At 37.9% G+C, this 60,948-nt stretch overlaps 1 protein-coding gene across 4 annotated transcripts; it reads left to right on the forward strand.

Moving 5' to 3' along the window:
- The first annotated feature begins 24,671 nt into the window (after positions 1-24,671).
- Positions 24,672-60,202, forward strand: LOC131432814 (period circadian protein). 4 transcript variants are annotated; one of them, XM_058599342.1, is made up of 7 exons: positions 24,672-24,819; positions 24,973-25,309; positions 42,311-42,660; positions 42,870-45,199; positions 45,445-45,588; positions 58,815-59,219; positions 59,283-60,202. In XM_058599342.1, the coding sequence occupies exons 2-7, from the start codon at positions 25,200-25,202 to the stop codon at positions 59,502-59,504; spliced, it is 3,561 nt and encodes a 1,186-aa protein (XP_058455325.1). In that variant the 5' UTR covers positions 24,672-24,819; positions 24,973-25,199; the 3' UTR covers positions 59,505-60,202. The 4 variants fall into 4 exon arrangements, with proteins under 4 accessions (XP_058455325.1, XP_058455326.1, XP_058455324.1 ...); XM_058599343.1 differs by having other exon boundaries at positions 24,675-25,309; positions 42,870-44,884; positions 44,948-45,199; XM_058599341.1 differs by having other exon boundaries at positions 24,675-25,309.
- Positions 60,203-60,948: the final 746 nt, after the last annotated feature.

Here is a 60,948-nt window from a genome sequence, read left to right on the forward strand (position 1 = left end):
TCATTGATGTTTCTCTCGATAATCCGTCTACGAATCGACGCCAATAACCGCTTTTCTTCGCTTTAATCAAGCTTTTCATTTTAGCGTCTAATGCCGCGTAGTTTCTGAAATTATCAGGTGTTCCGTTTTTCCTAAACTCGACAAATGATGAAGTTCTCTCCGCGTTTAATTCTGAGCACTCTTTGTCCCACCACGGGTTGGGGGGACGGATGTTAGTTTTCGCGCCGGGTACACGTTTCGTCTGAGCTTGAGTCGCGGTGTCGAGAATCAAGCCAGCCAGAAACGTGTACTCTTCCTCCGGAAGAAGTTCTTGTGTTGTTTCTAGATTCTCAGATATCAAATTTGCGTAGCATTTCCAATCAATGTTTCGTGTGAGGTCATACGAAACATTGATTGTTTCCGATGGTCTTAATCCGGTGGCGATTGAAATTACGATAGGCAGATGATCGCTACCGTGGGGATCAGGGATTACCTTCCACGTGCAATCCAACCGTAGCGATGTCGAGCAAAGGGATAAGTCTAGCGCACTTGGTCTTGCTGGTGGTGCAGGAATTCGTGTCATTTCTCCCGTATTCAAGATTGTCATATTGAAGTTGTCGCAGATATCATGGATCATAGTTGATCTGTTATCGTCGTGAAAACAGCCCCATCCCGTACCGTGTGAGTTAAAGTCTCCTAAAACCAACGTCGGTGCGGGGAGAAGCTCTATGATATCATTGAGCCGCCGATGCCCAACCGAGGCTCTTGGAGGAATGTAGATGGAAGCAATGCAAAGGTCCTTGCCTTTGATTGTAACATGACATGCGACAACTTCAATACCTGATATCAAGGGGAGGTTAATGCGATAGAAAGAATAGCACTTTTTGATCCCCAAAAGTACTCCTCCATAGGAATCATCTCGATCCAGACGAATAATGTTAAAATCGTGGAAGTTTAAGGGTATTTCAGAAGTTAGCCAAGTTTCGCACAATGCAAATGTGTCACATTTCAGATTATTTACTAGAAATTTGAAAGGACAAGTAAGCGTAAGGATTTTCGGTAGGTGGCGTAGCACATTTCAACATTTCTGCAAAAGAGCGTTTGGAATGTTGCTTGAGTGAACGCTTCATTTTATCCTTACGCAATTTGTACACGGGACAATCAGAGAGGTCATGCGGCCCCTCCTTACAGTAGAGACACTTTTCATTGTCTCCACTGCAGGAGTTATCCGCATGACTCCCTCCACACTTTATACACCGGGATTTATTGCAACAATGGGATGCTGTATGTCCCAATTGTTTGCAATTGGTGCAGTTCATGACCCGCGGCACAAAAAGACGAACAGGTAAACGGACTCGGTCCAGGAGGACGTAATTAGGCAAAGCCGAGCCAGCGAAAGTCACCCGATACGAGTCTGATGGGATATAGGACTTAGTCCCATCCTCAGCGGTCGATACTGACGCAATTGCTTGCAGTCCAGTATCCTAACGTTCTTGAGTAGGGGGTTTTTAAAACCGCCTGCCCCATGCTTAAGAACGTCCTCGCAAGTCAGACTCGGATCGGTGATCACGCCGTCTATCTCGACTTCGCGAGCTGGTACGTATACGCGATACTCCCGCGTGAAATGCTCACTTCGAACGATCTCATTAGCCTGTTTTGCACTGGCTAACAAGACCCTAAGCTTGTCCGGGCGTACTTTCTCAATTTTTTGTACAGTATTGTATCGCGAGAACAGGTCATTAGAAAGTCTTAGAAGGTTCAATTTTTTACCGTTGGCTTTGGTCCGGATGTAAACCGCATACGGTCCGGCCGGGAGTGCAAGCCCATCGGGATAGCTTCTAATGCGAGATTTATTGCCATCAGAAGCATCCATTTGATCATCTAGGGGAAGGTCAGGCAATTCTGTGCCTTTTGTCATGGCACGGAAATGTGTCCGTGCGGGTAAATATTAGGGGGCAATAAAAATCTAATGGTACTGAACAACAGGGAAAAAGAAAAAAAAATACTTAGCTTTAGCTCTCGAAGGGTGATCGGCCGACAAGGCCCGGTCCTAGGCAACCGGTGAATATTCCAGTTCAATAAAGTGCAAAAAACCTCTTTGAGGAAAAAGCACTTTGTTTTTAGTCTCTCACTACACTGTCCAATGAAACCAATCTTTTTATCACTATATATATTTATCACTGTTTCTAATGTACAACGATATATACGCAGCGCCCAGCGCTGGCGCTGGCTAACGGTACCACACGCAGTGCTGCTTTACCCAAGCTCACAGTCGGCCTTGAGAACGGATTAATTAGAACTATCACTCGACCGCACTGATGCACACAATAGAATACGGAATGACCTTGATAACGGAATAAAACAATTCACCACGCGATTGGAGAAAGCAGAATTTACGTCCGATCGATCCGATAGTCACGGCACGAATGACCAATAATGTTGTTTATATCCAGTTCTATAAAGGGTTGGATACAATTCAATTCGCTAAAGACAATAATAATGTGCACTATGTGAAGCATGAAAATATCAAGTACAACATTCCGGTATATATGGAAGATAGTGCTATAGAAGTGCGTGTGCATGATCTTCCCTCATGCGTCCCCGATCCTTATATTCGCGCAACTATGTCCCAATACGGAGAGATTCTCTCTATCGAAAAAGAAAAGTGGAAGAATTTTTTTCCTGGTGTTCTAAATGGCGTACGTTTGTTACGCATGCGCTTGAGGAGGCCTATACCTTCTTATGTGACATTCGGTCAGGATACAAGAATCCCTCGTAAATAACTTGTTACTTATGACAATCAGATGGCCACATGTCAATACTGCCAAAAAGCTGTTCACTACGGTAAGCCATGTGATAAACCGGACAAGGAGACAACTATACCAAAGGACAACGGTGCTTCCTTCACATCAACCCCAAGCAACCCCAGTACACCTGTGACAGTCACCAACAACAGGGAAGTATTCCCTTCAACGAAACAATCCAACGTATCCCCTATAGAACAAAGTACACCAGCTTCAGTTACCAACTTTTCCATCCAACCAACCAGCAACTGCAACCAATGTACAACAAGGTGCATCTACAGCAACTATCAACGAAAAGAAGACGGAAATCGACAACAATACCATCGATGCGGCAATGGATGACAAGACGAACCACGAACAAACTGCCCCTCAATCCTCGCAGGAGGAAAATGGAAGCTCCTCTCCCCCTAGAAAAAGGGTGACAACGAGATCCAATACAAAAAAAAAATTATCTAAAAACTCAGCTAAATCGGCCACGTAAAGCTTGTACGTAAATAGGCCTGAATAAAATATCTTTTAAATAAAAAATAAAAAACAGGATCAATTTTTAGTTTGATTTGTGGATAGCTTATTTTCGATACACTCCTTAGCGTAGGTGGATCCATAGCTTGTTTATCATCCTCAATCCTCATTCCATTCGTGCTCTCTTCTATCGATTGTTCATTTAATAGTCGCTCGAAGTGTTCGTTCCAGCTGGCAGCCACTGTCAGCCTGTGACGCTGGACAATCGTGCTCGTATCTTGCATACCACCAGATAGTGGCCGGAATCTATGTTTGGTCCTCGAGCAGTCCTAACCAGTGCTGGAAACGGTCCCTTCACGTGACAGTTTTAAGTGAAATTCCTACGTTGGTACCTAAAACTGTAGATGTTTGCTTTGAATGTCGTGTGCAGGAAACTTTCATGTTGCCTACTATCCGGGCAGTCACACATGAATGTCGCGCGAACCATACAGATGAAAGTCGCATGTGACAGTCATGAGCGAGCGCTTCATGAATGTAGTGGCGACAGTCTTACTCGTGTTGGGCGATGAATGTAACGAAAGAATGGTAGTCCTCAATAGAATCGGCAGCATTTTGTTCGGTGCGAGTTTCATTTCTGGCAAAAAACTTTCATGAAGAAACTCAAAACGACGCCATTAGTTACGGTTTTCATATCCATACCGTTTCATGAAATGATAGAATTTCAAATTGCTGCTGTGGAGGGGATCAAATATCGTAGCTTTTAACTTTGTCAAGATGCGTAGGGTTGTCAACGAATGCAAAAAGGGAATTTTTGAAAAAATATTAATTGAATAATAAAATGAAAGGTTTGATGAATGGATGTCAGAAAACATTGTTTGAAGCCGTTTCTAAATCCAAGATGGCGACTTCCGTTTCGTTGACAACCCTACGCATCTTGACAAAGTTGAAAGCTACGATATTTGATCCCCTCCACAGCAACAATTTGAAATTCTACCATTTCATGGAACGGTATGGATATGAAAACCGTCACTAATGACGTCGTTTTGAATTTCTTCATGAAAGTTTTTTGCCAGAAATGAAATTCGCACCGAAAACAAAATGCTGCCGATTCTATTGAGGACTACCATTCTTTCGTTACATTCATCGCCCAACACGAGTAAGACTGTCGCCACTACATTCATGAAGCGCTCGCTCATGACTGTCACATGCGACTTTCATCTGTATGGTTCGCGCGACATTCATGTGTGACTGCCCGGATAGTAGGCAACGTGAAAGTTTCCAGCACACGACTGTCGTGATTTGCCATGTTGTGTCTGTGCATCGTTTGGCTCTCGGCTAAAAACACGTCAATTGCAAAATCAGAGAGCTCGCTAGAACCGAACTCACTGGGTGTCCTTGGTTGATGCTAATCGTCACGGCGTCCTCAGGAGTTAGTGCTGGTTTTGCTGCTACCTGTCGTCACGGTGACCGAAATACGAATGAGCTGGTTGAGATTGCGCTGCTTTAATAAGAGGGCTCTCTCTTCCAGAACTCGCTTCGTTTTCCTTGTGGCTGCTACCTGCATCTGATCGTCACGGCGTCCGAATATCGGATGAGCTGGTTGAGGCTGCCCTTCTAGTTTTATAGGAAGGCTATCGGAACGCTCGCTCTGCCATTGGTTGTCTTTGCTGCTAGAAATGCCACAAGTGATGAGCCGTAATATGGGGAACGCGATGTTTGCTACTTCAAGCGGCAATCATAAATGTCGTAATGAAATAATTAATCAAATAGCGTATTGTGATTTAAATTAGGATTTATTAATATTTTATTTACAATTATCATTTATTTTATAATTTGAGCAAAATTTAGTTATTATTTCGTATCTCTTATATACTCGCATATGTCATGATGGCGCCACGTTATCCTATCAAAAACATGTCCTGTCTGTCATATAGACTGTGTTTATTTTTTTCATTTACCAAAAGAGTTGCCATTTATACAGAATTACCTGTAATGTATTGATTTGTATACGTCCATGCGAATTTCATGCAGGATACAGATTTAATACATATTGCCTATATACATAACTATATACAGAATTGTGCCTACTTCTCATCCTCCAACGCAACACAAAATCGAACCCGTTTTGTTACAATATTTACTCGCTTCTGGTCTGACGCCATTTAATTACCAACACAATAAAAAATAATCTAGATGAACAACGTTGAGAAAAATAAATCGTTACCTTCCAACATCGCGAAAAAGTTTAATATATTATCAACGTTATGTAATAATTTATTGTGACGATTCATTTTCAAATATTTTGATGAAATCAGGCATCCCTACAAGCAGCTGGTCGGTTTTGACAAACGAGGAGAAACCAACTAGTAAAAAAACTTTTACATAACACAAGGGGTGTATCAATAGTAAATAGTTCGCGCAGTACAATAAAGGTGGAACTAGTGCATCACGAAAAATTATTTTTATAAGAATTTACTCATACTGTCATGTCTGTTAGTCTGTGGGAGCATGTTTTTCCATATGGGTGTCTCCAGGTGTGTGTTTCTACCGGCGTTGGCAGGTTGCCAGATTTATCTGGCAAATGCCAGATTTTTCTCGCTTTGCCAGACACTCAAGCTAACCAGATCGTTTGCCAGATTTTCCAAATTTTCCAAATTTTCCTAGATTTTGTCAGATCTCGCCAGATCTTTGCGGTTTTGGCCTCTATCAATGAAAATGAAATCCGGTAAAAATTTCCTTGTATATAGTAGACCCAGACAAATCCAGATAAATTTTTGAGCTTTGACAGATTTTTGAAAAAATAACCTGGTTGCTACAGATCACCATTCCTCTGGCTGCGGCAATCAACCTAAGGCCATTGTCGTTGGTTAATGAACGGAGGCTTTCCCTACCAATAATTGGACAAAAGTATTCATGACTCAAAAGGCCCCAAATATTCAAAAATTTCACACATTAAATTATATAATTGTCTTACCTTAATCATTGTACCGGTAAAGGGATTCTAATGCAATTATCCAGTACACAATCGGTTACAAAGTCAGTCTCCGTATCTATAAATGCCAAGTATCCTGACTTGGCTGTTTTAAGAAGCATTAAGTCATTGTTTATCAAACTAATAATAGTACGGAATATTAAAAATATCCAGGTATATTTACCGTGCCATCTGTTTGACATTTTCTTATCAATGCCACGAGAAATATGAGTTGCCATGCTTCCTTGAGGGCATAGGGCGAAGAAAACAATGCTTATGTAATAGAACATTTTTATGAAGGCTCGCAAATGGTAACTATAAATAACACTGATGCCGCAATAATACTTTATTTTCTATTCCGAGCTGAATGGCAGGGAAAAAAATCATTGCATCTATTCAGAAAACTCGGACATTTTCCTGGCATTCTGACATCTTATCACAAGTTCACTTCACTGCGGGATAAACTTTACCATAGCGTTACCTAACCGGGACCAACCTCCCTGCTCAGTGGGAATGATTATGAATATCAGCATCTATTTGTCGGTTAGCAAACACAGGGTAGTTTGTTTATTGTCAGCGAATTACATAAGACGCCATGCTATTTTACCGAAAACAGTCGAATTTGCCACTGATCAGTCACCACCCCTTTAAGTTGAGCTGAAATAACAGGCACCCACAACGCAAACCTGACAGGAAAAGGTAGGTAAGATACGGTAAAAATAAGCTAAACACCCCTCACTGTTTTAAGCTCTTAGCTGGTGAATAATTCGGAATCACGTTGCTCGGACTCGGACTTATTGCTTGCTTCACGGCAAACAGAAAACCGGCTGGCACGGAATTTCATTTTGTGATAGTCCGAAGAAATTAGCAATCGGATTAGTTATGCTGCATGAATTTCAATATTCCAGATTTGATATAACGTCGATTAAGGCGATCTCTAGTCCGGCTCTATACGAACAATACCGAGTAGAATGGAGTCTATATAGCTCCTGATGTTTTCTCGAAACAGCGTAATGATTCTGTCCCCGAATTCTTTCATATTTGGGTAGTCTTCCAACACTCTCCCAAATTCAAGGTCTGCACAAAAGTTTTCTACATCAATTGCAACGTTTAGCATTCGAAAAGCTATAGCCGGGTGAGCATGTGAAATCTGCCCCCAAGAAAATCACACATTTGCAAGAGACGTGGGACAATTTTCGTGAATATTCAACCCTTCAACTCTTTGACTTTCGAAGCAACCGGTCCACCGAAGAATATAGGAGACCGATCATGATGACATTGAAAATGTAACTTTCAAGCTTTCTCGTCAATAGATTTAAAACATTATCTAGGATTCTAAACTGTTAGTATTTTTTTGGAAGTTAGAACCTTCAGTTACTAACACATCATCATCAAGTACGTTCAAGAAGTATTTATAATAATATTCATAACAACAGTTTTTTTCGAACTTTCGTTCCCGTTAGTAAGTAGAGATTGCTGTGCACGACAAGCGCCACCGGTGATTTGTTCGCTATGTTTGATGCATGTTATTGGGTAACGTTGAATAATGTTCGTACGTGAAGTTCACTACAGATTGGTGTTTCCGACAAGACCGATGTGAAAATTTTCAACGCTGACACATATCTACGGATTTCTGCTTTCTCTAGGGATCTACTTCTTAGAACTTACGTATTTTGCTTTATTTCTTTAAAAAACTACAAAAAATTCATTTTCAAAGGCTAAATTGAATGAAAAAAAATTCTCCCCAGTTCTCCGTACCATAAATCTGCCATCTAGTTGACATCAACATCTACTTTTTGATAAACTGCGCGACAAAACGGAACCAAACGTAGTGCCATTTTAGGTTTTGCAACGTCCTAATAAATCAATTTTCGGAACCTACTCCAAAAATCTATGTTTATGGTAATGTTTCTAGTTACCATACGGTAAACTTTATAATGAATTTCGACAAACCGCTTGGATGGATTCGATGTGAAGAAGACTTCAAACAACACTCGGGCTGACGTGCTTTGATTGACACGTTCAAACATCAGTCAATTCAATTCAATTTATTAAAAGTACTTAATAAAATACTTTGCTTGAGTTAAATGTTTCCAATCGAACTGGTAGCTAAATCTCGATGAATATTAGATTAGGTCCCAAGTACAAATGACAGTTTCTCTCAATTATTACAACTATTACGAAATTTAATGACTTTTGCTATTACTGTAGGGTTTTTGTTTGGTTTTTCTCGTCATAATTTTAAATTTTGAGCTCGCATAGGAGCATTTTTAGTACGCGGACGCACAAAATTTTACCTGGCATCTCTGCCAGAATATTGGACAGTTGTTTTAACCTCTTCGCTGTCTGTTGTATTGAAATTAATAAAAAAAACGCTTATAAAATCCATGCCAGTTCTAGCCGATGGCAGATCACATACGCATTATCGAAATGAATTCATTATGATTGAAGTTTACTTAATAATTATTCTGATAATAGAAATTTGTCATTGTAACGGTCGATTTAAGAAAAAAAAATTCTGACTTGTGGTCTCGAAGATGTTGAATCGATGCGAATGACAGTTTCGCTATTTTTACGGCATTTTGTCGCTATCTTATCGCATCGCAATCTTTTCTAGCCGACAGTGAAAATTACAATACATGTGGACAATACATGAGGATGATGATTGCGAGTTTATCTGTCAAAATACAAGGGAAATCCAATTTCCACTTGTAAAATCATTTATAACATAGCACGTTATAGTACGTCATTTGCTCAAGCGAAAAATTAATTTTAGTGTGAGAAAAATCATTTTCCAACACGATGAAAATTTTCAGTTCCTATTTTATCATGGGAGAAAATGTTATGTTGATCATTTTCAAATGAATTTATTCGTCGCGTACACCTTGAAATGTTACTTCAAGGACCGTACAGATGCGCAAATCGAACCAAATATGCGATCAGTGTTGGTGATTGTCGATAGTTTTACAGAAGCTGCTCGATATTTTTCTACATTGTATACAACATTTTCAATCCGGTATGAAGATGCTACAAGAAATCATGTTTCTCAATGCATGAACCGTGAGAAAAGTTTTCTACATTTCTTCGCTCCACTTCATGCTCCGAGTATTCCACGGACCTTTAAAAATTACAGTCTGATCATGATCGGTGCTGTATGGAATTTACCAAGAGAGAATCGCAAGATGACAATTGAACGGCTGAAAGCAAAAATCTGATAAGTGCAACTTAATTTGGCCGCCTCAAAGTTTTTACAAACTGCCGCTGTGGGAACGCAGCATAGATCAAGTTGCCCTTAACAAACAAGCAAACCATGCTTCGTCAACAGCGACAGTCGGTAAAAACTTTGAATGCAAGAACCGGATAAATACATTTGCTTTGGAAGAACCGATTAAGTTTTTGTCCGGTTTTTGCATTCAAAGTTATTTTGTCCGGTTCTAGCAGAAAAGATGTTTTTAAACGATTCTTGCATTGCAAAATCCATGTCCGGTTTTGGCTCTCAATGTTTTTACCCGATTTTTGCATTCAAAAATACTTAAACGGGTTTTCCAAACTTAGTTTCACTTAGCCGATTCAATTATCGCAGAAAATCGAATCGATAATTCAACTAGATGATTCTTATACTAGTTTACAATATCTCAAAACCCTGGTGTGGAGCATTCACATACATTTTCATAGACACAACTTATACAAAGGTTATATTCACAAAGTTAGAATAAGCGGAAATAGTAAAATGATTCTATCGCGATTATTAACTGCCCGTATAGAATCGGATCGCGAAACGAGAATAAGCGACCATTTGTTGCTCGTGATGCTCAGACGGGTCATCGAGAGAAATTCGCTCTCGCACTGATGTCTATTCTATGTTAAATGAACCATGCCGGTTTTCTGTTGTTGCGATGATATCCGTCTCTCCTTGATGGCACTGATTGAATCGTGTGAAGAGTTGCTAGTGACCGTTCTTTGATACGATAAAAGTCATCCTTGTATGCGATGTTATGATGAGAAATAGTGTTTTACCGCTTTTGGATTTATTCCTCTAGCGTTAAAAATAACCTCAACCGAACCACAACAAATTCCGTAAATGTCTTGTAAAATTAAAAATTGATTATACGAAATAAAAGAAAATTAATTTTCTTACATTTGCAAATGAACGGTTTTTATAACAGATCCTAAAATTCAAATTCTGCTCTATAATTGAAATTATATGAGTTCCCCATAAGAGCCCCTGTAAAATTCAATCGTTTTCCTAAAAAAGGTTCAAATAATGAAACTTAGATGGCGCTACAGGTAAAATTAGTTTTGTGTTACATTGCCAATAGCGAACTGCAATGCAGTGAACACCCACACAAACAAACACCATGACGATGCTTAACATATTTGGCATACCCGCATGCAGCATCGGACTGTACAGCGAGCAGTTATAGTCAACACTTAGCTCTCTTTTTACGCGGGGGATACGCACCGCATAAAAACCGCGCAAAAAAACGTGTAATTTCGTGTAAGCGCAAAACTAAACCAATTTTTCTATGCCAAATGTCTGGATCTAAGGTATTCTCAGAAAAAAAAATTGAAAAAAATCGGCTTATGGACTTAGAAATGCATGAAACGTCGAGATCTGTTGTAATCTGAAAATATTTTTATTTCAATAAAAGTGTCAGAGAGTTGACGTAAATAAAAATCGTTATAACACCAGATCTCGAAGTTTCATGCATTTCTTATACAAAACAAGAATAATGGATAATTTAGAAAATTCGCGTAAATTCGGAAATCCGCTTAAAAAACGCCTAACATCGGAAATCTGCGTCACTTTGGAAATCGGTGTGAAAAATCGCATTAAAAACCGCGTAAAAGACCTCAGTGTACATTGAACGGATGACAAAGCGAATATTTCAGCCATCCGCTCTACTTGAACGCAAAGACTCATTTAACCAGTCGAAGCAGAACTGCTACTGAATGAAATGCGATGGGTGAAGCAACGATCAAAACCATCGGCCGTGTCGGAGAGAAATCAAAAGGATGACATCATTCTGGCATGCCGTGATTGGCTTGACAATCGATTTTCTCGGAGATGGCTGAATCGGCTGAACGAGCCTAGATCACACAGAACAGATATCCAAGTAGAGATTCCAACATGTGTAAAAAATTCGATCGATTTAAAAAGTAATCACAAAGTAGCAATTATCATATAAAGGCGCTTCGAGCAGCCCAGTGATCACTTATGGGCTTTTGCGTTCCAGCTTCCATACAATGCACAGTGGCCCAGGAAGCAAAATTAGCAGAAAACAATTGTTTACGTTTTTATTATTGGCCTCAGAGATTTGAAGTCTTCGGCACATTAGTTCCACTTGATAAACTGCGTGTTTCGGCCATAGTGGTTTTAGGGTGGTCCTAAAACAAACTTATTTCAAAATCTGGATGAGATAGAACAATGCATCCTTCCACAATAATTTAGAATAATCAATTTAAGGAAACTTTGTCGAAGATATTGGTTGTGTATCTTTAACCGTTTTTTAATTAGAACGGTCAACATATCCTTAGTTAGGGTGCTTCTAAAAAAAAAACAGTTTTTATTCAATAACTTTTTCATTTGAATTTTCTCAATAAAGTAATGTTCTAAGAAACTCAGGAGCCTAAGAAATTCAGGAGCCTAACGCAACTTTTAGTGGAAGAAGATTTTTTTATACTACCTGGTTCAATAGTTATGTAAGATTATAACAATAAAATACGCCGTTTTTAAATAACGGTTTCTAAAAATGACGCAATTCGAAAAAAAAATGTTTGAGCTTGTTTTTTTTATATAATATGAGAAAAAATTGGAAAACAGTTATTTTTCTATTTCATTTAAATCAAAATTTCATGCAAGTATTTTTTTTTAAGATATTTTTTATTCAGGCCTATTTGCGTACAAGCTTTACGTGGCCGATTGAGCCGATTTTTTAAATATTTTTTTTTTGAGTTGGATCTCGTTGTCACCCTTTTTCTAGGGGGAGAGGAGCTTCCATTTCCCTCCTGCGAGGATTGAGGGGCACTTCGTTCGTGGTTCGTCTCGTCATCCATTGCCACATCGATGGTATTGTTGTTGGTTTCATTGCTAGTTGCTGGAGATGAGCCTTGTTGTACATTGTTTGCTGTTGCTGGTTGGTTGGATGGTAAGTTGTTCACTGCAGTTAATGCACTTTGCTCTATAGGGGATACGTTGGATGGTTTCGTTGAAGTGGATGCTTCACTGTTGTTGGTGACTGTCACTGGTGTACTGGGATTGCTTTGGGTTGGTGTGACGGAAGCACTGTTGTCCTTTGGTGTAGTTGTCTCCTTGTCCAGTTTATCACATGGCTTACCGTAGTGAACAGCTTTTTGACAATACTGACATGTGACCATCTGATTGTCATAGGTAATAAGTGATTTGCACGGAATTCTCGTATCTTGACCGAAAATCACATAAGAAGGTATAGGCTTCTTCAAGTGTATGCGTAATACACGTACGCCATTTAGAATACCGGGGAAAAAATTCTTCCACTTTTCTTTTTCGATAGAGAGAATCTCTCCGTATTGGGACATAGTTTTGCGAATATAATAATCGGTGACGCTCGAGTGAAGATCATGCACACGCACTTCTATAGCACTATCATCCATATATACTGGAATGTTGTACCTAATGTTCTCGTGTTTCACATAGTGCACATTGTTATTGTCTTTTGCGAATTGAATTGCATCCAACTCTTTATAAAACTGGATGTGAACAACATTATTCGTCTTATTGCATTGAAGTAAATACACACGTTTAATGTCCAGCTGCATTTGCTCCTTAAGCAAACCTTCAAGTTCTCGTATCGAAGGTCGAATTTTGCACTGCCTAAAGTCAACAACAATTGTATTCTTTCGTGTCGGCGGTAGCTTTTGTTCGTTTGGTTCACTCATTTTCGAGGTCTATTGTTCACTACACAATACTGAACTTGGTTTCTTCTGTTTCCAACGTAAGCGGTTTTGTTTTATCGACTGACTTGGAGGAGATGTAAAACCGAACTGCTGCAAGTATTTTTGTACGTTATCATATAACATCTAGCATAGTAATATTTTAAGGAGTGTTAGAAAAAGGAATTGATAGTGTAATTTCATAACAAATATTTAAAATCTATTCTTTGGACATTTGTGGTACGTATAGTAAGATGTACTTATTCAACTTTTTATCTTTCTCATAAAGAAAGGTTTTACAATCACTGTGAACAGAGGTCCGTAAAGCCATCTCTGAGATCTCGACCTCTTAGTTGACAACACACTGTGTACAGCATGATATTTTGCTTCGGACCGATTTTAGCACGGTTCGTTTTTGGCAACATAATCGTTCGAATATGGCATTTATAAACCAGATGATATCAGCATTTTCGAGTTGAAAGTTATTCCATAATTATATTGATTTAAACTACTTACAGCAATAAAAGCTGGAAGAACATAACTTCCATATACCATACGACTCAGTTCGTCGAGATCAGCAAATGCGTGTGTGACAAATAATTTCACTAAATTTTTTTCAGAGTTGACTCAACCGTTTTCTACAAGCTCAGATTCATATGAAAAGTCGTATACTCCCAAACAAGTCAGTAGTCGTATACTCCCAAACAAGGTTCCGGAACTACAGGATGATATGTGAAACGAAATTAAAACTGTGTAACTCATTTTTCTCGTAGATGGCTGAACCGATCTAAGATTCAAATGAAATCTAAGAATCATCTAAGATTCAAATGGAAAGTTTTAAGATTCTATAAAACATCTTGTTTTTCAGTCAGATCCAACTTCCGGTTTCGGAGATACAGGGGGATTAGTATAAAAATGTCTATTTCACATAAATTAATCAGGTCCATCGGGTTAGCAGATTTGAATAGTCGATAACCAAATAAACTTATTTCATTTTTGGTTGTATTCAGTTTTCGTTTCGGAAGGCACCCAAAACTTTATTTCGCACTACGATTCCTCAAAGATGTCTACATTGATTTTCAAACATTTTGAAACAATTGTAAACTATACAGCTATCCAGGTGAATTTGTCTGACTTCGGCTACACCGATTCTCGAATTCCGGTTCCAGTATCGAATCATTTCTCAAAACTCAATCGTTTTCTAAAAAAAAAGCCAGATTTACAAAGACAAAATAATTAATATTATCCAATTCTGACTTCCAATTCTGGAATTACAGGGTGAAGAATTTTTAAAATTTAAACCGGTATAGAAGATGACAATCCCGAAAAGCTTTAAAGTTGGACTCAAAAATATTGCAATTTGTTTGTCATATGGCCATACGAATCGGTTTGGGTTATGCTGGTTCCTGAATACCAGCTCTGGAAGTACCTTAAATTACCCTAAACTCTAAAGTGGAAATTACTTCGACATATCATGGAATGTTTAATCGATTGTTACACTTTTAGATTCAAATTCGATCCGATTTGCAGTTTCGACATTACAGAGTAATGAGTGATTAAAATCTCAAATTGCCACGCAAAACGACGGATATTAGAATAATGTCATGAAAACTGAAACACCAAAGAATATTCATGCCAAAAAACACATGCGGATTGATAAAGGAAGGTATCATCTCACTGCTAGTTGGATTAAGCACATATTTAATCAGATCCGACTTCCAGTTCAGGAGATACAGGGTAATTAGTGTAAAAAATTCACATAAAGGCTATAGCAGGATAAGCATGTAAAATCTGCCCCCAAAGGGAATTCATATCGTTATACCACATTCGAAAGGTCATAGACTGGAAACAATTTTCTCAAAGTTTCAACCCTTTAACTGCCATATTGACGGAGCTAGGGTGGTTCTATTGATTTTTATTTTATTTGATTTTTGAAGAAACTACTCCTCCGAAAAATTTGAAAAAAATCAGGCATATTTAAGGCATTATGGGGATGCTTCACAATTTTTTTCAAAATTTTTGAAGATGTATTTCTTTCATTAAAAAATACTAGAAAATTTTGAAACATATTTTTTCTCTCTTCCAATTTTTGCACCACCCTGGATTTTTTAGTGATAAATAAAGAATTTTTGGACATGTTAAAATGGTATGTTTTCATATTTTTTAAAAATGTGGATGACCAAAATATTTAATTTTTTCTAAAAAATCAATAACAGTTGACCATGCGTTCCCATCAAATTCTGAGAGAAGGAAACGCATGGTGCTTTATCTTAGCAGTTTCTAGTAGTAGTCGACCATGCGTTCCCATAAAGTTCTCTTAAAAGGGAAACGCATGGTGCTTTGTTCTAGTAGTTTATGATGCAACTCAAGTGCAGGGCTTAGAAATCAAAGTAACGAAAAGGAGGAAATGAGTATCAACCTTTGCATAATACATACACGATCATACTTCGGGTACAACCTAGAAAGCTACAAAGCAAGAACTTACTGGTATGTGGTTTATATATGAATGGTAGTAATATATGAACGTTGCGAGTATCACACATATGCAGTTCGGTTACGGCAGTCAAGAACTAGAGCGGGTGTCAGTTTTACGTGTTGCTGATGGATGTAAAGAAAGAATAATGAAAGAAAGAATGAAAATTTCATTACAGTGTCAAAAGTTATCATAAAGGTATGTTATCGAGGGATGTCTATAGTTTTCTGGAAAAATGTGTGATAAAGATAAAGTTGGAATTTTGTGTTTGAAAACGTCAATCGAATATCTTCATGATGGTTTTCATGGTTTGTAGACTGATAGCGCTGTATATTTATTGCTTTCAACGAATTCTATAGCTCGTCTCGCCAAAGAACACTTGCCAGCTGGCAAGCATCTTGGGATAGAGATGATCTGGGTCGGTGGATGCACTCAATTATTCCGAAAATATCGACAAAGGCATGGTTCAGGGGACTGGATGTGAGTAGGGATTTCATTCGTGTGATGTCCAGACTCATGTCCAATCACTACACGTTAGATGCACATCTCCTTCGAATTGGGCTCTCCGAGACTAATCATTGTGCTTGCGGAGAAGGTTATCGGGATATTTATCATGTCGTTTGGACATGCGTGGAGTATCGTGATGTCAGATCTCAACTAATAAATTCTTTGCGTACCCAAGGTAGACTATCCAATATCCCAGTTCGAGACATTCTTGCTTGTCGTGACCTTTCATACATGAAACTTATTTATCATTTCATAAAGAAAATTGGAGTTTCAATTTAATAAAGACCCCTTTTAAGACTTAGTTCTGATCCCAGCTGCGTCCATGAGTTCAACCAATAGCTAAATTAGAATAAAAATTATGTAATGATACAAACAAACTCGAAACAGTTTATGAAATTATCAACAAAATGTCTGAAAATAACAGCTTATTTTATAATTTATAGAAGTTAATCGTTTGGTTCAAATAATATTTCCGAGTAGATTTCATAATTAATGACGAGTTACCTAAGATGATATTTAAGCTATAAGAGAATATGTTTTAATAAATTCAAAACGTTGTGACTATGTTAGAATTAAATTAGGATAAGAATATTATGTAAAAGTGATGCTACGGCGAAGAAAAACTTATGTAAACTGCCTTAAGAAATAAACGTATTTATGGAAAAAAAAGCGCTGTATATTTTTATATTTATTCTAAAATTTGAAACAACAACAGATATAAAAAAAATAGTGATGCATTATTTTTCGTTTTTGAGTTATAACCTTTGCATAATTTCAAATCAAGCATTTATCGACCATGTCTATTAAAAAACTTGATTCGCTGAATCGATCTCTTTAATTTTTGGGTATATTGTGTAGAAAGCTCCATATTTTCCAGAAAATATCTGAAAATACATAATTAACTCAGTAAGTGATTTTCACTCTCAGAGGAACGCTTCCAGGTTTTTACAGATTTAATAATTTTGTTCAAATTGCGAACGGGAAGTTCTAATAAGATAATATTATCAATCCTTGGATTGAAACGAGAGCAACAAGTATCGGAATATCGTAGCTCTGGAATAGAAGCTTTTGAAAAGGATGTTCTGCCAAGAAAATTTGGATTTAAAGCTTTATCACGAGATGACCCAATTGAGACACACAGATCACAAAAAAGCTATTCGGGCCGGTAATAAGTCTCATTTTTAAAAGCTTACAAGTACTATATCGAGTACACTACAAATTCGACTGGATATTTGGGAATCCAGCGCCGTTGCTGTGAATGCGTTATTGGCAATAGAACTGTTGGTTGCTGTTCACACGAGGCCGCCATTATTCACTACCTTTCCTTATGCTCGGTTTTTATCCAGAATTGTAAGACCGGCGAAAATATTGTCAGAAATGCTTAAATCAGAACAGCTACCAAGTGACGATAATAATTCTATAGAATAAACGAAAAGAATCAGAGAGAAAATGTGTGCATTGAAACAGCAATGTATTTTTATAACATTTTTATCCCATTTCCTATTTAAATGAATAATACAGTCAATAATTTTCAGAAATTTTTTCGTGACCTTTCTTACATGGAACGTCTTAATCATTTCATAAAGACAATTGAAGTTTCAATTTAATAATTGACCCTTTCGAGTCTTAGTTCTGACTCCTACTGCGTCCATTAGTTCTTCCAATAGCAAAATTTTATTAAAAATGATGTGCTGATAAAAAACTCCAACAACAATCAACCACAAAATGTATAAAAATTTCAGCTTATTTTATAATTTATAGCAGTTCATCGTTTGGTTCAAATAATATGATATTTAAAAAATGAGAGGAATATGCTTTATTAAACTCAAATTGTTGTGACTATATTAGTATTATATTAGGATAAGAATTCTATGTAAAAGTGATGCTACGGCGAAGAACAACTTATGTAAATTGCCTTAAGAAATAAACGTATTTATGGAAAAACAATTATAAGAAATCGATTCCAACCTTCATCAGTGGCCACTTTTGTTTGACACCAATATAAAAAAGAAAAAATTAAATTCAACTCGCTATGTATTTAGTGAAATGTACAGAGCTGGCAAAAAGAAAACCGCGTTGTACGAGACCCAACAGTGCAAAACGATTTGACCATTTCATGAAACACTATCGAATCATCGAATTATATACAGTCAGTCGCTCTAGTTCTTGACTGCCGTAACCGAACTGCATATGTGTGATACTCGCAACGTTCATATATTACTACCATTCATATATAAACCACATACCAGTAAGTTCTTGCTTTGTAGCTTTCTAGGTTGTACCCGAAGTATGATCGTGTATGTATTATGCAAAGGTTGATACTCATTTCCTTCTTTTCGTTACTTTGATTTCTAAGCCCTGCGCTTGAGTTGCATCATAAACTACTAGAACAAAGCACCATGCGTTTCCGTTTTAAGAGAACTTTATGGGAACGCATGGTCGACTACTACTAGAAACTGCTAAGATAAAGCACCATGCGTTTCCTTCTCTCAGAATTTGATGGGAACGCATGGTCGACTGTTATTGATTTTTTAGAAAAAATTAAATATTTTGGTCGTCCACATTTTTGAAAAATATGAAAACATACCATTTTAACATGTCCAAAAATTCTTTATTTATCACTAAAAAATCCAGGGTGGTGCAAAAATTGGAAGAGAGAAAAAATATGTTTCAAAATTTTCTAGTATTCTTTAATGAAAGAAATACATCTTCAAAAATTTTGAAAAAAATTGTAAAGCATCCCCATAATGCCTTAAATATGTCTGATTTTTTTCAAATTTTTCGGAGGAGTAGTTTCTTCAAAAATCAAATAAAATAAAAATCAATAGAACCACCCTAGCTCCGTCAATATGGCAGTTAAAGGGTTGAAACTTTGAGAAAATTGTTTCCAGTCTATGACCTTTCGAATGTGGTATAACGATATGAATTCCCTTTGGGGGCAGATTTTACATGCTTATCCTGCTATGGCCTTTATCGGGTTTACAGATTTTGAAAGCCGACGACCAAATAAACTAATTTCAGTTTTACCGGTATTCGGTTTTCGATCCCGGAAAATTTTATTCGGAACGCACTACGATTTCTCTAGATGGCTACACTGATTTTCTAAAATTTCGAATCTAATAAAATGGTTAATAATCCATTAAGCGAATTTACTTGACTTCGGCTACACCGATTCTCGAATTCTGTTTTCGAAAATATCGGAAATAGAGGCTAAAAGAAGGCCGAAGCGAATTTATTAAACAAAAATTTATATTACAATAAACATATGGTCCCATGCAAAATCGGTGAATTTTATCTGATCCCGACTACCATTTTTGAAATTACAGTGTGAAGAGATTTAAAAATTCAAACCGTCTTAAAAGATGGTGATACTGATGTGTAATGTCACAGACGTAACTGGATGTCGTGAATAGGAATATATCTGAAACGCTTTCTTCTTACTTTCGAATATCAGTTAGTTGATCTCTTGTATTAATTATGGTACCTTTCCTTTTTTCACTACTAGAACTTGAAACAATGCACCTAAACTGAGTCGGTGCTATGCATTTTATATAGCAAATTAATAGAAAGTTCCTTCAACAACTACGAACTCCAACTGGTTGAAAAAAAGACCGACTCGAAAAATTTAGGAATTAGGGGCTGGTCCTGAGTTCAAGAACTAAATTCAGAACTTAGAACAGACTCAGAATTCAATTTAGTTTTTGAACTATTTCCGGAATCCAGTTCCAACATGCAGGTTTTGAATTCTCAACCTGTATTCTGGAACTAAGTTCCTGAACCATAATTTTGAAACTTAATTCTCCTCCCGATGATCGAAGTCCAAATGAAAGCACGACCTAAGCATTATACTTGGTTTGTTCATCTGATGTTGGTGGGAGAACCTCACCTCGACGTCCAGTTCCATCTGAAGCACTAGAAGAAATCAAAATTTAGTAAAGAAAATCGTATTCATGACGAAAATCTTTAAAGTTGGACTCAAAACTATTTCAATTTATACGTCATACTAATTCATGAACATACGAACTATTTTAGGGTATCATGGAATGATTAATCGATTGTCACACGTTTAGATCGAAAGGAATCATGTTAACGTTCTATACAATTTCCAACGTGTATTTGTTTTGCAGTTCCAAATTTTAATTACAATTTATTCAAAACGACGATCATTCAAATAATTTCATGGGCACAACGAAGAATATGTACGCAAAAAACACATGCGGATTGATGAAAAAAAGGTATCATCTCACTGCTAGGTGGATTAAGCACGTTTTTCTTTATTTGATTTCCTAAAAATATGTCTACAGAATGGGTTTCGTTTTTTTCTACTTAAAGTTAATGAGTTACATTTGTTTAACATTGAGTTGCAGTAGACTTTTTCAGCACCAAATCTATATATATAAAAATGCAGAGATCATTCTTTGTAATCGCGTCACGTAAGAACGGATGGACGGATTGAGACGATTTTTTTTGTTTGATCAGTTTTTACCCCCACCGGGTTCGTACATCAAAAAAATTAGGAAAACTTATCGGAAAAGTGGGAAAAACCAATAAAGTTATTTTGTATGGACAATGGAATTTTCCACTGAAAAAGTCGCCAATGATTGCTAGATTTACGATTGATGGCGCGCAACGAGTTGCAGAAGTGCTTGACCGTCGAAGGAAAGAATACTAGATCGTCGAATAAATGTTTTGGCGCGCAACGAATAGTTTTGTGTGGAGATTTCACATGCATGATTGATTCGTCATTTGGAAACACGTGCCTAATAGGGTATCAAAATCATTACTTGCCAAATGACCTTATGGTAGAATGCACATGACTGTTTTAGCTATACCGTAAACAGAAGCAAAAGTTCTAATGTCTTTTACAAGTAGATGTAGTTAGATGAATAATGTTGGCCATCGTGGGCGTGAGTTGAACAAATCAAATAATGTATCGTTTTTTTTTTCGTATCAATGATAGAATTCTGCTGTTGAAATAATGAGTTCAGATGAAAATATTTTCCTGGCATTTAGCATGCTGAAGTTTGTTCAGCCGATTCGGGTAAGTTTTCAAGAGTGGTTTACTTCAAAACGGTCTGCTTAGGATGCACATATTCATTACATTTCTGTATTAAATGTTCAAAACGACGAATGTAACAATGAGAGATTCTCTTTGTTTATTTTCTCTTTCGATTATTGCGAAACATTCCTGCTTTTTGTCGGTAATTTATTCAGTGCAGATTCAAAGATGATAGCTTTAGTTATTATTATCGGTAAATAATTTGAGTGAAGGATTGCTAAGAGTACCGTAATAATCCAAAGAGAAAGTAAACAAAGAGAATCTTACATTCGTCGTTTTGAACATTTCATACAGATTTGTAAGCTGCTTAAGCCAAATCATTTCATTTTTCGAACTTTTAATTACTTGACGAATTACCTTATGCGAATCATGAATATCATATCTGAAGGAGAAATCGTGGCATGTAAGAACCATTAGTTGTGAGATCTGCTGTTTTGTACATTGGCTTTAACGATAAGAAAAATACTGGTATAATCACTCCTCAAGTTCACTCCGCTAGAACAGAATATTGATTCTCAGGACTGAATACTAAGCAAAACGATGTGGTGGCTCGAAGAATGAGAGGCCTTTTGATACAATTCTTGAACGAATCCAGCGTTCATGTCAAAGTTAATGGAAACAAAATTTAATAAAATGGTAATTTGAACTTTCGAATGTCCAAGAATTTTTCATTTTATCGCTAATTCGTTAATCGAAAATTGATCATGTCATTATCATGCTACGAACATTCATCAAACACGACTAAGTCATATCACTAGAGGTGAAGCAGGTTATGGACAACCGTTCAAAACCAATTTATTACTTTCGAAAATCTCTAAGGATTTGCTATTAAATTTTTAAAAATTTAAAGTACTTATCGTGGTCATCTCTTTTCCATCCATCTGTTTATTTGTTTATTTATTTATTTAGGAGCAAGCGAAAATCCCGCTGGAGCTGAGATTTTTATTCTCCTTCTCCAGCAGGCATAAAACCTTTTCATCTTTTGTATCAACAGATAACATTTGTCCACATGATACATAACGAAATCTTAGATTACCCTTATTTAACAGTTAGCAAATCGAGGTGTACGAGCATACATCGATTTTCGTAGCTTGGAAGAATCACAATGGATCTCTGCAGGGCAGGCGACGCAAAGCAAAACGAATAAACTTGCGCTGGACAACTTCAGATGAAACCTAACATATTTAAGGGTTACGGTATATTCTATGAGATCTTTGAAACTAAGTTTTGAATCCAATTACACTCCTAGATCCTTAATTGATGTCTCCCGTTTTAGTACAGCTTGCGAAATAGTGTAATCATACATGGCCGTGGTTCGTTTGCGAGAGAAGGAGATAACGAAGCATTTAGAGACATTCATAACCATTCTGTTGACGTTATACCAGTTAGAAAATACATCCAACTGTGATTGCAAGAATTTTGAGTCTTTCAGATCTTTTATGAGATGAAACAGCTTGAAATCGTCGACGAATGATAGCTTCATACATTGCAATACGAAATTCAGATCATTTAGATATAGCAGAAATATGAATGGTCCTAGATGGCTTCCCTGAGGAACGCCAGAGCTTACGATGAATGATGGAGTAACGCAGTCGCCAATTTTCACGGTCGTACTATGATTCAACCAATCCATCATCCCATATGTCAAACCTTTAGTTTGAGAGAGATCTACAATCTCTGTTCAATACACTGACTCGAAGGATGAGATGGCAATCGGTGCATTTGTTTAATTCTTGATGATATTTCTTCTTCGGGACGAAGTTGATGTGTTGGATATGAATTTGTCGTAATTCGTTTATTGTAAGCCAAGTAACCAGTAAAATAATAAAAAGAAACATTAACGTTTGACAACTCTGCTGTCCGAAAACATAAATTAAAAAAAAATGATTTCAGGCGAGACGAAGTTCGACGGGTCAGCTAGTGTAGAATAGATTGATTTCGTTCTGGAATATTACATCGTTGTTTTTATTAATTTCAATGAAGAGTTTCATGTCGTCTGCATATATAAGCACATTTAGATTTTTGAGTATGAAGGAAATGTCGTTTATGTGTGAAATAAAAAGAAAAGGCCCCAGGTGAGAGCCCTGAGGTACGCCAAAGTTTGTGTTTTGGAAGCGAACTGATATGAAATTTAAATAAAATACACGCCAAATTATGAAATGACCATAATATTTTTTATTTGGTAGATAATTTCTTGGCACTTAACATTTAAATATGGTCATTCAGCGGTTAGCCAAATTTTGTGGCTGGGCACATAACCGTTTTTAATTATGTTTACGTTTCGTCTTTGACTTATCAGTGCATAGCAGTTCAAATTGAACTGCCTAATGCAAAAATCGGCAGTTCAATTTGAACCGTTAAGCCGATTAAGAATCTGCTATTTGCAGACAACTTTTGTTTTGCATCGAAGTGCAATGTCTATACTGACGTGCCGAACGAATCTACTACTGTGAAAAATGAGAAGTTAAGTTAGGAAATGCAATGCAAGAACAATGTTTACTACATGGGTAGAATTTTTTTAAAGAAAAATGTGCTATACTTTAAACACAGAGAACAGATATTCAAGCTAGTACACACTTGTTCCAAACAACTGTGTAAATCATACAAGGGAAAATGTTTTTTTTTTTCTGACAAAGTCTCCATGTCCGTAAAATTAATTGCAAAACGGAGATTGTACTTCGAGCGTTTGTTTGAGTAAGAGCGAAATTCGTCTATTTTTGTCAGAAGACAATATCAATAATTATCATGCTCTTTCTGTAATTTACCTACTTTCCAAGAATCGGTCATCAATCACATAGCTATAGAGGTCCGTATTGATTTTTCTTTCATTTACCTTTTCTAGTGTCAATGATTATCATTCGCTTTTATTGTTTTGGTTGTTGTTGTTGTTGTCGTCTTGAATGTCAAACAACAACTTTTGTTCGTTGGTGAGGGCGAATGAGTCTGAAAGGATTCAACAACAAAAAAAACATATTACCGATGCCACGACCTCGTGGATCTTAGCCTTCCAGACGACAAGATCTCATGTTAGCTGGAACAAGTCTTGAGTGAAAAAAAAAACGCGCCCCTTCACGATTAGACGTGGGAGTCCGCCTGTTACCGAAGTAGAGACCAGCTAAAGTTTCCGACGGATGCCACATACCCCAGGCGTGGCGGCATGCTCGAAAAAGGAGCAAACAAACAAACAAAAAAATCCATCCAAAACACCCTCACTGTGATTGTGACAACGTTTTGTAACTCTAGGCTGCAAAGTACATAAGGTTCACCACACACCCAGCCGATATCGGCTCGAAGCGCAGGCCGCGTGTTGTGCCGGCATAACAGAAATCGATTCGGTTACGGAGCCGTAGCTCACGCGGCTAAAAATGTGACTCCGCTGGCGGATGGCCTGTGTACGATGGATCCAGAGCGCACTAAACTATGCGTAACCTTTCCCAGTTCGACTGTTATTCCGCTCCGAGTCCGAGTTGGTAAGTGCGCTTCGGGCTGGATTTCAGGTTCGGCGATTGCTCACTCTGTCACCGTCGGTCGTTGAGATTGGACAGGAAATCTTTTCGCTGCGTTAGAAATAATAATCCTCGGAACAGATTTGCTTAGCTTGACAGGATTAAACATATTCCAGCGTTAGTTGGAAGTAGTGCGAGATCAAATTGTGAGCTCAGCTGATATTCGATACGGCTCTTCGGGTGCTGTACATATAAATGAACCACACAAAAACCGTTCGATAGCATTCGTGATACCGATCTTCGCGGGATAGCAACTGTATCTCATTGAACATTGAATTTCAATTACATTTTTTTTCCAGTAATGGTGAAACCATAGGAAATTGGGTGAATATTCTAGTATACATCTGGTGAACGGAACAAACGAAAATATAAAAGATGGCCACTTGTGTGTGAAGTGCCGAAGTGCTCGAAAAGAACTATTACATAAGTGAATGTGAAGATCCTAGTGTATCAATCGATGGCAAATTGTGGAATAACAAAGTGAGAACGAAATTAATTAGACGGGATTAGCTCAGAACCGATCGCAATGAGTGCCACCGGAACCGAGAACATGGAGGGCTCCGAGTCCATCCATAATACGAAGATATCCGACTCCGGTTATGCCAACAGCTGCACCAACAGCAAATCTCAACGAAGGTAAGAATAGTTTGATAGGTGCTAGAAACTGATTCATGTCCTATATTGGAAGAATAGAATCAAATGAATGATTATTTTTTGATTTGAAGAACAGCTCCAAATGCGCGAATCTGGTGAGCACTAATTGGAGTAATTCTAGAACTCGGGAAAACCCACCTTTCCACGTTTAAAAACATACTTCATAAGCTCCAGTGGTTACCAACATCTCTAGAATGGTCCGAGCTTGTCACTAGTAGATAAAGCAAGTAAATTGATATGTGGAAATTTTTTTATTGTATTTGGGCCATTCCTCAAAACGCTTTTTTTTCTATTCATTTACGGTGCCGGTGATATATCAAATACAACCTAATTACAAATTTTAAACCGAGGTTTCTAACTGGATCGGTTGTTGCATTCAGCGTTGCCAGGTTGCCAGATTTGTCTGGGAAATGCCAGATTTTTCTCGTTTCGCCAGACACTCAAACTAACCAGATCTTTTGCCAGATTTTCCAAATTTTCCCAGATTTTTCAAATTTTCCTAGATTTTGTCAGATCTCGTTAGATCTTTACGGTTTTTCCTCTATACGATAGGTAGGGAGACCTTGTTTTCGTTTTTTTTACTCACTGAAAATGAAGCCCGGCAAAAATTTTCTTGTATATAGTAGACCCAGACAATTCCAGATAAATTTTTGATTTTTGCCAGATTTCTGGTTGCATTTGGAAATCATACAGAAATCCAAATCAAATTCCAAATTTAATCAATGGTGCCAGGTAATTTTTTTTCAAAAATCTGTAAACCTGAGATGTCAGATCTCTGAATTCACCTGGGGCTACGTTGTCAGAATGATCAATGTAGGTATGTTCAAACTCATTTTCTTGAGTCACGCATATTCTGCAGTACAACAATCTTCGATGTCACTTTTCAATAGGGCTACCACCTCAGATGCATTACTCGCCCGGCAAAAGAAGTTTCTTGTTCAACTTCGCTTGTTATGCTACAAAAATCATAAAATCGTGATGTAAGGAGTGTATCGAAAATAAGCTATCCACAAATTTGTCTTTCAAATTATGATAAAAAACGATATTTTATTCAAACTAAAACTTGATCCTTTATTGTACGAGGTTAAACTTGAGCATAATGAAAACCGGATGAAATTTAAATTATTTTTTCACGAATTTTCGAACTTCTGATCGAACGCTCTTCATCAAGTGTTGCATTTTTTTGAACTCCTGCATGTTCCCAGCTGCCTTACCAGTCTTCTTGAAGACCCTTTTCACGAGTGCCCAGTAACGTTCGATGGGTCGAATCTGAGGGCAATTTGGTGGATTGAAATTTATACCTATTTGAGCAAGCCAATTGAGAGTGTTTTGACATAGTGAGCCGACGCTAAATTCGGCCAAAACATTGGAGGTGTACTATGCTTCTTAAATAAAGGCAGCAATGTCTTCTGGAGACACTCAGATCGATAGATTTCTGCCTTTATATATCCGGTAGTGTAAAAAATGGTTGATTTCAAACCACAGGAACATATTGCTTACCATACCAGTACCTTTCGACCGAATTTCTCCACTTGAATCGACCTGTCCGCATCGCTCACATTCTCCCCAACGACGATACTAAAGTATTGTGGACCTGAAAGGGTTTTTGAGTCCTCCTTTATATAAGTCTCATCGTCCATCAAAACGCATGCATCCGGACACTGCAAAAGACGCGAATGCAATTTCCGGGCCTTTGTTGCTGCTCGCTTTTTCTGTTCTACACTTTGTTTCGAGATTTTCTGCTTCTTGTAGGTCTTCAGGTGATTTCGCCTCTTGATACGTTGGATCATTCCGACACTCACGCCAAATCACGTATTAAAATTAATTTGTTCTTCATGGATGAAGATACCACTTTCTGGTCCAGTTTCGAATTGGAAGGACCGGGTTTCCTGCCTCCTCCTGGTAGCTCATCCAAAGAATAGTGTTCTCCAAACTTATTAATGATGGTTCTAACACTGGCATGATAAATTCCAAACCGCTCCGCCAGTTTTCGCATAGTTGCGCCCTTCTCACTTAACCACGAAACGAAATTTTTAAAACGCAGAATTTCAACCGCACGAACAAGTAAACAAACGACTGACAGCCAAACGCACAGCATGCTGTGATCTGAGCATAAAAAACCATCACAAATACATGCGTACAACACAAATGTATGCTCGGATAGCTCTGATAGCTTATTTTCGATAAGCGGCCCTTACACGAGTCATTAAAAATGTCATTACTAAAAAATAATATCATTTTAATGAACGTGTAATGGTGCACTAATGACGAGATTTCTAACAATTTTGAAATATATCATTTGTTAGTCATCATTTAAAATGACATTTTTAATGCTCGTGTAAGGGCCGCTATACACTCCTTAATACCTGATGTTGGAGACGTACTTGAGCATTCATTACACCACTTTATTTGCACTTTGAAAGGGGTGTATGTATTTAACTAAGCAAAGCCTTGGTATCACATTCCAGTAGTGGAATTTGACCTTCTGTTTCAACAGATTTCGCGGCCGATTCAGAGTGTACAGAACCATTGCATGGCTGGTGCTACGATTCTGTTGACACTACGAATCCTTCCAGGTCGGGGCTCAAACATACGACAACTGGTTTGTAAGACCAGTGCCTTATGCATTGAACCGCCAACCCGGGACAATGTATTTAACTAGGGATCATCTATTTATCGAAAGAATTACGACGCGTAGGAGATGCGCATGGTTTTGTCTAGGTTGGTAAATTCGAGTCTTAGCAACACTTTTTCATCCGGCGGGTAATGTGCTAGCTAGCATATAGCTCTCGAATTGTGAGTTCTGATTTCGCATTAAATTAAAAATTTACATAATTTGTTACTTATTGTAATACTGATCGAATTCTTCAATCTATTCGAGAAGGGGGGAAGCTATAAGAGGCAAGTATTTTATTTCGAAAAAAATACTCAACACCAATAAATCTTTGCTTCAGCTGGTATTGAATGATCATCATATCTTAATCAGTTCGTGCTCGCATCTCACTTGACGCAGTGGAAAATCGTTTACGGTCGAAACAACAGAAACAAAGACAATACGCCAGTGAACAATAGAGTGTACGGAATGGGCAAATACGATTTAACAAAGCCTGAAACTTGGCCTGCAAGACCGAATACAATTTGTATTGATTTCAAGCGTTGCAAAGTTAGACCAGCAGCAAATGAAATTGAAATCTTACTTAAAGAACGAATGCATCTAGACGCTAATAATGTAAGTGAGATTCAATTCAACAAGGCGTCTAACTGTGTGTACATTATGTTTAAACGTGAAAGCGATGCAATTGCATTCGCTTCGGTTAACAACGAGGTGCACAGTGTTGAGTGTGATAACTTTGAATACACTGAATTTCCCTGTGCACATGGTGGACAATGCCATAGAAGTACGCGTGCATGACCTCCCCCCGCAGGCCACCGATCAGTACGTTCGGGAGAATATGTCGCAGTACGGTGAAATCCTTTCCATCGAACGGGAAGTATGGCGGAATTTTTTCCCCGGCATCCGGAATGGCGTGCGAGTTGTGCGTATGCAACTACGTAAGGCAATTCCATCTTACATCATTTGTGATCAAAGTGGGACACGTCCGTGTAAAACGTTGATTACCTATGAAAATCAGCTGGTTACATGTCAGTTTTGTGAACAACCTGCACACTACGGTAAACCTTGCACTGAAACTGCGAAAAAGACATCTTCAACCAAAGACAAGGTCAACCGTTCAACAACGAAAACTAGTGAGGGTAGTACTCCTGTTTTACCATTAAACCAACCAACAAGAGCAACCAATGTACAACAAGGCGCATCTAAAGCAACTAGCAACGAGCTCAAGACTACGAACAACAAGGAAAACGAAACGAAGACGGACACCAACAACAATACAACCGATGAGGCAATGGATGACGAGACGAGCCACGAACAAAGTGCCCCTCAACCCTCGCAGGAGGGAAATGGAAGCTCTTCTCCTCCTAGAAAAAGAGTGACAACGAGATCCACTTCGAAAAATTGTTTATTTAAAAAATCGGCTAATTCGGCCACGTAAAGCTTGTACGCAAATAGGCCTGAATAAAAATATCTTAAATAAAAAAAATTCATATCTTAACCAAAATTGAATACTGACAAAGGCATTTTCAGAATAAATCTTGTTTGCGACTTCTTTTCTAACATAAATCTTTATAATATCTGTACTAAATGCTGAAACTTTCTTGTATAAGCTCGTAAACTAGTAGTTCACAAAATATAGCCGCAATTTGATCACATCTTCCACATGAAAATATTTCAATATTGGAATTACACTGTGGTTGTCTTGTTTGTCGCTCGAGATTTAATTACATGAGTAATAACGAATGAAATCACTTTTAACAATTCTGTAGCATTTTTAACTTCCGCTTTTGTAATTTTAAATTAGTGGCATACGTGATAACATTTTACAAGCTGTTAACAACACACAATATAGACGACGCAACAAAAACCACAGCGAAAGCGAATGTCTCTCATATAGAAAGTTTATGCAATCACTGTGAAATCGGTTTTGAACCGAGGCCCGGAAGTCCGAGTGTCATATACCATTCGACTCAGTTCGTCGAGATCACAAAATGCCTGTGTACGTGTGTATGTGACAAATAATGTCACTCAATTTTTTCAGAGATGGCTGAACCGATTTTCACAAACTTGGATTTAAATGAAAGGTCTTGAGGTCCCATACATACTTCCTGAGTTTCATATGGATCCAACTTTCGGTTCCGGAATTTCAAGTAAATATGTGAGAATTTATGAAAAAAAAAAACGCTATCAATTTTCTCGGAAATTTCTTAACCGATTTTCACAAACTAAGAAGCAAATAAAAGGTCTTAAAATTCTTTAAAAAGTCCCCGGAAAGTTGATCCAGATCCGACTTCCGGTTCCAATATTACAGTGCGATTAGTGAAAATTTTCATTTTCATGAGTATTTTTTCACAAGCGATGGCGAAACGAGGTGCACATTTTTATAAAACTTACTTCTAAATTGATCTAGTTGATAGATCTTATTGGTTAGTGACTATATAAATCTACTTTGAGACTACTAGTCCCCGGTTTCCGCTTCCGAAAGCACCGATAATAGTGAAGAAAATGTCCAAAAACGGAACTCCCGGCGATTTCTCAGCAACGGTTAAGCCGTTTTTTACGATTCATGATTCAAATTATAGCTCTCATTGTCTTTAAATATACTGTGCAATTCCATCTTGATCCGACTTCCGGTTCCGAAATTATAGGGCGAGGAGTGTCAAAACATTCAAATTCAAAATTACGATGCAGGGGAATGGGCATAGAGGTGAATGACAACAATGTTAAAACCTCTATAATCGAAAAAAAATGACGATACAGAACTGGTACGTGCGGCTTTGCTCCATTCACAGCGTGCTTTGTTCGATTTCATATAGCGTGTAAGGTTGCCAGGTGAAAAATATGAAAGTTTCTTATCCTTTTATTCAATTTGTACCTACTTGTTAGTGTTATTGCAAGATCATGATAAAGATGCTTTTCAATAGAAGTGCACTTATTGCCTTTCTCATATAGAAATTTTATACAATCACTTAAAAAATTGACCAGTGGAAATTAACCCGAAAGGCCAAGTGTTCTATATCATTCGACACAGTTCATCGAGCTGAGCAATGTATGTGAAGGTGTGTGTATGTGTATGAGTATGTGTCAAAAAATGTCACTCATGAAATAAAAAATCTTGTAGTCCTATAGGTAGCTTTTGAATTTCACGTCGTCATTTAGAACGACGAAGAGTAAAATTCTTCTAGATTTGGCCTAATTTGATGTTGTGCTGTTCGTATATATCGATAACTTAATTTGCTATCGTTTTGGTCGTTTTAACGGTTGAAAGATCAAAATCGAAAGCAAAAAAAATGCTGTGTGACATCAAACTGAAAACTAGTTTTGCTCCCAGTGAAAGCACATTGAAAACTTAATATGATGTAGATTTTCTCGAAATGACACGTCACTAGCATAAAAATAGAACAGCCAAAACAGGTCCGGGATAGTATACATTTAGGCGATATTACTCGCAAGCAAGAAAAAAGATTTTATGCAATCTTCATATTAGTCGAAAGCAAGAAAAAAGATTTCATGCAATCCTCCCACACACTACCGCGGAGAAGAATTCGGTTTCGAACTTAGGTGATTTAGAATGCGAACTCTAGGTGATTGCTATGGACTGTAAGTTCTAGCTATAAGGAGACGGAAAATGTTCGGTTATATGATAAGCAATGTTGTTTCACAAAATTGTATGCAGGTAGTTTCTGTCAATGCACGCTCGTTGCGTTGTTTCCATCCCGCATCCACCATGAATAGCAGTGTGGCTATTTGAGAAAAGTATAAAAATGTTATCTTTGTCCGTCTCATATCCAAAGCTGTAGCATTCAAATATTATAACATTAAATTGAGTTATCTACTTGATCTCACACAACTCGCACATGTAATCACTTTGAAATATGAATTTAGAGGCTCTGAAGACCGAACGTTTTACAGTGAAGTCTCCTACAACACAGGGAACGTGAATTAGGAATCCGGCGAAAAGGTATCCCAGATCATTTGTTTTTTCGACTAATTGGGACAATGAACGATTATCTCGCTTCTGACGAGATAGAACCAGAATCTCTTCAGTAAATTTTTAGTTTTGTGTAGACTTATAATTTACGATCATTTGATGCAGAATTAGTCCTGTGACTCAAAATTATGAAGATTTAGTTAGACGGTTTCTTTGGAAAAGTGTATTAAAGTTCAAAGATCAATTAGATGATTGATAAAATACTTCTGATCGTATCTAGCATATAACTAGGAATGAGAATTGTTTTGAAGCGTGTCTCCGACATAGTTTGTGGATTACTTAGGAATATACAAATTAAACATATATTTTCTTGGTGGTTTCTCTAAGCCACTAAAGTATTCTTAAGAATTAGCTCTAGGTTCTGAAATCTGAGACATTCAATGTTCGATGTTCGAGCTTTGTAAACAATTAATTTTTTCATACTGGTAGATAAAAAGTTATGAGTATTTTCAGAATGGGTTTTTCGAGCAGATTATATTCGCTATCCAGGTCCCCGATTTTTGGATGCACTGAAAATAATGGTCTAAAAACCTTGGAATGAACTTCGCGACGTCGTATGATTACAAATATCGAAACATGTTTTTAAAACTGAACGCAAAAATTGTTACAGGATCGGATACTTAACGTATCTAGAAGGAAATCGATGACGTCAGATATATTTCTCATATCAAATTCCTTCTACGGCAGACGGTCAGCGAGATGGGAATGCCAAAGCCACTGTTCAGATTGACCTGCTTCAGACAGACGTGGTACAGATGATCGCCAACTTATCTAATGCCTCACAGACGTGTGGTTTGACACCAATATTATCGTGGTTAAAAAGGAAGAGCATTATTTTTTTTTGTGCTGCCATTTGAAATTTGCTCTATTTCAATGGATTCACTAAGTTGGTGATTTTAATATTTTCATTTTTTGAGTATCACAAAACTTTTGCCTTTAAACAGCAAAATGATAACATAATGTGATATTAATTGAAAATTTGATGAGTCAATATCGTATTAGGATTTCAATCTGATGTTGCTATCATAAACAGATTTCAATTTGTTCTCATTTTGATGTTAGACTTTACTCGGGTTACTAACGAACCGACCTTAGCTATACTGGTTCCAAGCTCCAAGTTTTCTTAGAGATGATTTGATCGATTTTCACAAACAGGCTCAAAAAAAAGTTCCTACAGTCTCATAGATTGCTGTTTAATTTCATCCGGGTCCGATTTCCGGTTCCAGAACTATAGGGTTTAATCATTTAGTGCGACGATGCAAAATAAAGAAAATTTCTTATCAACTTGACATAACTGTTTACATTTTGAACAGGTTATGTTAGTTCATACCCAAAGAAAGTTCCTTATTTTATTCAAGATTGAAAAAAAATTTCTTCACAAAATCTTCTGCTGATATTTTTGAAAATATAAGTAATATGAGAAATGCATCATTACACAACTAGGTGGATTAAAGCAGGTTTTTGGAAATTTAATTGCTAAACTAACCATTAGTTGTGCTTCAAAATTATGAGTTGTGTTATTAAAAATTACAAATGAAATGTTTCATTCCTTAGCGATCCTAACGAATTCTCACAGATTATTTTTCCGAATGTTTCAAGAAAATCCGGTGAACCAGATTTCTGTATTTGTGAATATTTTATCAAAAATTTTGATCCGTGCCTGATTTCTTTCGTTTTTCAATTATGTAAGAACTTGAAAAACTGTTTTGAGGGGAAGTTAAAAAGCACTCGTGGTAAACATAATTTTGCTTTTGGTCCAAAATGGACCAGTTTCTGATTTGCTGATTTTGATGTTTCTACCCGTACATTGTGAAAAGAAAAAAACTTTTGCAGGGTACGCGAGCAATGATACCAAGTATAAAGAAAATCAGAAAACATGTTAAATAAGATGTATAATTTTAGCTCACCAATGAAAATGAAATTTTTTAGAGAATGTTTCACTGTTTTTTTGTCAACCTTATCTTAATAAATATTTATAGTGGCAACACTGTGTAATTAAAATCAACATCAAGTCATTTTTCTTTTTAGTGAATCAAAGTATACTCGAAGTTGAGTTTACTTTTTCAAGGAGAATGAAGTGTTGTGTTGTACACTGTGGTCGCACTAAGCATTTGTATCCAAATTTGCCTTTTTCCGGTTACTAAAAGATCCGGTAATACGCCAACAATGGGTTCGATTTTGCGTTCAACATGAGATATTTCGTGTTTTGTCATCAAAGCTCAATTAATTGTTTTTAAGCATTAATGTATAATTAAAAAAATGCATTCACCAATACTTTTTTCTTAGCCTAAAGTTATTAAAAAATCTGTAAATATGGCTACACTGTAGCCGATACGTTGGTACCCTCTCAGCAGGCTGTTCAATTTTGTTGATTTTTGAGCGCTTGTTGAACGATATATTGCACGAAATATTCGTACAATTTGCTGGAATGGTTTGTTGTTGTTTTTTCTCTTGCAAAAATAGTGTGAAAATTAAGTGTTACCTTTACATAGAAAGAAAATTTGTTGTTATTCTACGTGAAGTAGGAGTATTGTGCAGGTATGTTTTGTTAGTTTAAACAAATAAGTGGAAAAAACATCAGAAATTCTGCAGTAACACTTGTCCTACGGGGCTCCAACTCCTCATGTTAAAAATGGCTCAACAACGGACCTCTGTCTGCCGGGTTTGTTGGCCCTTCATTGGTCCAATACGTTGGATCATTGGTCCAATGAAAGTCCAATCAATTGTTCAACGGGAGGTCAACACGGGACCTTCGTTTGTCGATTTTGAAACAGACCATTGAACCGAATGCCATTTTTTTCGTTCAACAAATCCTGCAGACAGAGGTTCATTGTTGAGTCATTTTTAACATGAGGAGTAGGAGCCCCGTTGGACTAGTTTTACTGCAGAGTTTCTGAAGTTTTTTCCACTTATTTGTTTAAACTAACACTACATACATAAGCACAATACTTCTACTTCATAAGCACTATACTTCTACTTCTACTTCATAAGCACTATAATTCTACTTGTAGAATAACAACTAATTTTCTTTCTATGTAAAGATAACACTTAATTTTCACACTATTTTTGCAATAGAAAAAACAACAACAAACCATTCCAACAAATTAAACGAGTATTTCGTGCAATATGTCGTGCAACAAGCGCTGAAAGACCAACAAAATAGAACGGTCTGCTGAGAGGGTATTTTGAAACTCAAACCCGCTCGATCTTTTGGCTACCTGTGCAGCCATGACCACCAGACGGCTACCAAAATTGATTCAGTGACGGCTGTCGAATCTAATTTGGCAAAACATTGTCGCCTGTATCTTAGTTAGCCGAGCGTTTTCACCTTTTCACCTTCGCTGAAATGGTCAAAGATTTCGATGTGAAAAAATCCTAGTGGATACGGTTGTATCGTTTGAGGTCTGGCAGTGGTGAGGCAGTCGGTCATCAGAATGGCTGCCAGCTATATTTTACTCACTGGCAGTGTTTGGTCAGCCGTCTGACAGCCATGCCCATGCGGAAAGCGAAGCATCCCACATTATCAGATCCAAATGGATTCCGAATCAATTAAGAATCGGCGAGAAATTTTCATTCGGAATTCCATGTGGAATTCCGAATCAATTCCAACTCCAGTGCAACAACCGATTCCGAATGAATTTCGCCTACAACTGGTTGATTCGGAAATCTGTCGAAATTAAGTGAGAAGATGCGGACTGAATTGTCAATTCGTCTTCTTCTTCTTTTCCGATTTTGCACGTTTTCGTGCTAATTTTCAGTTTATTTTTAAATGAAAACATTACATTACTGAATATACAAGTTTAAATCTTCATATTTTTCGGATATACAGAACTAGTAAATAATCAGTTCTTCTTAGAGTACCAACATAAACTGTTGAAATTCGCTGGAAATTAACAAAACGGCCTACCTTAGTCAGCATCATCCATTCCTCTAGCTGGAGTGTAGTGAAATGGCTTAAGGCGCCTAAATTTTACACTAACACATTCATAAAATGAGCCAATATTCAATGACATTTATAATGTCACTGTCAATCGGGTTGATCGAGCAGCCAACTAAGGCGAAAATTCTAGCACTGAACCGATCGAGCACTGAAAAATCAAGCGATTTCGATCAATTAAACTGTCTATTGCGATAAAAAAGGTTTCAATCTGAGTAGAAACATCGCGAACACATATCTAATTTAAGTTTCATCATATTTTTAACTTAAGTGTGTGTGTCAACCCCTGACACAGGCCCTACTGTCTGGCAGCAGTCTACAGAAAAAAAATGTTTCATTCCAATGTTTGCATCAAATGGATTTAAACAGTACGGAGTCTTACCAATACTGGCAACTTGCTGACTTATTTCTACTCAATCGTATTCAAACCTTTAGTCATCCTAAGCAGCTAATTATATGTTCCGGACATTGTGTAACGGGGGAAAAGAGCTCATAATCTATCTTACTAAATAATAACGTTAGCATTAAAAAAATTCACTTTTTCTCGGATGGTGATAAAAAAAAGCTAAGACAGACAATTTCTTTTCATACAATTCTCATGGAAGGTAATTATTTAAAAATGCTACGCCCTTACAAGCGGCCTTCCGGCATTTCTCCGGTATTATTATGAGTTCTTTCTTCATTTTGCTCATCAATTCCTTCCCAGTTTTCGCGACAAAAGTATTGGAGTAGATCTGACGTTTAAGGTTGGCCCAGAGGGTTCGCCGACTTGAGTACCACATCGATATTCAGCCGCTCCATCACCTCCAACGATCGCTTTGAGTAGTGGGCCGACACTAGAATCGGCCAGAAAACCGAGTCTTGGCCTTTGTGGTATTTTTTTATGAACGACGCAATTTCCGGCAGGCATTTCGTACTAAAAATTTCCCGTTCACGACCAGTTCGGAGCGAAAGAATCCTTGAATTAGAAGATTATGAAATAAAAAAAAAATAACGAACGGAATAGGTGGAAGTCAGAAAGGGCGACATCTGTGGAATACGGCGAGTGGGGCAAGACTTCCCATTTCAGCGTTTCCAGGTACTTTTTGACCACTTTTGCGACGTGAGGCCGAGTATTATCGTGTTGGAGGATGGCTTTGTCATGTCGCTCTTGATATTGTGGCCGCTTTTCTTTTGGCGCGCGACTAAGGCGCATCAGTTGCTTTCGGTAGCGATCTCCTGTGATGGTTTCACCCGGTTTTAAGAGCTCGTAGTAAATCACACCGAGCTTATCCCACCAAATACAAATCATAACCTTGGCGCCGTGAATATTCGGTTTTGCCTTCGACGAAGTCGCATGCCCGGGCTTTCCCCATGATTTCTGCGTTTAGGATTATCGTATCGAACCCACTTTTCACCACCGGTTACGATTCGATGTAAAAACCCCTTACGATTTTGTCTTTGAAGCAGTTGCTCAAATACACTCGATGTCCCTTGGTTTCAACTCGTACGACACCCAGTTTTCTTCTTTCTGAATCATGCCCAGGGCCTTGAGACGTTTTGAAATGGCTTGCTGACTCACTTCCAACGATTCGGCAAGCTCTTTTGGGTTTGGCACGAATCTTCATCAAGCAATGCTTCTAGTTGTTCATCTTTGAAGGGTTTTTCTCTTCCACCACCATGTTTGTCTTCGACATCGAAATCACCATTTTTAAAACGTTGAAACCACTCCCGACACGTTTTTTTACTCAGAGCAGCATTACCGTAAGTTTCTAAGAGCATTCGATGCGCTTCGGCTGCATTTTATTTTTCGAATTGTAACAGAAAAGTAAAACTTCCCGCAAATGGCGAGAATTGGGCACATAAACAGACATTTTCGAGCGTGAATAATACGAAAACAAGAACAACTGTCACTGAAACGGCGATGGCAATTCGTTAGGCACTGTACACACTCACTTCAAAGGCATTATCATCTATATATTTTAACCAGCCTCAGCCGGTACAGCCACCTATCGGAAAAAGGCGGAAGCAAAGTTGTACACCTGATATATAACTCGATCATAGTTTTCAATTTTAAATTCACGCTATCAAAAAATCTATAACAATCTGTATTTCTTGCCAAAATCTGTAAACTGAATATACTGAATCTTGGTCACAAATTTATCCGAAAAGTCTGTAAAATACAGAATAATCTGTTTTTGTAGCAACTCTAGGCATTCATTGTGTTTATATAGTCATGAATGATTCTATGTCAGTTCTATGACGGTTTGAATTTTAAAAACTCATCACCCTGGTATTTCAAAATTGGCAGTCGGAATCGGATAAAATTCACCATTTTTGTATGGGACCATAAGTTTATTTTAATTTGAATGTTTGTTTAATAACTTCGTTTTGACCAACCGTGGAACAACTTGACACATTAGCTGAGTTTCGAAACTGTTGTTTACTTATAAAATGGAACGTCAATTGAACACGCGGCTTTGTATCGTGTAGTGTTGAACGACGTTCTTGGTGTGTTTGATCTTATATCCGAACACATATTTGACCAAAATGCAATGAACAAACATCGTAATGCTTAATTATTATTATTATGTTGATTATTTTTTTAAACTTTACATGGAACAACTCGCAGAAATTTTAACGGTGCGATGCGCGAAGCTAATTTTGTTCCGAAATGAATAAATTTGGAGATGTTATTAAAACATAGTTTTATTCAAATAATAAAAACGCCCTATTGGAATATAATAAATCGTTTTGACAGAACCAGAGAACCAAAATTTTTGTAACGCTCGAGAACAATGGGAGCTGTCAAGTTGTTCTCCGGTTGGTTCTGGCTTTCTTTTAGCTTCACTATTTCCGATACTTTTGGAAACGGAATTCGGAAATCGGTGTAGCCGAAGTCAGTTAAATTCGCCTAATGAATTGTTAACCACTTCATTAGATTCGACATTTTTGAAAATCAGTGTAGCCATCTTAGAGAAATCGTGGTGCATAAAACTTTTGGATACCTACCGGGATCGAAAACCGAATACCGGTAAAACTGAAATAAGTTTATTTGCTCGTCGACTCTCAAAATCTGTGAACCCGATAAATCCGTTAAATTTATTTTTCGGCTGCTCGGCCATCCATGGAAGTTGACCATCAATGTTAACTTCCCTCTCTGAGCAGCCCAGATAGCCGTGTAGTGTCAGTAGCGGATTCCCAACTGGCTAAGAATAACGCTACGGTCCACCTGTACCGGTGGTATAAGTCCACCAAACAGGTAAGCCGTGTGGCATCCGGCGGAATTATTTTTTTACCAAGAATTGATCAACTGGTTTCCTGTTCCATGTCGTAAAAGGCCACAAAAATAGGAACTCCTAAGTCAAGGTGTATTTCCGTGCCGATGGCTGAATGGCTGCAGGAGGTTAAACAATGTAGTCGTGAACGGAATATCTTGGGGTTTTCCCTTACTGGATACACGCAATGCTTAGCAATCAACTTCTTTGATCATCGCTTCGGCGAGCCAGAGATTAGAAAGCTGAGTGTCTGTGGGTGTCCTCAAGGTGGTGTACTATCCCCACTTTTATGGAACCTAGTCGCTGATGGTTTGTTAAGGAAACTTAATAACCTTGGATTTCCGACTTATGGTTTTGCCGACGATTATCATATATTGATGACCGGTATAAGCATTAACACTCTCTTTGATTTAATGCAACAAGCCCTGCGATCTGTTGAACAATGGTGTTGTCAGATTGGATTATCTGTAAATCCGGGCAAAACATCAATGGTGCTTTTCACTCATCGTAGGATAATTACAGGAGCTCGTCCGTTGCAGTTCTTTGGTTCAGAGGTCACTGTGGTCGATCAAGTTAAATACGTCCGGGTTATTCTTCACTCAAAACTGAATTGGTCTGCTCACATTGAATTCAGGATTGAAAGAGCTTGCATGGCTTTCGGCCAATGCAGACGAGCTTTTGGAAAATCATGGGGACTCAAACCCAGATATATTCATTGGATCTACACAACTATTGTTAGACCAATTTTAGCATATGGATGTCTTGCATGGTGGCAGAAAGGAGAAGTCGCGACAGTTCAGTCAAAGCTCATCTCCAAAGGATGGCCCTAATGGCGATGACAGGAGCATTCACGACAACTCCTACTGCTGCTCTAGAGGCGCTACTTTGTATTAAACCACTACATGTGTTCCTAAAACAAGAAGCATTATCTTGTGCATACCGTCTTAGGGTTACAGGGATTTGGAACAGTAACCCATTAGATTATGCTACCAGCCACACTCGCTTGTGGTCTCAAATGGTTACGTGGGATGAGTATTTACTCGCTCCTAGTGACCTAACTCTCACATGCAGTTTTCCTTTTAAAACATTCAATGTGAGCTATCCTCTTCGTTAGAAATGGTTGTCTGGTTGTCTGGAACGACAACTTGATGAACACATAGTTTGTTTTACGGACGGTTCTCTGTTGAATGGTCGTGCTGGTGCTGGTGTCTACTGTCGTGAAATGAGGCTGGAGCAGTCTCATTCACTTGGTAGATACTGTACTGTGTTCCAAGCAGAAATCTACGCAATTCTGTGAGGAGTACAATCGGCACTTCAGCAGAGGATCTGTGGTAAACGTATTTATTTTTGTTCCGACAGTCAGGCAGCCTTAAAAGCACTCAGTTCGAATGACTCACGGTCTAATCTAGTGATCGCATGTCGAGCTCAAATTGAAGACCTCAGCATTTCAAATGCTGTTTACTTCTTATGGGTACCCGGCCATTCTGGTATTACTGGAAATGAATGGGCTGATGAGTTGGCTAGAGCTGGTGCAACGAATGATTTCGTTGGTCGTGAACCAGCTTTACCACTTTCAACTAGTTGGATAACGCACAAGATACGTTCTTGGGCTGCATCCAAACATGCCAGCTACTGGCGCAGCTTGCAAACTTGCGCTCAGACAAAAGCATTTCTACCAGATTTAAATCTGAAAATGTCAAAGTGTCTACTGCATTTCTCCAAGTATCATTGAAGTATTCTGGCCAGAGCTCTGACTGGACATTGCAAACTCAATTATCACATGGCTACTATTCAACGTGCTGAGTATTATTCGTGTGATTTGTGTAAATGCGATTATGGTACTTCATATCATCTGATATGTAACTGTCCCGCATTGACGCAGCTACGTATCCGGGTTTTTGGTTCTCCATACATGGTTGAGTCTGTGTATGCGGAGCTAAAATTGAATGATATTCTCTCGTTTCTCACCCAATGCGGTAAGGAGCTATAGTCAGAAGGGTTCATCGTTCTTCCTGGAGTGAATGAATCCCTTCTGTATTCACCTTAAATAGGGTTTAGCAGATTGTTTGGCATCCTTTGGGGGTACCGAATTTACTTCTGCTCGTACATACTGCGAATCGTTCTGCATTCTTCCGGGAGTGCAGAATGGTGTCGCTTTTGTAAGATCTCTAAATCCTCTCGGGGGTTGGAGGTTTTATCAACAGCAGACTGTTCGGGACCTCGTAGAGGTTCAGAATTTCCTTCTGCTTCCACTAAATGTGATCCTCAGTAGATTGTTCAGCATCCCTTAGAGGTGCAGAATTTACTTCTGCTTTTATGTGTTTTTGTGTCGTCAATTTTTCCCATCCTCCTAGTCCAACCCTTACCATTTCCTTTCAATCCTTCCCTCTTATATATCGGGAAAATGATGCTAAAAACATATTGATGGCAAGGCACAAATCTCCAAATATCAAGGGGAACGTGCCATTTGAGCCAATTTGTTCTGATTCCTGATTCCTGATTGCTCGTCGACTCTCAAAATCTGTGAACCCGATAAATCCGTTAAATTTATGTGAAATTTTTATACTAATCACCCGAAATCGATTCAGCCATCTACTAGCAAACTGAGTGACACTGTATTAATTTTATAACATATATCATCCTGTAGATCCGGAACCAGAAGTCGGATCCAAACGAAATTCAGAAACCTTATATGGGAGCATAGGACTGTTCATATGAGTTTAAGTTTGTAGAAATCAGTTAGGCCGTCTCCTAGAAAAATTAATGAAATTATCGGAACAAATAGTAATCGGAAAGAACAATGTCCGTACTATACGGCAGGTGGGGTAGGACTTCCCATTTCAGCGATTATCTGTATGTTTTACCGGCTGTGCAACATGTGGGCGAGTTTTGTCGTGTCTGCCGGTGTATTGTTACTGTTTTGCTTGCAAAGCTCGGCTCAAACACAACAACCGAGGGATCGTATCACTCGGTTGCAGTAGCTTACCTATAATACACCAAACCCAGCTAGTCCCACTATAAACAGAAAAAAAAACTAACATCAATAATCAGAACGATCCCATAAAGTTAAACATTTTCGCCGAGCAATCGAGTTCAACAGTGTCAATCCCGAGTTCATAATCATATCTCAAACTTTTAATTTCGAATCAAATATTCCAACTGATCATTGAAAACCTTCTTCCAGTGGCAGCTCCAAAACTCATCACAGCGGCAGCAGCGGTGCCGGCAGCAGTGGTTGCAGTGGCACCGGAAACACTCAGCCGGACGCCGCCGCAACTGCACTGCAACAATCGCCGTCCAAACATGCAAAAGACAAGGACAGGAAAACGAAAGAAAAGGAACTGAAAACACAGATCGACGCAAACGCGACCGGTGTTCTGGTCGACGAGACACGCAAGGTAAAACCATGCCCGTCGGCTGCAGCGGCAGTGGGAACGACAAACACTACCCGACTAGAAACTGAGACCTCTTGCTATTTAGATGAGCCCAGTGATCGTCAGCCTATTGACAAAAACGATGACTTCATTGTAAAAGGTAATTTCATTCTGATAGAATCGGTCCCGTCTAGCGAGAGCATTTCAAATTGAAATGCCACCATCTGCTCAATGGACAAAAGTGCATCAAAGTGAGACACTATGGACCAAATCCGTTGTCATCATATTGTTTTGAGATTCTGGATCGGTTTTACATAGTTGATTTATCTCTTATATAATCATGCTGTTTTATTTATTTTCTTTTTTTAGAGGAAACCCAAGCATCGCAGGAGTCGATCCGCCGGACAGACAGCATACAATCTCCCTGTTTCCTTCCCGGACCGTCACCGGCTACCCCACTGGATGATGCCTTCCATGATGGGGATGGTGAAAAACTTACAGGTTCTATTCATGTGCAGTCTCCGGGCACCACAACACCAGTGGCGTCCAGACCGCCCAACATGGAGGATGGATTCCGGTGCATTATTTCAATGCATGACGGTGTCGTACTGTTCACGACCCCGAGCATAACGCACAGCCTTGGATTTCCGAAAAACATGTGGATCGGACGATCGTTCATCGATTTTGTACATCCCAAGGATCGAGCCACCTTCGCCAGTCAGATAACGTCCAAGGTGGCCGTTCCTCTGGGTGCATTCGAGGACGACAGTCGGCAAAAATCCCCGACCAATGCACTGTACGTGATGCTGCGAAAGTACCGAGGTCTCAAGAGTACGGGATTTGCTGTCACGGGCACCGCCGTCAACTATGAACCGTACCGGTTGGTGTTGACATTCCGGGAGGCCCTACAGGAAAGAAATGAGGTCACACCACAAAATGGCCGCAACATTTTGCTGATCATAACCGCCACACCGGTTAAGAGTATCTATAAAACTCCAAATGAAAATTTCAATGACAAAGAACTTAAGTTCAGTACGATTCACAAGCCCTGCGGTAAGCTGAATTACGTCGACGGAAATTCTGTGGAATTTCTTGGGTATTTACCGCAGGATATTTTGGAACGTTCGATAATGGAACTGTATCATCCGGAAGATATGCCGATCGTGAAGCAAGCCTACGAGAAAGTGATGCTGAACGGACAATCTATTGGAGCTACTTTCACAAGTCCGTCGTATCGATTCCTAGCCCAGAATGGTTGCTACATTGTACTACAAACGGAATGGACCAGTTTTGTCAATCCATGGTCACGAATGCTTGAACTAGTGATAGGAAACCACCGGGTGCTGGAGGGTCCTTTTATTCCGGATGTATTCACCTCGAATGAAGCCGGCGTTTGTCACGAAACGTTTTCGAATGAGCTACAGAAGACGGCGGAAAAGAATGTGGAAGATATTCTTCAGTTCCTGAAAGAACCAGTTGCCAAACCTTCGGATAAAGTAAGCCAAGAGGTATCGAAACGGTGTCAGATGTTTGCTTCGTTGATGGAAGACACCCCGGATGAGGTAGCACAACCCGAACTGACCTTGAATCTGTTGAAGGTAAATTCAGAGTTAACCTTTTCGGAGCAGGATTCCGTAATGCTTGGGGAGATTTCTCCGCATCATGAATATTTCGATAGCAAAAGTTCGTCGGAGACACCGCCAAGCTACCATCAGCTCAACTACAACGATAATCTCTATCGCTTTTTCAACAGCCATCCTATCATGAACGTAGAAGAATCTCCTAAGATGGACTCATCCGGTGGAACCCACACGGAAACGGTGGACGCCCGTACGAATGTCAGTCCGAATGGGCAGTTCAGTGGTAGCGGAGAAGGTAGCAACGACAGTTCCGAACGAAACGGTAAAATGCCCAAAACAACGCCTACCTCCAGCAACGGACCGGAGTTCTCGAACAACTTCCAACCTCCGGCGTTAACCGAAGAAATGCTCTGCCTTCACGATGAGGATATGCAAAAGGCTATGTTGAAGAAGCACCGTGAGGCAAGAACCCTGGCCCGATGTTCGGAGAAAAAGAAAGGACCTCCGGATAAAGCTCAACCCAGTCATGTGTCCCACGGTCTTAAGCGAGGTCACTCCAATTCTTGGGAGGGCGAAAATCATAAAACCTTCAAACACCAGCATAACCAGAAACCTACTGCCAACCCTCAAAATCAGTCACTAAATTTAAGCGCCCCTCCAAATCCGACTGCTCCTCTGCAAGCAACTTCCGTCGCAGGACCCAACGAAATGAACGCACCGAACACCGGGACAACCGGCACTCCACAGCCAGCAGCACTTACGTACCGGGTGCCACGAAACGGGGACCAATGGCAACCGTTCTCGGTTAGTTTAACGGCGATACAAGCATCGCAAAGAAACGCACTCACCAGTTTCGCTCCACCGCAGAACATGATGCCAACATTGTACTACATTCCGTCGGCTCCTCCTCCTACTCCACCATCCATTCCCGGCTCGACTCCCGGTGGGGTTGGACTGCCTCGGTTGAACACTATTCCGATTCCGTACATACCGGACATGATGTACCATCAGCCAATGCAGCTCTACCAGCCGTCACTGTACTACTCGCCGATGATGTACCAGGCAATGCCCTTCCAGCCGGTGGCACTTCCAAGTGGGCTGCCGAACGGCACTCGAAATGTACGTTCAAATTTGAGTTCCGAGTAAAGTACGAACACACGAAGGTGCTGACCGGTTTCTCTCGGCACTTACTTTTGTGTTTTCGCACTTTCCTAAGTTTTGTACCATGAGTTTCATCGAACCGATTCCGGATTTTTTCTATAAATAGTAAAATCCTGAATTTACGCGATCACGCTTACTGGTTTTGTGAGAACCACACATAAAATCATCCCCTATTGAAACAATAATTTGCATTCCACAAATAGCAACCACCTCAAAACCTGCCACCCCCAGTTCAGCAAGCAGCACAACCCTCAGCGTCGCAGCTTTGCCAGATCAACCGTCCTACCGAACCAACAGCCGCAACCGGAACAGCTACGATGGTCCAGACTGGCAAGCAGTATGATCGGGTAAACAATGAGCAAATGTAGTTTAGATCGCAGAACGGTGGACCAATTTATGAGTTTATTCGGCCAAAACAAGTATGAATTCATGTTTTCTAATTCTACCACGCCGGGTTTCGTGCATGGTCCCAAATTGAATCTGTTCAGTATATTTCTGTTCGTACAAGAAAATTCGAGCTCAGCGTCCGTCAAAATTAGTGTAATACTTTCACACGTTCCGTGCAGTGATGTCAGATAGTTGTATTGTCATTTTTGCAGATTGACATTTTCCTCGGAATCTTTACCGCTGCAAACCAGGAAACAACCTTTTTCTGGTCGCCAAGCAACCCAAGTTTCCGTAAAAATATGACTTTCCGTAGATATCCGTAGAAATATTCCAATTTCCGTAGATTTTATCTAGGGATCCGTAGATCCGGAGAAAATCTCCGAATCCGTAGATCTACGGAGATTTCCGCAGATCTGTCATCGCTAGTTCCGTGACTGTGACATTATGTCTGAATGTCTCCATAAGAATGTATGCAACTAATTTTAACTGGGACGTACTGCAATCTCCGTTGATCTCGTCGGATTCAGTTCCGTTTAATAAAACCTACGGTAACGTTGTCTTGCTTTCACACATGACGAACCAAAATATGTTATATCCACCTCCCTGCTATGGAAGCTGGTTCCTGAAACCAACGCATTTTGTTTTGGTGGCGCTGTTGTGAACAATATGTTAAGCTACGTTCATACCATTTGGATGCGCACAGGATATAATCATATAAATTCGGTCTCATAAAATTTTCAATCCGGAGCAGAGAAATCAAAAGTTGAAGAATTTTTATCGACAACCGAAGGGTAATATTGTGCTACTGCGTAGTGTATTTAAAAAAAACAGTTTTTATTTGCACTCTCTCTTCACTGTACACAGGCCTGAAACTTAATATTGACTAGAAGCATACGTTTCACAAGGATTAATTTTAGCAAATTTCTTTTCTTATTAAAAGGAATTATTATTTGAGGAATCTGGTAGTAGTTGCGTGTTGAAAATGATTATTGTTCGAAATACATGCTAAAAGTACTCACTATTTTTGAATGTGTCTACTACCAAGGATGGCTTTTATCGTATCAAAGAATATTCACTGGCAACTCTTCAACGATTGAATCAGTGCCATCAAAGAGAAACGGAAATCATCGCAACAACAAAAACCTGGCATGGCTCATTTAACATAGAATCGATACCAGTGCGAGAGCGAATTTCTCTCGATGACATTTCTGAGAATCAAAGGTTAACACGCTGCTGTGGGGATCCTCTCTGAAGCAACAAACGGTCGCTTATTCTCGTTTCGCGATCCGATTCTTTACAGGCAGTTTACAATTGCGATAGAATTATTTTACTATTTCCGCTTATTCTAACTATGTGCATATAACCTTTGTATAAGTTGTGTCTATGAAAATGTCTGTGAATGCTCCACACAAGGGTTTTGAAATATTGCAACCAAGTATGAGAATCATCAAGTTGAATCATCGATTCGATTTTCTGCGATAATTGTCAACTTGCGATTCTCTCTTGGGAAATTCCACACAGCAACGATTGGTTCAGACTGTAAATTTTTTTTAAGGGCGTGAAATACTCAGAGTATGAAGTGGAGCGAAGAAATGTAGCAAAATTCTCTCAAGATTCATGCATTGAGAGACTCGAGTTCTTGTAGCATCCCTCTCAGCAGGCCGTTCAATTTTGTTGATTTTTGAGCGCTTGTTGAACGATATATTGCACGAAATATTCGTTCAATTTGCTGGAACGGTTTGTTGTTGTTTTTTCTCTTGCAAAAATAGTGTGAAAATTAAGTGTTACCTTTACATAGAAAGAAAATTTGTTGTTATTCTACGTGAAGTAGAAGTATTGTGCAGGTATGTTTTGTTAGTTTAAACAAATAAGTGGAAAAAACATCAGAAATTCTGCAGTAAAACTTGTCCAACGGGGCTCCAACTCCTCATGTTAAAAATGGCTCAACTATGGACCTCTGTCTGCCGGGTTTGTTGAACGAAAAAAATGGCATTCGGTTTAACGGTCTGTTTCAAAATCGGCAAACGAAGGTCCCGTGTTGACCTCCCGTTGAACGATTGATTGGACTTTCATTGGACCAATGATCCAACGTATTGGACCAATGAAGGACCACCGTTGAACGTTTTTTTCTAAGTGGGATCTTCTACCGGATTGAAAATGTTGTATACAATATAGATAGCAATATAGCAGTTTCTGTCAAATTTTCGGCAATCACCAACACTGTCTACTACTATATCAGCTGTTTTTCAAAGAACGGCGAATCTAACATTGACAGCAAATGGAGAAAATCATCGATGAATGTTTCGACTTCGGTTTCAAATCGTGTTTAGAAATTATCGTATATTATCTGATCAATTTATGATTAGTCGATGAATTGTTAGTTTATTTCCAAAAGGCACGCAAATGTTACCACTTTCCTTCTATATCCACTGAATAAATCAACATAAAAAGAGTTTCGCCCTTTTTCGATTTGTTTACTTTTATACTTCCTGTGTGAATTATAAAGATACGCCCTTGCGCATTTTTCATGAAATTGACTGGTTTTCGCTACTAAGACAAATCTGTGAGTAGTTTTATTGTCTCTTTTACTGTTTCCAGTAATAAATGGTTCGGTAACCATCTAAAATAAAGAACATAAATAGTTACGCCCTTCCTTACCAGCAATTGAAGTATCGCCCTGTTTGTTGGCATGGAACACGGAGGGCGAAACCTGCGTAAACAAATGGAATGACAGTTTCGCCTTTTATAGTTCTTTGTATTACTAAGATTGAGATTTTTGTAGAATACGAATTTTTAGACAAAATTGTAGGATTTTGAAGCATTTACTGGTAGGAGAGAGAACCTCGATTTGTTTACTTTTGTAAGATACGTCCTTCTTTGAAAAACAGCTGATATATAATTTGTGGTTTTCATATTATTTTCGAAGAAATAAATCAAGTTTCAGAAGCATGCAAGAACGGCTCAACAGAACTAGTTCTTTCGATAGAACTATCAAGTTCCGAGTGATTCTTTGAAATCAACGGGTTTGCCCATCTCTAGTCCCAATAGCAGACTATAGAGCATCGGACTATCGTCGTGCTTCTTGTTTTGCTATCTGCATATAACTTTTGCTTAAAAGCGAAGCTCAATCTTATCCGAAATTTTGTGCATGTCTAATGTTCGAAGTAATTCGGTAATGATTATGAATGAAATTCTAGGTTCCGGATGTTTTATTTTGCTATACAGTGACAGTTGCACTTTTGAAAGTCCAAGGTTACTATGGTTACTCCGCTTACTGGGATCAATCCAATTCGTAATTTTCGAGCCCGACGTGGATGTTCAAAATTCACTGTGTCTGTCACAATAATGTTAAACCCTTGAACGCTCTCGTGACTTTTCTATTCGTAAACGCTCTTTGGGGTAGATTTCTACCCCAGAATTGAAATCAGTCTAAAATTACTAAATTTCGGTGTATTTACAAGCAAACGGTACACTTTTATCCCTAAACCTATCGCAAAAAAGCCTTTTTGATAATATTTGAGTTTGGTAAATGTTTCAAAATTCAAAATTCCCTTTTTATCTCAATTTTGCTAGGGTAAGGGCTCCCTATTTCATCTCATTTGTTAGAACGGTACCTGGAAAACCTGATTTAACCACTAAAATCACAATGATTTTTTCATATTTCTGCTTAATTCGCCTTGCTCCACATGGAGAATTGATTCACATTCCTTGGATATTAAAATGATGTTAAAACTATCAGCTAAAAACACTTCTGATATGTTCACTACTCTGCTCTTAATTCGACGTTTAAAATTTTTTGGGTCGTTTCGTTACCTTTCGTTTTAAATTTAAAATTTTACTGTACAGTTAATTTGGTAAACTTAACAACCAAACAAAACAGGAATTGTTTTTATTTAGGCATTAGCCCTTCTAAAAACAAAATGCAGAGCCAGAGATGCCATTTATACAGATTTATCTGTATTATATAGATTTTTGCGTTGATTTGAATCAGAGTACAGATTTTATACAGATTTCCTAACTGTAATACAGATTTGTACAGGTTCATAAAAAGTGAGAAGTAAAAACTTAGACTTTTCTCTGTGAGTATCTGGTACTATTTGATTGGAGTAATTCTTTGAAAGTTCATTAATCAACGGACAAATCGCATGTTAAAATGGAAATCTTCGCAGATATGAAGAAATATCTTTTAACATCATTTCATTAGTGAAAACAGATAGAGCAGATATAGACTTTTTATACAAAGTAATACATATTTTCTATGAAAATATCTGGCATCTCTGTGCACAGCCGATGAAACACACACTCAGAAAAATCCTCACTTCAATGATACGTGAAAACGTATGTGATTTTTATCCATAGAACTTTTCTTGTAATACTTATGTGAAGTATAGATAGTACAGAATGAACTCATGAACTCTTAGTCCACATTTGTATCACGTAATATCTACGTAAATTTTTTCGTAGATTCTATAGAATACTTTTGTGAAATTTATACAAAGTTCATTTAAATTGTGCTGTAAAATATATTTCATCTAAACTTACTTTTTACCAGAATTTTACTTAATAGTCACATTGTTTTCATGTAATTGTTACTAAAAAGTTCTATATTGAATCTTAATAATGTATATTGGTACTAAAAACTAATAGATTACATAGTCTGTTGGACATAACATTACGATAAATTTTGTTCGCACGCAGATATTCTGAAAATTTTACTTTTTAAATTCGTTTCTGTTGAATCACTGGTGAAAAATATCAAAAATACAGAATGCATTGTTCTAAAACCTTTTTACGAAGCAGCTAAACGGAAGCAAACATTGTTCCCTTTAAGGAATGCATTCAGCTGGAACTAGTAGTTCAAGATGTGATTGATGTGCTGGAACACAATCTAGAGGTTTTGCCTTTTGAACTCCGCTGTAGAAAAAAACAAAATTGAATTGTATTTCAGTTTCGTATTTTTGGATCAGTTTTTGTGTTCCAGTTTCGTATTTTATTTACCCTAAAATCACTGTGATAAATACCTTAGAAGGGTTGTTTGCGCTAGGTTTTTCAACTGACGCCATATTGCGAGCACAAAATGAACATGACAAAATGAATTCAAGTAAGTGCGTGACACATAAAATATATGTGACAACAGCAATAATTCTGACATATGGTTCATTTCATATTCAATCATGATCCGCTGGTTGTTAAGAAGATCACGTAAACTCCGATGACAAAGCCATTTTTGGAATCTACGTGTTTTTTCAGATAAGGTTAACGTGTGGATTTTTTTGGCACACACTTATGCCCCGTTTACACTTCTGCTGGCTGCCAGCATACTGGTGTCAGTGTACTGCCCTCTTAGGAAAAAACGTTCAACTGTGGTCCAATGATCCAAAGTATTAGACCAACGAAGGACCACCGTTGAACGTTTTTTTCCTAAGAGGGCAGTACACTGACACCAGCATGCTGGCAGCCAGCAGAAGTGTAAACGGGGCATTAACAGCGTTAGGTTGACATATAGCGGAAAGAAACCAGTGCTACTAGATTTGCACAATGGTTATATCATTAGTATTTAACACGCTTTTTCTGGTAATATTCGAAGCTGAAATTGTATTTTTGAAATATAAATATCAATAATATAATTAAACTAATGTCACGGATACCAGAAAAAAAACTTGTTGATGATAAGGGGCTGTCCATAACCCAAGTAACAATTTTTGTTACGCTAGCTTGTTTGTGACTAGTTTGCAACCAGATATTTGAGTGATTGTTACTAATATCTAACCACTTGCATGACTCAAAAAGCGCAGTTTCTACTAGTTGTTAGGTCGGCTAAAAATAAGTTGTCGTTACGTTGTAATGTCATACTGAAAGAACTTATTTTTTCATAACTTGAAAATAACTTGTTTTCAATTAAACTAGTTGAAACTTAGTCACCATCGACATTATAAACATTGAATGAATACAGAACACTTTTCTATCATCAATAAAAAACAGAAGAGTACTTTAAATCACAAACTTGATACAAGGTACAAATTTCACAACGATTTTCAAACTGTCGAGCAGAATTAAATTTTACTTAATTGTTTTTTATGCGCCTTCAATCAATCTGTTTATAAAGATATAACAAAAAAACAGGAAAATAACACTATGTTCAGAATGCTCAAAATTATTCCAAGTAGAGTGATTTCTCATCATTTTTAAATCATATATCATAAGAATTATAATATTATCACAATCGATGTTCAATCCCTATATTATTTTCTTCGTGTTTATGACAGTGCATAGAACAAAAATGACTATTCTGCCTTTCACTATTTTCGACAAAAAGTAGTTTTGAAACAAGTATTATCCTGGTTTTATTTATGTTTCATACACTTCTTGAGACTCCATATTGTGTTCGCCATATTCGAGCCAACAAAAGTTGTTTTGTTTGCATTTTCGTTATCATAACGTTGGGAAAACCTACCGATAACTATCTGAATCAATGAAGAAATTATATGTTATAATCTTATAATATCTAAGTTATTACTACATCAATTCACAGTAACGATTTACATATACGCTTACGTATTTATAATGATTTCGCAACGGAAAATGAACCTTTTTTCAACTAGTAGCTAAAAGCATAGCTGTGATTAAAGATATGTTAGAATCAAGTAACGATAACTTACAAATGATAGTTAGTTCAATGTTTACGTTATAAAGAAACACTGCTGTCACCTTGTTTTAACCAGTATAACATAAAAAACATGTTCGTGCTCTTGTTGCAACACAGTTGGGTTAAGTGGTATCAAAACTAGTTACGCGTTGCTACTATTGAAGTCAAATAAACATATTTTCAACTAGTAGCTAGAAGCATTGTTGTGATTAAAGATATGTTTGGATTAAGTAACGATAGCTTGTAAATTATATTTAATTTAATATGACACAAAGATGTTATTATTGGAAACCTAAATAAATATTTCGTAACTAGTTATGTTATGATGAAACATTGCTGTCACCATGTTTTAACCAGTATAACATAAAAACATATTCGTGCTCTTGTTGCAACATAGTTTGGACTTTGTCGTATCAGAACTAGTTGCGGATTGCTACTTGGGAAAAGACGTCACGCTTTTTTTGACGATTTTTAACTCCCCATCCCCCCTTTGTCACAAATTGTCACAGAAGTTAAGACCCCCCACCCCTCCAATGTCACATGTCACGAATTCAAAATAAATAAAATTCATCTCAATACATTCTCAATATGTATGACAAACCATACAAATATGAGGGAAAAAAACGATTTATTACATGCTGTCATTAGATTAAAAAATATCCCTTAAACTACAAAATCATCGGAATTATTTTATTAATAACAATTATATAAATTAACAAAAATATTTGGTTGGAATTGATGAAACATTAAAATCATCTGTTTTATTCCTCCTAGGGGTACACAGATATATTATTGTTTTAGGTAAAGAATAATATTTCCTTAGTGTAGCATACAGGGCTGAGAAAATAAAGACCAAAACCTCATCAAAACGAGATCACTGACGGAGAATCTTTTCATTATCAGTTGGTCAGTGAAATTTAAATCACATCGATCAATATCGGTACTGATCTTCCGTCACACAATGGGTAGTGATTTTGAGCTAAAATGATTCTTGATTTATGTAAGTTCAATCATTGGATAATTCGATAAGCTTTGATGTTGGTGGAGGAAAATCACATATGATCAAGATAAGACATGACATGATCTACGTCTGAAATCGTTGATCTCCCGCCCTTTATCAAATGGAGTACAATTGAATAAACTGCAACAGAATCAGATAAGAGAAATTCTTATGATATACTATTATCAATGCTAGAAAATCAAATTGCTGAAAAAAATTTCAGTGCATAACTTAAGCTGAACCGTTTGAAGGCATCTTTTTCTTTTTCACGCATATTAGGCAAAATTTATTAATTTCGCTAATTTACTCGCTCCTCCGTGCACTTTTGCTGATCACAACAGAAAAGATTTCATGCATCACTCATTTCTGAATTTACAAGAAGAAGCTTTTACATCAACAAATACACGTTTTCCTATAGAATGTAAACGTTTATTGTAGAGATTTATTCAGGAAATTGGGCAAAGCAGTAATATAATTAGGTATTTCAAAAATGCGCTAATTGAAAATATTTGACGTCACATTCCAAAACCCTCCCCTCCTCCCCCCTGTCACAAGAGGTCACGTTTTATAAAACACCCCCCTCCCCCTTGCGGCGTGACGTCTTTTATGGACAGCCCCTAATTTGAAGAAGAAAAACAATTTTGCTTTGTAACATTATGAGAAATCCTGGCAACTTTGCGGAACCAAATGAGATGAAAACAAAGCGCAATCAAGTGAACTAAGTGAAAAACTTTCATCTCATATTTTTGAAGACTTTTATTGCTTGTCGGGTAGTTTTTCAAATTTTTAATCGTTAATTAAACAAGTGGCAAGTGAACATTACTAATTATGTAGTCATCCAGCATTCAATAGTAGTGTAATTCTGCGAAACAGTGATCATGTGTTGAGACAAATCGTTTAGTAGATATTCAGAAACATGACGAACATTCATTCGTGAAACCAAATATATCGATATAACTTCACTCACATAACAATAAATCTTAACATATTTTCTATCACCGAAAGTGCCTGAAAGAGCTTTTCAACCACCTGCTGTGAAAACACAGCCGAAATTAACTGCTAAAAGCGCTGTAAAATATAAGCAGCGCCTTGAAAATTCTAACTGAAGAAAACTTTATATAATTCGATCGGCGGCTGTTCTAGACAGAGCTAGCTGAAATTATTACATTCATTGATTAAAAAAATACGAAAATGACGAAAAATAAATGTCACTATAAGTTCCGCTTGCAAATTTTGAGAACGACACCTTTGTCTAGTCAACGATAAAAACAGAATAGCACATTCAAAATTGTGTTCTTTCTTTCATTTACCCTTCCACTCCCAGCTAACTCGTCTGGAATATGATTCGGAATTCAGTATGATTTCCAAATGGATTCCGAGTCAGATGCAACAATCGATTCCGAACCGATCTGAGTCGGAATCGGTTGTTGTATCTAATTCGGAATTTTATTTCGAAATCATACTGAATTCTGAATCGAATTCCAGACGAGTTAACTGGAGTCATTTTCTGTCAGAATCGTATACTGTGCAGACCCTTTTGACGTGGAACCAAAGATAAATAATAAAGACATGTATGTGCTTACAAATATTAAAAAAAATCTGGTTCGTTCCCGGTACTTTATAAAATGACCGCACTCACCGCTTGGTGGAGCGCGAGATTAATTGCATTGTTATCTTCTTCTTCTTCCTTTCTGGTTGGCGTCAACTCATTTGAGATGACGCCGAATTGATGGCACAGCAACTAAGGCTATATTGCCAGTTAATTTTCGTTTATAGTCCAGTGGACTTTCTTTTCACTTGACTACAAGCGAAAATCTCGCTGTGTGGCTGCGTCGAATCGTCAAAGTACGGCTGAAAATCCTTTCTTTCTTGCGAAATACTCGAATTTTCCCCGGACTAACACGATGCAACGTGCTCACCCGTTGAGAGTTTCACCGGAAGTGCATTGTTATCATTTCAATCAAAGTGTGCCATAAAATCTTAATATATACAAATGAGCTAACGAATCGAAAGGGTTCTCACGGTTTGACAGTTCCATTATGAATGTGATGATGGGAACTCAGCAGGGCAACCAATTTATTACCATTGGTGCCAGTTTCACGGAGTACCGTAGATGTGCGCCAAAAAAAGTTCGTGACTGTCATGTCTGGGAATTCGTTTGTGGTGGAACTGTCGATATTTTGTTTTGTCTTGTCGTACACGCTCATTGAACGTAACTCAAAAATGAGTGACACACCACTCAATTTCATAAAAAGTGCACGCAGTCAAAATTTTAGTTTCCATTCGCCTGTTCAACTTAACTTAACTTAAGCTTAACTCAATTTGTACTCAAATCAGGAAAAAAAAAATTAATCAAGATTTAAAGAGTTCTTTGCACTCAAAATGAAAAAAAAATATATTTAAAATATTTTTGTTCTAATAGGAAGTACATAAAAGCGATTAAAAATCGTTCACTTCAGGTTCCATTCAGGTCCCGTAATAGATATAATTACCTTCAAGTAATAATTTAACGTTTTTTTAAACATCTATGTCGGATTTCTCTATTAGCATAAATTTCTATTGGAATTATCAATGATTGATAGATTATGGCTTTAAAAACAGGATGTAGACACTGTAATGAGAGACAATTATTATTATAAATTTGAATAACCGCAACTCAAAACTTGAGTTATGTTGCCAAGTGACCTTGGCATTGATACTCTCTTTTGTTGGAATCAGAAACGAAAATGCTTTCTCTCTCTTCATTTGATTTGAATGCGATTATTTACTAATCAGACAGTGAAAAACCATCTTAATCCACCTAGTGGTGTGATAATGCCTTTCTCTTCTTTCATAACAGTCGCATGAAAATATGTTTCATACTCTTATTAAATAATTTTGGATATTAACTTTGACACCAATTGATTCAGATTGTTTCGAGTAGTTCACGAAAGCATGCTTCAGTGTTTATGTCACACAGTCAGCATCATTTTTCCAAACTAGTGCTTGACATTTGCGTTGCCTATTTGTAATCAGTGATGCTAATCTAAAAAAAAGCCTTCTTAGTCCACTTAGTGGAATTTTCATATATCTTGAAAAATCACCATACGGGGGAGTACATGAAATTTTCGAAATCGAAAAAAAAATTTTGATGCCAAAAGGCTTAGAATTGCATGAAACGTCGAGATTTAGTGTCATTTCGAAAAAAAAATTTTTTGAAAAAGTCGACTTTTTGGGACTTAGAAAAAATATGAAAATTTTTCAAAGTCCCCGAAAGTTGATTTTTTCAAAAAAATTTTTTTTTGAGAGGACACTAAATTTCGATGTTTCATGCAGTTTTAAGAGTTTCGGCATCAAAAAAAATTTTCGATTTTGGAAATTTCATGTACTCCCCCCTATGGTGCTTTTTCAAGATCGAAAATTGTCAAACCTTTACCACCCGTTAAGCATGTCCGATTTAGGTCAAATTTTGCATGAAGGCTTTTTTCGAGGTGCCTAAACTTTTGAGCACTAGAACTTAACGAAAATACAGGTGATCCCAAAATTTTGGCACCCTTATATATATAAGAGCGGTAAAAATCAACGTGTTTTGTCGGTTACGTCACTTGTACCATCATATATTTGGAACCAAAAGTCACAACCATTTGATCTTCGAACTTGATCAATGGCCCGATAGTAGCTTTCAAACGAGCCCAAGTTTGTTAAAATCGGATCAACCATCTCTGAGAAAATTGAGCGCGTTCAAATACAACGCTTTTTGTCGGTTACGTCACTTATACAAACATATCTGCGGAACCAAAAGTCACAGCCATTTGATCTTCGAACTTGATCAACGGCCCGACAGTAGCTTTCAAACGAGCCCAAGTTTGTTAAAATCGGATCAACCATCTCTGAGAAAATTGAGCGCGTTCAAATACAACGCTTTTTGTCGGTTACGTCACTTATACAAACATATCTGCGGAACCAAAAGTCACAGCCATTTGATCTTCGAATTTGATCAATGGCCCGACAGTAGCTTTCAAACGAGCCCAAGTTTGTTAAAATCGGATCAACCATCTCTGAGAAAATTGAGCGCGTTCAAATACAACGCTTTTTGTCGGTTACGTCACTTATACAAACATATCTGCGGAACCAAAAGTCACAGCCATTTGATCTTCGAACTTGATCAACGGCCCGACAGTAGCTTTCAAACGAGCCCAAGTTTGTTAAAATCGGATCAGCTATCTCTGAGAAAATTGAGCGCGTTCAAATACAACGCTTTTTGTCGGTTACGTCACTTATACAATCATATCTCCGGAACCAAAAGTCACAACCATTTGATCTTCGAACTTGATCAATGGCCCGATAGTAGCTTTCAAACGAGCCCAAGTTTGTTAAAATCGGATCAACCATCTCTGAGAAAATTGAGCGCGTTCAAATACAACGCTTTTTGTCGGTTACGTCACTTATACAAACATATCTGCGGAACCAAAAGTCACAGCCATTTGATCTTCGAACTTGATCAACGGCCCGACAGTAGCTTTCAAACGAGCCCAAGTTTGTTCAAATCGGTTCAGCCATCTCTGAGAAAATTGAGCGCGTTCAAATATCTTCGAAAAGTGCACACACATACACACACACACACACACACAGACACACACACACACACACACACACACACACACACACACACACACACACACACACACACACACACACACACACACACACACACACACACACACACACACACACACACACACACACACACACACACACACACACACACAGAGAGAGACATTTTCCGATCTCGACGAACTGAGTCGAATGGTATATAACACTATGGGTCTCCGAGGCTCCGTTCGAAAGTCGGTTTTTCCAGCAATTCTAATACCTTTCTATAGAGAAAGGCAAAAACAAAAGTGGATTGTTTTCTTTCATTGAAAATACGTGAGAATTTTAATCTCTGGTTCTAGACATTGGATTCGGTTTCATTGTACAGTTTGGTTGCTAAGAAGAACATTTGATTCTTTTAACTTGCTCGAAAACGTATCCTGCGGACACTACTAGGGATAGCGTCACATTTTTCCTGATTCGATAATCGTAGATTTCCGTTGGTCATGCAAATTATTTGATATTCCTGGATTTTCATCAAACACAAATTGTTGATTATTGTTAAGGATAAGAATATAACACTATTAAAATATTTAGATCTCTCCAGAGTTTTAAAGTATAAATTTTCAATGTAAGCATACATTTTTCACAATAGTCTGATCCAAAATAGTATTTCAAAATCATGGATAGCAAATCTTAACATCGACCACTAGCATGCACGCACGAAACATTTCCCGAGAATTACTTTGAACATTCCCGTTTGTGTATTGTTTTATAAATTATACCGGACATAATGTTCAATAGTAATGTTGTTAAAGTAAAGAATTTCATTTTAATCGAAAACTTGATATTTATTCTCCAAAATTTCACGAAGCCAATACATCTTTCATATCTAACTGCCTGTTGGCGTGTTCTGTGATTTCGAATCTGAAACCATTCCTAACCCCTGTTCTACTTTACAATTGCAGCCAACATTTTCCAAGGGTTCCAGTAAAGTTTACGGTAGTTTTACTGGTATCTCGAACGGCCATCGAACGGAAGAGCAAAAGGGACGAAATGTGATGCTAGAGGACAACAACAGAAAAGTACCGACGGCACGGCACCAGGCCAGTGAAGATGCGGATGAGTCGACCTTCTCCAGCCTAGCGTCTAGTTTCCTGCGAACGGAAAATTCTTCCGAAAGCATCTACTTGGAGAAGAAAGCTTCAAGTGAGATGACCTGGGATAGCGTACCGAACAAGCGGAGACCGGGTGCTCCCTGGTTGGAGAATGTAAACCAAACGACGGATTGGGCCTACCGGTACAAGATATCGGACCGTTCGGCCAAGGATGCGCTATCTTCCGATTTGGTGAAGCTCAAGGATCTCAAACAGGTTCATTACTCTAGGCAACAGTAATGGTTGGTTCAGTCTGTTCTAATAGCCTCTGATTTACAGCCCACGTTGGTAAACGATCAACTCGGACAGCTGTACCTGGATCTGGAGCTGCAAGGTCTCTCAGTGAAACTTTCGCTGAGTGAGACCACTTCCGGCAGCAGCAGTGACGATTGCGAAACACTAGATACGAGAAAGATTACCAAACGAAATATGAAATACAATAAGTTACAGTTGATCTACGAAGAGAACGCCCCGTTTCCACCTTCAACCATTGGACCTTAAGCCGGAATATTCTAGATAAATTATTTTGATGTGATAAATTATACACCGCCTTTTTTTACTTTTAGTAGTTTGTTATTCTAAAGTAAAGCAGCTATTTGATTGATCGTAGAGGTTTATTGTAAAGTCAGAAGAATATGCAATTTTATGTATGAAAATGACTATGGATAACATTTAACTAACATACCATGCCTCAAATCCAAACAAACTTTGAATGAGTTAAAATAAAAATATACGACAAAAATAAGTATCAACCGAGAATCGAAGTACAACGATGAAAGCCTGTTTTGACTTGACATTTAATAATAAATTTAGGGCAGGAAAACAAATGTATATCAAATATTTCACAAACTAATCGAACCTCAATCTTTGGATTGCGTTTAAATCCAACATTCTTTCAATGTTACGAAACTTATAACAAAACACAATAACTAAATTTTTTCGATTATCATGCAGCCAGGCTGTTTTATAGACATAAGCATGCACAAAGTGTATCTTCACCGTTACAAGCGTACGTTTCCTTGTGAATTTTCAGTATATACAGCTATTTTGATGTCATCCCATATGTATCACGTGTAGGTTCTTTAAGTTTCGTACTACATGACACACAGTGCAAGTTATCTAACGAGAGATACGTGATCAAATCAAATGTTTCAACATATTGAAATATTCGTACAAATATAGATTCAACCTCACCTAAACTGCGTTGTTTACTGCAGAGAATATCACTGCCGTTCGTCCACAGAAATGAAATACGTCACTTGCTTAACATAAGGATGACGACTCATCGAGTTACCGATTTGGACATAGCTTTAGGATTGGCTCTGAACCAACGATATGACCAATCATGCTTGTTAGCTAGTTGTTTTTTTTTTCAAATTCATATTTATAGTTACTCAACTTAAGATTGCGTTCGGTGATGCTGCAAAATGCAAAGTCTTGAGTCACCTGATGATATGCAAATGAATAGAGATAGTTAAATTTTTTCGTATATGTTGAAAATGGCTTTCACGAAAGACCAAAGAAGTCCTCTGTTGGTCCAATACGTTGAACCATTGCACAGTGGGGATAAAACGATCAAAAACGCGACTTTGCTCAATAATTTCATAAAAACATAAGCAAATATTTTCAAAATGAGTATTTCTTATGCAAATTTTTCTGTAGAATCGATTTATGATAGTTAGAAGATCCGCAAAATTCACTATCATGCCCGTTTTGCTCCAATTCCTCTTTTTTTCTGATTTTACTTTGAAAACTAACTGTGAAACTCAGGAAAAAATTCAATTCAACCAATCGGAAGATATTCCTGACATGCTCATAAGTTAGATAAATGGATTGTTTTTAAGAAGATTGACCGCAAACAACTGTATTCTGTTTTACCCCCAGTCATCTTCTTCCATGAATTTACAGAAAAAAATGTTCTACTGATCGGTGTTTGGACCAATTT

This window comes from Malaya genurostris, chromosome 2 (genome assembly GCF_030247185.1).
Source record: "Malaya genurostris strain Urasoe2022 chromosome 2, Malgen_1.1, whole genome shotgun sequence".
Lineage (NCBI taxonomy): Eukaryota > Metazoa > Arthropoda > Insecta > Diptera > Culicidae > Malaya > Malaya genurostris.

Coding starts and splice junctions, on each gene's coding strand:
- LOC131432814 (XM_058599342.1), top strand. CDS start 25,200: ATGAGTGCCACCGGAACCGAGAACATGGAGGGCTCCGAGTCCATCCAT. Junction 25,310..42,310: donor AACAGCAAATCTCAACGAAG/GTAAGAATAGTT, acceptor ACCTTCTTCCAG/TGGCAGCTCCAAAACTCATC. Junction 45,589..58,814: donor CTGGCAAGCAGTATGATCGG/GTAAACAATGAG, acceptor TTACAATTGCAG/CCAACATTTTCCAAGGGTTC.